Source organism: Myodes glareolus, chromosome 14 (assembly GCF_982192425.1).
Source record: "Myodes glareolus chromosome 14, mMyoGla1.1, whole genome shotgun sequence".
NCBI classification, from domain to species: domain Eukaryota; kingdom Metazoa; phylum Chordata; class Mammalia; order Rodentia; family Cricetidae; genus Myodes; species Myodes glareolus.
Window position 1 is genome coordinate 53,828,771 of NC_142039.1, and position 72,089 is coordinate 53,900,859.

The 72,089-nt window shown below is 46.7% G+C and overlaps 1 long non-coding RNA gene across 1 annotated transcript; it reads right to left on the reverse strand.

Moving 5' to 3' along the window:
* Positions 1-14,494: 14,494 nt before the first annotated feature.
* Positions 14,495-39,597, reverse strand: LOC125395180 (uncharacterized). Its single transcript, XR_015005141.2, has 2 exons — positions 37,626-39,597; positions 14,495-14,795 (listed from the first exon to the last, which is right to left on the reverse strand). It is a non-coding gene; the product is annotated as an uncharacterized LOC125395180 (long non-coding RNA).
* Between the last annotated feature and the right edge of the window lie 32,492 nt (positions 39,598-72,089).

The following is a 72,089-nucleotide window of genomic DNA, read 5'->3' on the forward strand; positions in this document are numbered from 1 at the left end:
AAACATCTTTTCTTTCACACTTACAGGCCCCAAGACAGTGACAAGGACAGTGTGAGGCATAGGGCACATTTGTGCTGGTCATGGGATCACTTGGGAAGACAGTGCTGTGCTGGTCATGGGACCATTTGAGAAGCAGATCCCCTTTTGTGACAGCCACTGCCTTTCCATCACTGTCTAACGTCTGAACCTCTAAGAATCTCCCTGCTGTGAACGCTGGGAACTCTGTACCTTTTCTGTATCGTCTTCCTCCTTCATGTGAGCACATGTCTCAGGAATGAGCATCACAGAGGAAAGGCTGTAGGTCTCGGCGGGAAAAAATACCTTCTGAGCATGGAAAATATAAATGAGTCATCAAGATTATCTTCAAATTCCAATAATCATTACTGTTAGTGAGGTCACTGTTAGTGATGTCTTTGCCAGGTCTCTGCACCCACAGCATTTGCACAGCTAAAGCAGAACAAGATCTAGAGGGTCATGTCAGTGAGGCTGTCTTCAAAATGTAGGAACAGGAGAGAAAGAAAGAGGGAGGGAAGGAAAGAGGAAGAGAGGGAGGGAAGGTAAAGAGAGGAGGAAAAAAGGAAGGAAAATCTTAAACATGACATTGAGATAGAGTCTTTATCAGTTCTTGTTATCAGCACAAGGGCTTGAATTCATGAAATAACCTGGAACTTTATGGATTCTAGAAATTTCTATCCTCTTCACAACCCCGCTTGTATGAATACTGCAAACACTGATTGTGTGCACACATATGTTCATGTGTGTTGGTGCGAGTGCAAATGTTTCTTAGAAGACTCCAGGCTGCTTTGAAAAGAATGGGTTTGTTTCCATTCAGCCCAGAGTTGCCTTATACAATTCTAATTACTTGGGGTAAGGGGCAGAAAAAATATTCCCGTCATCCTTTCATCTTCCTTTCACTTCTAGAACTGGAGGGCTTAAATGCCATGGCATGACATTATGGCCTTCGCCTCCTCGGCCAGATCCACGACCCCGTGTGACTGGGACCCTGAGGGGGCGCACACCCTTCCCCACGTCCCATAGATCATCCTTCATGCCTAACCACCTCCCCATCCACTCTGTGCCTACACATGCACTTCCAACTTCCTGCTTTCTTCACCATGGTTACCAAAGCCTCCGCCCTTTGTTTTCCTAAGTCAAAACCTGGCAAAGAACCCAAGGAAATGAATGTCTTCCCAATGGGCCCAAGTTTTGCGACATATTATTTGGATAATAAATCCTAACAAAATACTCGGAAGTTGTGGAATATATTCATTAAACATAACTGGCAATTAAGACCTGGAAATACATTAGGATTCCCAACAAAGAGGGCATGTTTTTTGGGGGTGGGGGTGGTTTTGCTTTTTGTTTGTTTGTTTGGTTTTTTTTTCTTTTGAGACAGGACCTGACCAGAGACCTAACTTCTGCTTAAGAAGAATGTTTCATTTGGAAACCACCAGCTCTGTACTAGGCTAAGAATGTTTCAAGGTCCGAAAGCCTGGGGGTACGAAGGGTCATAGTGCTTTTGAACTTTGGGCCCAGAAAGAAAAGTGCCCGGGTTTCCATTCTTAGTAAAATGCACACTCAGGACTTGCCTTGTGCAGCCCACATGGTTTCCTCTATGGTAACAGCCCGTATTTCACCATTTTGCAAGGACATAAGTCAAACTGAAACAGGATCCACCCTGATGTCCTCATCTTCACTTAGTTCTAGCTGTAAAGACTGTTGTCAATAAAGTCCCACTCATGGGTCCTGGGGACTAGATCTTCAGTGGATCATCTTCTGGAAAACATAGGTCAACCTACATTAGTCCTCATACAAAACATAAGCATTGGACATTTGCTCGGGTCACTTGGAAAGGGAAAGAGTCAGTCAGTCCTGAAACTGGTCAGTCTTAATTAACACTGACACGTGAAGACCTTAAGTGTCATTATGGCCCCTTCCCCCCACATTAGAGAAAATACCCAGAGCCAGGAACTAGATAGAATCATGGCTAATGTTCTGCTCAAATGATTTTATTCAATCCAGGCTGAGTCAGGAGAAGCCATGTATCCGTGGCCAGAGACAGACATACTGGAACTTTGCCAGTAAACCACGAGCCTCATGGTAAAATATAAAATAATAAAAATGGGTTAATTTAAGAGATAAGAGTGAGCTAAAAATATACATAAGCTAATAGGCCAAGCAGTGTTGTAATTAATACAGTTTTTGTGTGATAATTTCGGTTCTGGGCAGCCAGGAACAAGCAAGCGGCCTCCTTACAACAGATTGGCACCCAACCTGCCTCTCAGCTACCAAATAACTATACGCACAGAGACTTAGTCTTACTTATGAATGCCTGGCCTTGTTTCTAGCCAGTTTTTCTTAACTAATTACCCCGACTACCTTTTGCCTCTGAGCTTTTACCTTTCTATATACCTTTCTTATTTCTTGCTTCATGGCTTGCTGTGTAGCTGGGTATCTGGCCTCTGGAATCTTCCTCTCCTTCTTTCCTTCCTCTTCTATTTATTTTCTCTGTGTGCCAGCCCTGCCTATCTGTTCTCTCCTGCCTGGCTATTGGCCATTCAGCTCTTTATTAGACCAATTAAGTGTTTTTAGACAAGCAAAACAACACAGCTTCACAGAGTTAAACAAATGCAACACATCTTTGCATTATTAAATGGTGTGGGGAAGCCCTTCTGTATATGTGTTGATTTTATTGGTTAATAAAGAAGCTGCTTTAGGCCTGTGCAGGACAGACTAGAACTAGGTGAGGAAGACAAAACTGAATGCTGGGAGAAAGAAGACAGAGTCAGAGAGAAGCCATGTAGTCTCTGCAGGAGACAGATGCCTCCACCGGAGCCCCCCAGAACCTTGCCAGTAAGCCACAGCCACACGGTGATACATAGATTAATAGAAATGGATTAATTTAAGATACGGGAGTTAGTTAGAAATACACTTAAGCTATTGGCCAAACAGTATTCCAATTAATACAGATTTCTGTGTGATTATTTTGGGAGTCTGGGCGGCCGGGAAAATGAACCATCAGCCTCCCCCAACAATTAAACAAATATTCCACAGCATAAAGGAATATAACAATTTTACATTTTTATTCCACAACATAGTACCTTCTGGGAAAGCTGGAGGATATTTGTTTGACCATGAAAGACTCCACATTCCCCACCATAAGTTAGGTAGTCTAGTGCCTGGTGTACTTTATTTGTCCCTGTTGGCAGCATAGCCCACACCTTTTAGACACTAGGTGACACTAAACGGTGTTAACTTAAAGTGGAGCCTTTAAGTTCAAACTGAAGATAAACATGTCTGCCACCGGAGCCATGTGACTTGGTGGACTCCTTGTCCCTGGAGGTATCAGTAGCGGGATCAAGCCAATACTAGGATGGAAATTAGCTTTCAAGATCTAAGCCATGCCTGTTATGGTTACACAGGCCTAGGATCCTAGCAGGAGGTTACAGAGCTTGAGGCAAGCCTGGACAGCTTAGTGACACAGTGTCAAAGTCAATTTGAAAGGGCTGTGTAGGAAGCACAACGGTAGAGCACCTCCCTAACACGTGGAAACTCCTAGGTTTGAAACCTAGTGCTATCCCTCAAATTTTTTCATTCAAAGCAGAAGACTAGAGAATGACTAAGTAGCGTCATGAGCTAGTAGCACATATGAGGGTACCACCTAGCTCCATAAACCAGTAGCCCAGTCTGCTCTATCACCATCTTCCCCCATCTACTGTATTAGGATTCTTCCCCAAGACTGTTTCTGTGGTCACATTGGAGTGCTAACATGCTATCTTTGGGTGACTTACACTAGACATATAAGTAGGATTGGTGGCCCCCCTCTGGGTTTCTCCCTGGGCCAGCTTCAGTCAGAAAGGGGTACAATCGTCATGCCCTCTGCAAACTTTGTGCCATGAGTCAGGGAGTCCCCAAAGAGCTCATTAGCTTGCACTCTAAGGTGCCAAGGGGTCTGCCAATTCAGATCTTCTTTGCTTTTTTTGTTTGTTTAAGACAGTTTTTTTTTTTTTAAACATAGCTCTGGCTGTCTTGGAACTCTTGGCCTCAAACTCACAGAGATTCACCTGCCTCTGTCTCCGCAGTACTGAAAATCATGAGCCACCATGCCCAGTTATGCTCTGAATTACAACAGATGAGGTGACTTCTTGCTTTCCCGAAGTTTAAGATGGTGCAAGAGAAGGCATGGCCTTTCTTGCTGAGTGAAATCTCCTTGGTTGCTCCTCCCAGGGCCTCTTTGAGGACAGGATGTGGAAGGCAGGCAGGTGGTGAAAGACCTAGGAGTAAGGCTGGGTAATTCACTCTGGATTTCCCAGTCTTCAACACGAAGGTTCCCATGAGAGAACTACATTAAGGACCATTGACCTTAACTGTCAATTCAACCATCAAATTGACACTTCCTGGATCAGGGCAGAAAGAGATGGTGCTTGGTCATGAGGAAAAGAAACTTCCCATCAAAAGTACATTGGACACACATATGAGTACATCTTGTCTACCCAGAACTCTAACCCATTAGATTTGAACATCTTGTTGTATAGCAATTTTCTCTGAACTTAAAGATTCCATCCTAGAGGGAAAACCTTGCAGGGGACGAAGGGAGGTGGGGGTAAGGATGTCCTAAACCAACTCACGAGTTTTGAGACATTCCTGAGAGTAAGATACACAAGACCCTTTCCAACATTATGGAAGTAATAAATGACGGCTAGGGGAAGAGGCTCTTCGATCAGGAGAATTACCTGGAGAAGCTGTTCTGGTCTGTCAGTCTTCTTGCACATCATAGAAATAGCCATAGGGATGCAACTTTTATGAGTCTGCACCTAGGCTGGAGATGGCTTTTTGATGACACAGCTTCTTTTGACTCCCATGAGTCACCTCTCCTGTGCTACTCTAAGTAACCCCAATAAATTAGTTGATTCTCCAAGTTGAGCTTTGGCATAATTGTCACTTTGGTCTGTTATTGGTTCTGTCTCGGGGTGAATAGACCTTTGCTTGAATCTCCCCAGCAAATGTGTGACCCAGCGTGTGTCCACTCGTAACTCTAAGCCAATCAGTTACTGTGCATTCCATACAGGCTGTGATTTTTTTCCATCCTTTTCAAAAGTAAAATCCTTCTTGTTAGACAGAAGAGCCACAAAAAAAAAATAGCTTCCCTGAAGTAATCGATGTTGTTTGCCATGCTTTGGTATGAGTAAGCACTATGCTGGACACCACAGACACAAAGAAGAAGCCATGAAGTACAGTGAGTGCAGCCTAGGGTCTAAACTCACAGAGATGCTCACAGAGATGCCCATAGAGATGCTCACAGAGATGCCCATAGAGATGCTCACAGAGATGCCCATAGAGATGCAGTGGTAAGAACACATTCAATGTTTCCCAAGTGAGGTCATGGTAAAGGCAACCAGGAGAACCATCACTCTTCTGAGGTGCTTATTTATTAGGATTTCTCAGCCAAGTTTCTTCTTCTCTTAAGCTTCTCTCTGACCGGGTCTTCATTAACCAGAGTTCCACATGATGCCTGTGGAGTGACGTAAGAGACTCCTGGGTCTGCCTGCCCCCGACAGTCTACTCTGCACCCACCACATTAAAATTGAATTATCAACCAGACAGCCTCCTTCCTTTCAGTTTGTTCTCATTCTAGAATCTGGCTTCAGTTAAAGGGTCTTTATCAGAGAATTCTCCTAACCACACCCTATAGATCATAGTGAGAAAACTACAAAGGAAAGTCGTTTGGAAGAAAGTGTGAAGTGTCAAGGGAAAGGAAAAGGTACTGGGTTGTCCTGGCTTTTACTTGTAATCCTGTTCAGAATAAGCAAGGAGTCTTCATTAACATGGATCTCCTAGTTCATTTCTCATTCTGTGTTGTCCAAGCCTCAAAGATGGCGGGCAGATTGGGGGAGGGGAGGCTAAACTGCAGGGTTGAGAAGTGACAGAGAGAGAGGCTATCTTCCCTTCAAGAAGTGTTGATCTTTAAATGGACTCGGTGGCACACACCTTTAATCCCAGTGAGTTCAAGGCCAGCCTGCTCAACAAGTTCCAGGCCAGTCAAGAATACATAGTGAGACTCAATCTCTGGGGAACAAAATGGCTGACTAGGGCTGGTGGAGAAAGGCAGAAGCACTAGGTTTGGGCCCAGTCTGGAAGTGGACTTGGTCTAGATGTCCCATGGCTCCTGATAGTCCTTCTTACACCAAAGTCTGCGCAAACTCGCTTGTAGAGCTTAACGGCGTTTGTGCCCATGGGAAAGTCATTTCTTTCCCGTTCTCTTTAGGTTCTCTTTAGTTATTCATACTGCTGTGGTTTAGATCTGTGTCACCCCAAAGGCTGATGTGTTGAAGGCCTGGTCACTGACTCCTAGGGGCATTTCAGAGGCTGAGCCTGGTGAGAGAAAGTTAAGTGGGTGGGGCAAGGTATCTTTGAAGGGGACATTAGGATCTTGCCCGCTTTCTGTTTCCTCTTTTTTACTTCCTGGTCACTAGGTGGTGAGCAGCTTAGTCCCTGCTCATCCCTGCCACCTGGTGTTTCTTTGCCCAAGGACAGCAGGACCAGGTGGTCAGGAACTGAAATCGTGAACCGGAATAAACACCTGCTCCTTATAAATTCCTCGGCTTGGCTATTTCGCAACGATGCTAGAAAGCAAATGGATAGGCACCAGCACGTGCTTGCAAACGGGCCCTAAGGATACAGCTTTGGATCCGAGCAGCAATGTTGACGAAAGCAAAACCCTGGTGGTACCCAGTCTGAGGGCAAGTCCCCAACTCAGTCTCCGGCATTCAGGCTTGAGCAAGCCCTCCAGCCTGATGCCGCAGGGCCCTGTCCTAGGCTCATTGCAGAAGTTTCGGACGGCATTGTACAGGACAGCCTGTGAGATTAGAGAGGGAAGTGTCAGGCTGAGACCCACACAGAGATGAGATGCACTCAGGAAAAAGAAGTAGGAGGAGAGGTGGCAGCTTGAGGGAGAAGCCAATTTACTGGGAGATATTTTGTGATTTAGGAAGGAAAAGACATAAGGTCCAATCCAAAGATTTTTTTAAAATAAAAGAAGAAGGAGGAGGAGGAGAAGGAGGAGGAGAAGGAGGAGGAAGAAGAATCCATTGGTGAGAAAAAGACCAAAATGTACAGAGGGAGGATCAAGAGGGTCATTGTTCCAGAGGAGATGGTTAAGGAGGGTAGAAATGCAGTCATGGGAAGATGTTTATTTTCTAAGAAGAGAGAGAAGGAGGCAGACTGGGAAATGTGGAGAATGTCAAGGGTGGGGGCAGGAAATGCAGGAAGCTCACAACAGATGGCCTCAATCTTCTAAGCGAGAAAGTTAGGCTGGGCGATGATGGGAGACGGGGCTGGAGGAGTCCCTAAGGACCACTGGGGTCTGGGCTGGGTCCTGGGCCAGCCACAGATGTGACTAGAACGGCTAGCAGTGTGGCAGTACGGTTTCCCAAACTCCCCCCGGGAGACTGCATTCTGCAGAACTGGGGTGGACCGAAGTCTAGGTCATCAGGATGGAGTCAGAGCACACTTGCCGGCAGGCTCTTCAGAGAACTCATGGGTGTGAGAACCGTTGTGCTCGAGGAGACCCATAAGCGGCTGGAAAACATGACCCTGAGGGAATCACTTGGAATCCTTTCCTCAGCCAAACTCCTCCACCAGGAAGTTGTTAGGGGAGGAAACCAGAAGTGGGGGTTATCTGTGTGTCTGTGTGTCCAACCAGGAGGGATGAGTGTAGCCAGGGCTCCCCAGGAAGGTGAGGTATATCCCAGAGGAAGGGGCCTAGCTAAGGCAGCACAGCCTAGTAAATAGAGTGTGGCCTGGCCAGGAGGGTGGAACTGAGTCAGGAGGAAGAGAACTTCCTTTTCAGAAGGGCGAGGTCTAGAAAGGGATTGGCCTAGATGGGCGGGGGTGGGGGGGTGGGGAGGATGGTTCTAGTGAAGGGGTGAGGTCTAGCCAGGAAGATGGAACTGAACCAAAATGGTGGGTGGAGTCGGAACTCTATTTCCAGGAAGATAAGGTCTACTAAAGAGGACAGTCTCTCCAGAGTGGTATCCTCGGAGGTCTGGGATGTGACATTCAACATGCTCGACCTTGGACCATCCTTAGCAGTGACCAAAGTGAAGGCAAGAGAGGTCTGCCAGGCGGTGAAGAAAGTGGAGACAAAGAAGTTAGGGAAGATGAAGACGCAAGGGGGAGGTGAATCTCAGAGTTGCGGAGCAGAATGTGCAGGTGGCTCCTTTCTAGCTAGGAGGGGCATATTCCCAGGAACACACTGGCCAGACCAATTGCATCTTGCCTGGGAGCTGGGCAGGTTTAGGGAGGAAATTAGATTTGTATGGCAATACAAATTCTATACACATTCTATTGATTTTCAAGAAATGGACAAAACCAAAAAACAGATAAACAACAACAACAAAAACCTGCAAATATTTTCTGAGACTGTTTCTCAAGATTCTTGTCCTTCTATGGTAAAGTCATCTCGAGAAAGCCAGCTGAGGAAGCCTGTGGCTTAATTCATCTCGCCTCCTCCCCAGCATCTCCACCTTGTGGCCTCAAGAGGGTGCTGCTCCATTTCCTAAACTCCCCAAAGGCACCCAAAGAGTTCCAAGAGGCCTCACCCTCTTTATTCCAGAAAAAAAAAAAAAAAAAAAAAAAAAAAAAAAAAAAAACATTTAAAGGGGAACACTCACAGGAGAGAAACAAGAATGCGCAGCTTGACTCCTTGGCCCCTTATCTGTGGTCCCCACAGGAGCAATGGTAAAACCAACCCAAAGCTTGCAGAATACCCCCACCCCAGCCACTTCCAGAGGCTCCTGTTTGAAATGAGCATCCTGACAAGGCTCTCCCAACCCCCACCGCAAGGACATCTATGTACAAATCCACCTTGGAGAAGCGATAACCTAGGCAGCAAGATGCTGTTTCCTGGTCACCTTCTCTTCCCTCGGAACCAACGACGTGGCCACTGCCTCTGTAGCAGTCACCCCTAGGAAGACGCTCTTCGACCTACCACAGCTCACATTCAGCCTTTAGTCTGTCCCTTCCAGTAGGAAGGCACCCCCTTTTAAAAAGTTAGGTTTTTTTCTCACGGAGTGTGTTAATTACTTTTGCTGTAACTTTAGTTTCTCTTCTTGGGGCTCCGACAAAGCATAGGACAGAGACATCTTAAAGGAAGAGAGCTTGATTTTGGTTCAACTTCAGAGGATAGTCTGGCTCGATAAGGAAGGAAGGCATGGCAGCAGGAGGTCAAGGTGGCAGATCTTCACATCATGGATGGGACACCGAGACAGACAGGCCTAAGACAGGACTGAGCTACAGCTGGCAAGGCCTGCCCCTCCTGGCCCAGCCTCCAGTTGGGTCTGCAGCTTCCACTAAACAGCTGGGAACCAAGTGTCCAAACGTATGAGCCTGTGGGGGACATTACAGACAGACCATAGCAACCCCCCAAAACTGAATGCTTCAGAATAAAAAACATTTATCATCTTCTGGCTTCTGTGAGTCAGGAGTCTAGGCTGGTTTAGCTGGAGACCTCTGACAGGAGCTGCAATCTGCATGGGCTGGGCTTGTAGTCATGACAGGGCTGGAGCAGAGGGCAGCCCATATGAATTCCAGCTCACTCACCCAGGAGTCAGCAGGCTTCAGGACTTCGCTACCTCACTTCCCTCCACAGGAATGTTCGCAGCTCTTAGCCGTTGTCCTTCAGAGCCGGGAAAGGGGCCCCAAAGCCAAGCAAGTGGTCCAAGACATAAAATCTTGAAAGCAACCTCCCATCAGTTCTGACATAGACTCCTGGGTAGATGTGAGTCACTAGGCGCAGCCCAGGCTTAAGGGGAGGAGAGTACACAAAATCCCCAGTACCAGGAATCAGGGCTCACAGGGCCATCTTCAAGTCTTCTTTCTTTAGGGAGTGATCTCACAGCTAGGGCCATGCCTCAGCAGAAAACTGCATCAGCACACAAGAACATAAAATAACCTCCACTGTCACGGGGTGAGGACATCTATAACCTGTGATAGGACACTGATTCTTCTTTAACAGTCTTTCCAAGTGACTCCACTTAGATCATCTAGGGAACTAAAAAGAACCAATGTCTTAGGTAACCCCACCCCCCCAAAACCCTTGACTCAGAATCTGCAAGCGTGGATAATTTTCTTAATTTTGCTGTTTCTTTTCAAATTTGCTGCCTTTTTTGCCTTTGATTCTTTTGCAGAGTTGAGTTTGAGATAAAAATTTTAGATGATAATTAACTACTGGGGCTGTTGGTGGTCATCACTGAGGGAGAAGATGGGGCAGGGGCTGGCAGCTTAAACTTCTGCGAGTGACCAGTTGTGAAAAGGAAAATCGAGCCAGAGAGAGAGATTGGCCTTAAAATAGTCTAGGGACATTTGGGGGATACACAGATAAGAAAGACAGACAGTAGGAGAGTAAGTTGCTACAGTTGCCACTAAAATAAGGCCACCAGAGAGTCCTGATACCAGGTGACACTTGCGAGAGTCAGAAGAAATATAAAGGAAGGGTAAGAACAGGGGGGGGGGGTACTGTGTGAGCTGGGGGGGGGCGGTACTGTGTGAGCTGGGCATGTTGGGTTGTGTTGCTATCCCAGCACTTGGGAGGCTGAGAGAGAAGGATTGCTAAGTTCAATGGCAGCCTGGGCTCCATTGTGAGCTCCAGATCAGTGAGACTCCACGTCAAAACAAGCAAACAATGACAGCAAAATAGAAAGCTATCTGAAGCCAATCTGCAAAGGCCACAATGATTCCAACCACACGATGTTCTGGGAAAGGCAAAGCCACGGAGACAGGAAAGATCTGCGATTGCCAGAGGCTCAGGGAGAGCCAGGGAAGGTCAGACAGGAAGTTAGTGGTAGTGGATGCATCTTTTTCTTCTTTGAATATTTTACGGCATGTGCATGCTTGTTGTATGTGCACATATACGTTTTGCTGTGTGCTTCTGTACTCACTGCAGAGACCAGGGGATGTTGGATATCCAACTCTTTCATTTTTCATTTGGATCAAGTCCTCTCACTGCACCTGGAGTTGGGCTGATAGCCAACAAGCCCCAGCGATTCTCCTATGTTCCCTTCCTCATGACGCTGAGGCTCTAGGCATGCATGTGATCACACCCAGATTTTTATTTAGGTTCTGGGGATTTGAACTCAGGCTTCATGCTTATGCTGAAAGCACTCTTATCCACCAAAGCTCTGGTAAAAACATAGCTTAATTCATTCTTTACAGACCCGTAGAATCAACAATACCAAGATGGAGCCCTGCTGTAAACTATAGCCTCTGCATGATCACAGTCAATGTGTTTATCAATGACCACAACCTGACCACTCCGTTAGGAAGGCGATAATGGGGCAGGCGTGCATGAGGGTTACGAGGAAAACTCTGTGCGTGTCCTTTTCAATTGTGTTTGGACTTAAAACTGTTCTAACAGAAATAAAGAATTTAAAGAAAAGAAGGAGAAAGCTGAAAGGGAAATCTATCGAGTTATCTTTAGCTGTGCCTGGTTGCTTCAAAGAAATGCAAGTGAGAAACAAAGAAGTCTCTACAATAGAAGTATCTCCTGATCCCCTATTCCGTAGTCTACAGACACAGAGGTTCAGAACTGGAGCCGCTCCTCTGTTTTATTTTTTACATCAGCACTGAGCGCCTTCATTTCGTAGATGAAGAAACTGAGGTGCAGAGAAGTCCAGTCTGGAGAGGGAAGAGTCAATGCTAGGATTAGAACCCAACTCCTCAGATGTGAGCCCAGGACTTCAATCCCAGGTCACACATGCACAGAATGTCTTTTTCCTAAAGTGAAGGAATGCCTTGAATAGAGAATTAGGTCCACAGCTATTTAAATGTGATTGAGAACCACCAGCAGTGACTAATTCTCTCTGAAATCAGCAGGTCAGTGGGTTGATCACATTCACCAGAATTTAACAAACTCTTGGCTTGAGCCGCACCTGCTTGGGGAAAGAAGGGGCTTGAGATGGACCACTAGTAGCTCCTCACTGAAGTAGCTTGGTCCACAGCAATAAAGAGCTCCATTCTTCAGGCAAAGCCAACCTTGACCTCCCCTCCCTACCGTTTGCCTGCCCAATCTGTATCTTGGCCACAGTTCTTACTCCCAGGAACTGGGTCTCTCCCATCCTGTTGCCATGGCCACGAGCCTCACCCAAAGCATACCAACGCCGCAGTGTGCACAGATCTTTGGTCAGAGGCCAGGCAGATGCAGAGCAGTAGGGGGTGGGGTGAGGGAGTGCCCTCCTCGAAAAGCCGTTGGTCCAAGACGGGCCAGGGGCCTGCCTCTCTGCTGTCCATCAGTGCTGTCCACTTGGCTAGCCAGCTGAGAATGAGTAGTGGTTGTTAATTTCTCTCCCCTGCACCAAGTTCTCAGAGCCTCTAGCCTAAAACTTAAACAAAGAGCTGAGCGAGGCTGTTCCCAGGGTTCCGGATCCTGGCTGTTTACCAAACACTGAAAACTACCAGTTGCCACCAGTTCCAAACCTCTAAGCTCTTAAGAGAGCATGAAGAATGCTGTCCCTGGAGTTCTAGGCCTGCTCCCCAATACTCTGGCATGGTCTTTCCAACCGTCCCCATCGTGTGATCTAAAATGTCTCTCCCAGAGAAAAAGAAATCAAAGAGGAGGGAGGCCGAATCGCATCACCAGAGGACAAGAGATTCCATCTCTTCTCAAACAAACAAAGAAAACACTTCCCGGGTATGTAACACACCATGAAAGCATGGTTCATCCCTGGATCATTTGTTTTGGCCCGATGCTTGAGCTTGCTCCAACTACAGAGAAGGGTGAACTATCAGGAGTGGTCCATGAATAGCAACACTCCCCAACTAACATCTCTCCCTCAGGGTAGGCAATCTGCTCTGTCTGCTCCAGGATGCTCCTTGGAATCTTCCACTATGAGAACACTTACAGGGGCGCTTTAGGGTAGGCAGTGAAGATGCAGTGCATCAAAGCACAGCATGACTTCCCCACTGCCCATCTAATGGTGCATGCCAAGTAAAAAAAAACCCTCAGGACCCTGTCCCAGGGTGCATGCCCAGAGTGCCCTAGGGTTCAGATGGGAGACCTTGATCTCTCCCCCAGAGAGTCTTTGCCTCATTTTTGCTAAGGTACTGTAAAATTAAAAAAGAAAAAAAAAATCAAGTACTATTTAGATTTAGATGCTTGAGAAAAGAAGGAGTTCCGTTCTTCTTCAAAAGTGATATAAAAATGAATAAATAAAAGTAATATAGTTTACTTTATTATATATCTATATATAATAATATAATTATTATATATAATTACATATAATATATACTTTTATATATAATATATATTATATATTACTGTATAGTAATATAGGGCGGTGCACACCTACAATCCCAGCACCAAGGAGGCAGAGACCACAGAACACTAGAAGTTCAAAGCCAGCCTGGTCTCCATAGCAAGTCCAGGGGAATCTGTACTACAAAGTGAGATCGTCTCTCTAAAAATAAATGAAAATTAAAAATAAAAAATAGAGAATTATTCCCTTTAAAACATATGTAAATATAACCATAGGTAATAACTTAAAGTCAACGAGGAAGATGCCAATAATATGGCTTTAATTTATCATTTTTGAGCCTTAAAAATAACCAAAAAAAAAGAAAAAAACAAAAAAAAAACTTGGTGGCTGTTGAAACAATTTCTTCACTTTACTATTTAAATTCAACTGTTTTCAAACAGAGCTTGGGTTTAGTTCTGACGCTGAAGGATGGTTACTACAGTTGTCTCTAAAACTGGGAAGCCTTGAAAATAAGCTGGAATAATCAACTTCCACAATCAAGCTAAAGCCACCAACCAACTTCACTACTACCAGCTTTTATCTCAGAGCAAGAGATACAGATGCAGGCTGTAAGGCTGAAGCCCAAATATTCCAAAGGACAGCAGGTGCCATATTTCCTTCTATGGAATCCAGCAAGTTAGACACACCCTAAATGACGCGTCTGTCTGGGGTCCTAGCAAAAGTTGACACTAATCCCATGTTTGACCTAGGGGGTCTCATCTCGTGGGTCCATCATGCTTTCCAGCATCTACCTTGGTCCAGTTTGCTCAGAAAGGCTCCTTGTTTTTAGGAGGAAGATCTAGCTAACTAGAAGCTGAGCAGTTCTTATGAAACTCTCCAGCATATGATTAAAAAGAAAGACCTGAACTTGCTTCCAAACTGCTGTGACTCTCAAGAGATGCAAAATCCTTCAAAAGACAAAGGCAGTTGGAAATGTCTTATGCAGCTAAAAGTTGGCATCCTAATGCCTGGGACGGCTTCTCTCTCTCTCTCTCTCTCTCTCTCTCTCTCTCTCTCTCTCTCTCTCTGGTACATTTGTTATCTCTCCATCACTGGCTTTCATAGGCATAGTGCTCGGCCTCACCCATGTCCCCGAGGGACAGCTGCTCCAGGATCCACCCAGCAGCTGAGCGACAGGATGAATAGCATTTTCCACTTCAAGCAGAAGACAGGGCTAACACGGCAAGCCACGAACCACAGTGCCCTGAAAAGGAGGAGGAGACGGGAACTATATTTAACAAAGACTATGTCCCCCGGAGAACAGGCACAGAGGGGGTCCAGCCGTTTTCCAAACAGAAAATCTCAAGTTCTGTTTTTGTTTGAACCGAGTCTCAACTCCTTGCATGGCTTGTGTGCAGCTGCCGACTTCCTGGGCCTTCAGGACTCTTATGACAATGATGTAAAATGGTTCCTTTCATAGCAGATGGGGAGTTAATGGTGTCAGCACGGAGGTGGCCCCGACAGTCACTCCTCCTCTTTGAAACTCGGTAGAACTTCTTCAGGCTCCTGAGAGAAAAACAAACAAACAAACAAACAAAACTCCACTTCATTTGAACCTCCTCAAACCAGACTGAAGAAATGGCTCAGAAGTCAAGAGTATTGGCTGTGCTTCCAGAAGATCTGGGCACAATTCCTAACACCCACATGGCAGCTCACACCTGTCTGTGACTCCAGAGTTTCTGACACCCTCACACAGACATACATGTAGCCAAAACACCAATGCACACACATAAACTAAAAATAAATTATTTTAAAGCGTTTTTAAGAATCTGCCCGGTGTGAGTGCAGGTATTTTCTGTGGACACGGTGCGGTAGACACTCTGTAAGTGTTCATTTTGTCCCTTTCCTGTGCCAAGTAAGCAGTCTCCATAGTATAGTGTTGTTTTCTGAAGCCCGAGTCTCCATGGAGCCCAAAATACAGATTCTCAAGGGGACTAGGCCACCCCTGCAAAGCAATGAGGGGGCAGTGCCTGCAGCCTGCTTCCAGCCCCATCCTCCCAGTAGTGAGGTGTACCCTGCACACAACACGATCACTGTCTCTCCCCTCAACCCGAATCCACCACTGTCCCCACATCCTTCAAACGGAAGCTCTGGGGTACAACTGCAGCTGTCAATAATTTTCTATCCCCAAACTCGGCACACACAAGCGTTCTGCTGTGGAGCCTCGGAAAAAAACTGCGCCTAGAACCCTAGAACCGTCTGCTCAGACTCCCAGCTCACCTAGGCTGAGGAGCTGAAGGGAAGGGAACTCCCTCCTGAGGACTCGAGAGTTCTTTGGAGCACAGTTAGAGCTTTGGATATGAATTCTCTCTACGGCCTGACGCTCTGTCCTTCTAAGCATTTGTGGAATAACTGGGACACATTTTTGAACTGGATCAAATTAGCTCAAGGCTGATGTGGAACATACACGAGCAAACCAGGGAGGCTCGCCTTTGTACTCAGCTCATCACACTGCCTGGCCAAAAGTCACTTGGCAGGAAGCCTTTCCGACTGGTTTCAGCCAGAGTTTCAGTGGCTGGGACTGACAGGGTTGAGGCTTTGTGGGTCAGGGAGGAGTGGGAAGTAAATGAAGGAAAATAAAAGTGTAATCTTATCCTCAAGAGAGTGGCCTACGAGTCTGAACCAATTAAAAGGCCTGCAGCCAGAGGACCTGCAATAATTTCGGATGAATAGGGGGTGGTGGGCCAAGAGGGCACTGGGCAAGAAGTCAGGACACCAGGTCAGCAGCAACTGCTCAGTGGTGAGCAAATCACATCTGTTTCTACCTCTGTGGAAGGGCTAGGCCGGTAGCTTCCGTGGGGCGCTTGCTGCCATGTACTTCTGTGATTCTGAGACTTGTGATTGCAGACACTTGACGATGCTGATAGTTATCAAATTGGAGCGTTGGCATTGTCCAGATGTGTTTGTTACCTATAAATATTCCTCAGCTGTGACATTAGTGACCAACTTAGGTCATGTGCAGGGTTCTAACCAGGCTACTCCTACAATCTTCGAAGGGGTGGGTTTGAGTCTGTAAGATCCTTCTGAGCGATACTCCCAGAGGCCTTTGTACTACTATGCATTGTGTTAAAGCAAATTCTGGCACAGGTGGGCACTTATCAAGTCTTGGAAAGGCAAATTTGCAGGCTGATAGAATTGTCTGCACGAATTTGCTTGCTATAGGAAAGCCACTGGCGTCTGAGGTCACATTGCTAGGTCTCTCTTCAGTTTACCTCAGCAAAGTGACCCTGAAGCTGAATCATGAAGAATGAACACAGAGAAGTAGTGAGACTCTGGGATTAACTTTACCCTAGGTGTGAGAGGATTGATGTTTTCTTCCTTTCTCTCTCTCTCTCTCTCTCTCTCTCTCTCTCTCTTCCTTCCTTCCTTCCTTCTTTTTTTTCATGTTATAAGTGGCTCTTAAAAGGTAAATGATTACCTGAAGAGCCAGCACATGGAGACTCAGCCTCTTTAGGTGGGGAAATCCCTTGGCCAGGCTGTTCTGAGTGCCGTTCTGTGTGGAATCTGGTTATAGACTCTAATTCCAACTTGGCTCCTTTTGTCTTCTTTTGCTGTTGAGTTCCAAAGTGTTATTAAGGCTGCCTACATGGCTCCCAGCACCATCCTTGTCAAACACACAACACAGCTGGACATGGTGATAGACACCTATAATCTCAACACCTGAGAGTAGGGTACAAGTTCAAAAGCAGCCTAAGCTACACAGAGAGATCTTATCTCTGTATATAAAACAGTATAAAAGAAATAAAGACAAATAGAGGAAACGCTGTGCTATTAACAACACTATGAACCAAAGTTCCCAGAAAGAAACCGTACCTATCTGAGCATTCTACAAAGGTTGATCGCTTAGCACGTCAGTGATTGGGGGCTGGAGAGATGGCTCAGAGGTTAAGAACATTGGCTGCTCTTCCAGAGGACTCTGCTTAGATTCCCAACACCCCGGCGGCAGCTACTAACTGGCTATAACTTCAGTTCCAGGCAATCCAGAGCCCTCTTCTGGCCCCACAGGCAATGCATGAACAAGATGCGCAAGCATGCAGACCTGTAGTGTTGTATCCTCCTCCGACCTAGCATGTCTTCTTATTTCTTCAAATCACCTCTCTATTGCTTAATGGATGACAGCGAAAGAAAAACTGCATGTTTGGTAGGCAGGTATTTTTTTTTCCTGATTGCTCTCAATCCACAGTTGGTTGGGCGAACAAATGTGGAGCCTGTGGGTACAGGGTGCTGACTGAATCACCACTCATCCCCAGCCCTCATTTTGAAAACAAATGCCCAAGAACTCCCTCTGCCAGCCCATCCTCACACACCCAGTGCCTCACCCCTGGCTGGCCTTGCTGCCTGCCAGACCTCCTCCTTTCCCAACAAGGAGCTTTCCAGCCCATGCCGAGGGAGGGAAGGAAGTGGGTCACCCAGCAAGCCCGTGTTAGGGTGGACACGCCCACAGCAAGCAATGGAAGTGCGAGCTGGAGTGGCTTCTTCCTATTTCTTACAATTTTGTAATTTTCCAAACTGATTCATGAGTGGGCCTGCTCTAGAATTCGATTCTGTTGGAGCCAGCAAAAGGTTCCACGGAAGCCAGAGCCAAGATCCAGGCCCCCATGCTCACAATGTGCTCATTTACTTGTTCCGACAGCACGGCCTGATCCCACAGGGTTGCCCTTCATGATGTGACAAGACTCAATTTTTTAAAGACTTTTAAATTAATGTGTCCTGTTTGTACAAAATCATGGGTTTATTATGAGATTATCATACATTTATAGTATACTTAGATCATATTTACAGCTCTATTAAGTTCTCTCATCTCCCGTCCTTTACTCCGTTGGCCCCCATTCCCTACTCAAACAGTCCCTTGTTATGTTTGGGAGGCTGTGGGACCCAGAAGAAGTGGGATCTAGAGGGTAGAGTAGATCCCTAGCAGTGGACTTTCGCAGGGTCTATAAGGCTCTGGCTCTGGCTGCATCCCCTCTGCTTTCAAGTTCAGCTCTCTATGAATGATCCCTGCCAAGTACCTTCCACCTCTCAGACTGAGTCGCTCTGTGCCTTCCCTGTTCTGACAGGGTGACGCTTAAGAATCCGTAAGTTTAAACAAATGTTCCTCCTCTGAAGTTATTTCTGCCACATTTGTAGCTATGATATAAAAGTCACTAATATAGTCCCCATCTTCTTTTGTGTCTTCCTTTTTATATATATGTTCTTCGTCCAAGAGAAAGCAAGCAGCATTTGACCTACTGAGTTTCATGGATTTCTTTTAATACAATGATCTTCAAGCCTACATGTTTTCCTACAGATGATACAATTTCATTCTTTATTACTGAATTAAAATATATGTATAATTACATATATATATATTGCATTTCCTTTATCTATTGCTAGGCACTAGGTAGGTCTGTAATTTGGCTATTATGGGTGTACAAGAGTCTGCTTCATGTGATAACTCAGATTCCTCTCAGTCATATCTAGGAGTGGTATAGTTAAGTCATTTGGTAGTTCTAATTTTCATTTTTTGAGATTTATACTGATTTCCATAGACACTGGACTAATTTATATTTTCACAACCAACAAGATCAATTCTTAGCCAGAAACCATAGCAGATAACTATTCTGCCTTCATTTCCTCATTGCATCTCATAAAATTCGTGCTCTTACTACGGTAAGAGTCAGTCCCCGGCAGCAAAATGAAATCACATGTTCATTTGATTCCTAGACTAGAGGATGACCTGGAATTAGCGTTGTTGCCTAAATGAGAGATTTTCTGTCTCAGAACTGTGAACCTTTTGGGTAGGATTCTTCTCTCTGGGTCATCCTGTACATCTGGGGTCCCAGAGAAATAAATATAGACTTCAGTAGAGTCGTGAAGCAGGACTTTCCAAATATATGCTGTTCTTTCCAAACAAAGGCAAAGGGTATTGAGAGAAGAAATAGAAAGGATACAAAAAAAAAACCCTCTAAAGTGAAGAGAATAGCTTTAGGAAGATGATGTCAGAATGGCGCTGGGTCCTCAGAAGGTGGAAGAAACACAAAACTGACTAACAACGGTTTGCTCACTGATTACAAACCTCAGACCATCTGGTAGCTCATTTGGTTTGTCTGTTTTGGAAGATGAGACTATCACAGGAACTAGCCATGGGTGCTAAGGGTTCCTTTTCAAGGGGCCTGGAAGCATGTGCTGAAGACTTTGTAGGAGTCTTGCTTTGCTATGGTAACGTAGCAAGCAGCAGGGGAGGCTCTAGCTTTGCTCAAAGAAGTGCACACTCTCAGGTTTGACCTGTGATGGAACAAGGAGCCAAGTGGGAGCCAGGTCACACAGTTTGTACTAGACAGGTGAAAAAGGGTGGAATCGGTTTTGTTGTTGTTGTTGTTTTAGCTGACATACATTGTACTTGACAGGTGAAACTCAGTTTGTACTTGACAGGTTAAGGGGTTTCGGAGTGTCGTGGGATGATCTTTTTGTGATCTGTGGAGATGGATCTTTGCCAAGGCACCTTCTGCTTGATGTAATAAAGAGCCGAATGGCCAATAACTAGGCTGCAGAGAATGGGTGGGACTTCCGGAGAGAGACAGAAGTGGAAGTGAATCTTGGCACATGAGAGATGCCAGCGAGACATGGAGGGAATCGGACACACAGAATGGAAGAAAGGTAAAACCTCATGTAGAACATAGATTAATAAAAGCAGGTTAATTGAAGTTATGAGAGCTAGTTGGGAACATGTGTAAGTAAGGGCAAGCTTTTATAATTAATGATAAGTCTCTTTGTGGACTGATGGTCCAAAGAAAGTCTGACGAGAAAGCTTACTACGTTGGAAATTTTGAGGCTAGCAAAACAATTAGATGGGCAATGACAGCCATAAGAGGACACAATTGCAAGTAGGGAGTCAGGGACATCAAGAGTGTGCCCTTCAGGGACACAAAGAACATTGACAGACCAGCCGGAGAGTCTTTTTGAAGTTCAACTAGTTGAATTGAACAGAAAACTACACTGCAAAGCATGGGATTATCACAAGAAAGAAACAAGTTTCAGACGCAAGGTTTGCATGACTAATTACCAAATTCTTCATCATAGATATGGCCTGTGCATTCCTAGGAAGGGTGGCAAGAAATAAAAAGTGGTAGCAATGGGCTATGTTACTTTTGGTGCACCAGGAAGGGAGTGGGGCACCCACAGGTGAAGCTGGATATCTCTTCATGAACATTAGTGTGGACATAAGAGAAATGGCCCCTTTAACAAAGACACAGGAGAGACAAACTTAAAGGACTTTCTCTGCTTTCATGTATTAAGTCCAACGTTCTTTTTGTTTACAGTATCTCCAAGGGTTTCTTATTTCAGGAGGTTCTCGCAGGAGCAGATTGCCTTGGTTTGATTCTTTTTTTTTTTTTTAACTCAAGTCATTTATTTATTTAGTATATGGTATTCTCAGTATTCTGTCTGCATGTATGCCTGCAGGCCAGAAGAGGGCACCAGATCTCATTACAGATGGTTGTGAGCCACCGTGTGGTTGCTGAGAATTGAACTCAGGACCTTTGGAAGAGCAAGCAGTGCTCTTAACCACTGAGCCATCTCTCCAGCCCCTTGGTTTGATTCTTGTACCTAACTATGTTCTACAAGTCATTCATTTGCACTGTGTTTGCCCATTCTGCAAAGGAGTCTTCATGCTGTTGTGAAGACATTTTGTAAAGACAGACATTATATTATGTTTTCAGATAATATTCATACTTTCTTACCATAAGCCATTACCAAAACTTAGTACTGGATATAGTTTGAACATCTCCTCCATTGTGTTTGTGGAACAAAACTGCCATGGAAGCAATATTAAAACTATATTAAGAATATCTCAGAGTCATATGAGTTCTACCTCATGAGTAGGTCAGTACTGATACCAAGGAAGTGGGTTAGTTAACTCAGGAATGGAATCCTGTGGACAAAGGATGAGTCTGGCTACTTTTCTCTTCTTCTGCCATGTTGTGATGTAGCAAGAACGTCCTCAAGAGATGCTGGCCCTGTACCCTTGCCTGTCATGGGACTCCTAAATGGTGAGCCAATAAACCTCTGTGACTCGTTACCTACCCAGTCTATTACCTTACAGCTACAGCAACAGACAGTAACAGAGATAGAGTAGTTTAGTCCTCAAGAGTCATGAGGAGTCTTCCTTCCAGATGCCTTCTATTCTTTCCGAAGTTGGAATTGGGTTCGTTTCTATCGCTGGCACTCTCACAACTTGACCAAAGGAGTCATTGGGTTCTAAATTCTCTCCTGGAAGGATTGATTCCACAACCCTTAGGACCTTTCAGATTCCTTCAAAAGACTTCATGAAGAACAGCTCAATACCATTTGGCTTTTTCCAGTTATGGGATATTCCGTCCAGGTCCCACTGGCAGTTACAAACATTGTTATAAATCCAGAAGTTCAGGAGGGGACACCCTGACAACCTGCTGAATCATCACTAACCCCTTCCATGGTCTCACTGTTGGGGAAATTTTTAACAATTTCATGTTGTCTTAGGTAGGGTTCCTATTGCTGTGAAGAGACACCATGACCACAGCAACTCCTATAAAGGAAAACATTTAATTGGAACTAACTGGAGGGGTAGTCAGTTATCATAATGGCTTGACATGGTGGTATGCAGGCAAACATGGTGTTGAAGAGGTAGCTAAGAGTTGCACAGACAACAGGAAATGATCTCTAACACTGGGTGATATCTTGAGCACATATGAGACCTCAAAGCCTGCCTCCACAGTGACACACTTCCTCCAACAAGACCACACCTACTCCACCAGGCCACACCTCCTGATAGTGCCACTCCCTTTGGCACTTTTTTTTTGCCACTCCCTTTTTTACCTTTTTTTTTTTCAAGCCACCACAAAAGGGATTCCTTTCTCTCCTTTCCCCTGTATAGATAATGGAATTATAGAGAGGCACTGGGGTGCTGGGATAGGGTGGCAATCTGATGTGGCAAGCTTTGGGGCACTAACTTTGCACAAGAGTAAAAATGTGTTTTCTACTGTAAATGGGGTGCTTGGGAGAGTCTAAATGACCGCAGGTTTGCAACTGAGAAAAGAGTAGACCTGTACCGGAGGTCATATACACATTGCCCTTATGCATGATTTATGGCTATTTTAACAGTTTTCTTTGAAACATATAAAACATACATAAAGGTAACATTGTCTCTGTGCAGGCAGCCAACTCTCCCAGTAAGTGCTAATTATGGTAGAAATCTTGACTTGAGGCTGCTGAGAGGCAGGGTGAAGCTCTCCTTCCAGTTCCTGTGTCATCCAATTCCCTGTCTCTCCCTCTTCCTCGTTGTGTTTGGTCCTCAAGAAAGGCCTGAGGCAAGTGAACAGGAAGCTTCTCCCCAGGTGCCCATCAAGATCCTCCCTCCCACAGACACACTGGCAGAGGCTGGCTCCTGCATCCTTTGCCATCTCCTCGTTCCCACAGCGGGGGTTTATCGACCTGTAACTCTTGGACACTCCCCCAATGAAAATGTCTATAAACTGGATGTGTAAGCCCCTTGCATCTGATATTTTGCACTTAACTCTCCTCTGGGGGGCACTGGAGTCCCATTAACCCCAGGAAAGTTGGCAAGTATCTGACATTTGAACTCCTCTGGTTTTGTGACAAAGGTGGACATGTTGAAAGAGCAAGGCAAACAGGCAGCTTTCCCAGTGGGGTGGAGTTGAGGAGGGGACAGGCCTTTTTGAGACTTTGGGCCCCCGTGAGAAGTGAGGAGGCCTTACCGGGAGCCAGCAGAAATCCACAGAGAGGATCTACTGGGAATGCAGCCCCAGCCTTATTAGCATATGAGGGATTCTGACCCCAGTCCCACCTCCTTTGCAGGGTTGCTCTGTTGGCCTGAACTAAACTCTCAGTGTGGAGATCTATTAAAAAAATGAGATAAATGCCAAGAAGGCAGGAGAGGAGAAAAGCCGCGAAAGGAGACAGGGAAGACACTGCAGCCCCCAGCCCTCCCCAACTGGTGCTCAAAAGCATGCATGGCTACCCTACCTCCCTACCCCCACCAACAGGCTGGGGTGGAGACCCAAGGAAGAGGACAGGCCAAGTAGAGGCTGGAAACTGCCCTGGAAGACAGAGGCCAGGCCCAGAGTCTTGAGTGAGTTTTCTTTCGGGGCAGATGCTGCGAGGCGTGCGAAAGTGAGCGGTGATGGCTTGCAGGGACCCAGCAGCCGGGACTCACCAGGCTCTCCTCGGAAGGGCGGGAGGGGGTGCTGGCTGGCTCTGGCGGATCACTGCACAAAATGATTTTTATAGCTCTGCTTGGCTTCACAGTTCTCAGACACAGCGGAACTGGAGGACAGATGACTTTAAGATCTACGTGTGTGCCATTAAAGCACCCAGATGGACTTCTTAAGGGTGCACTCCCAACTTCTTAAGCAACAATGGGGAAAAGCTCAGAAAAGCAAACACAGTTAGAACATCAAGTTTTCTTTGTTTCCACTGAAAATGCCATCCTCCCCAGGCATACACCTTCCACCAAAATGTGGTGTTGACTTTTAAAATACAAACAAAGGCAGCAGAAGCAGCAGTTGGAAAGGGGGAACGAGCGCTGTGGTAGCCTGGGATGTCTGGAGCCTCAGCTCCACTTCTACTGTGGCTGTCAGAGCACAGCCCTTGCACACCCGCTGTGGAAGTCAGAACACAGCCCTTGCACACCCACTGTGGACATCAGAGCACAGCCCTTGCACACCCGCTGTGGAAGTTGGAGCACAGCTCTTGCACACCCACTGTGTGAAGTCAGAGCACAGCCCTTGCACACCCGCTGCAGAAGCAGTGGGAAACCCGGGCCATCATGGTCTGAGAATGTTTCATGAAAGCATCCACAGACATCTCTGCTCATTCACATGCGATCAGCTAAAGGAGACGCTCAATTGGCAAATACACCTGCAAAAATCGGGGTGTGAGAGACAAGAGGAGCACTTTCCCCAATGAGTTATGACCCTTGAACAGAAGACTTTGCATGGTCCTGACATCTGACTGCAGCAAAAGGTCATGTTACATAGGAGAATGCGTAGAAGCTCTGCTTTAGGAACTGCCTGCGTAGGAAGGTGGTCAGCAAGCAGTCTCACATCTGGGTCCCACTTCATGGTTCTGCTGAGCCATACCTCAAAGATGCTAAGCAAGGGAGTAGCGCGCGCACACACACACACACACACACACACACACACACACACACACACACACACAAACTGTCTCTCTCTTTACTGAGGATCCTTAGGACTGAAACATTCCATAGTATTCAGCAGCCATGTCCTGAGATCTGAAGAAGCCAGCTGTGTCTTCAAACAGATCCCTGGATTCTGGGCTTCAACTCACTTCTGAGTGGATTGTTTAAAGTGAGTGAAATAACAAGGGCAGGAAGAAAGGAAATCTTTTTAAAAAGCTACTCTTAATTTCCTGAGGAAAAGAGCTAATTGTATCTACAGAAAGCTTAATCCATAGTTGGTGGTGGACAGAGTCTTCCCTTGTCTCTGTGAACATGCTGGGCTACTACCAATGGGTGCTGGTGTGGTAGCCATGACCTCGTAACTAGCCCCCAATGGAAGCGAGGGTTTGTGCCCACCCACAGCTGGAAGACATGTTGTGGAGATCTGTTCAACTGTGTATAACTATAAACAGGGGTTCCCCAATCCTAGGCAATCCTTTAGTTCTTGGTTTCTGGCCCTATATTTTTCACTGTCAAGGGCTGAGACAGTGTCCAGAAATCCAAAGAGCTGACACTTAGCTCATCAAGTAGAGGAAGAAAAATCTGTCTCGTGCTGACAGTGTGAGAAAATGAGGGTACATGTGAGAAAACAGAAAGGCTGCCACCGTGGGCCCGAGTGCTGGGGATTCCCAACAGTTTCTCCACTCTTGAGATGTATGCACTTTTGGACTGTTAACCCGTGAGCACACAGACGGGGGCTGGGGTCTGAGCCAGTGGGAGAGCTACCCAGCTTCTCCTTCCAATCTTATTTTCCAACAGCTTCTACTTCCTTTCCAACTCTTCTTACCACACACTAATGACAAGATGGATGGAGCCTGTTTCCTTGTCCCCGACGGTGTTAGCAAGCAGGAAAGCCCACGAGGATGTGCAAAGACAAGCCACGGTCTCTCAATAGAATGTGAACTGATTGAAAGACTGCCTATGGTTTGCTGATCAAAAAAGCACATGAATGGGTGTGGAGCCTGTGCTACAGCCCCCCGCACGCCACACACACACATAAATATATATATACCATAGGCTGAAGAAGTAGAGATAGCAGGAATATAAAAGGCCATTTCCTTGTTGAGGAAAGAAAGCTCCGAGGCCACAGACCTAAGAAGTGAGTCCCGAACTTCCTCAGGAGACTAAAACACAGAAAGAAAAGGGGTTTTTTTTAATAACGTGATCCCGAGCCAGACCCATGGCTAGAGGAAGGGCGAAGGCATTGAGAGATTCGCAGTGTAGAGCCAATTCACCCACAAACAAATGCAAGAATGCAGAATGGGCCCTGGAGAGAGACAAGAAAAGAGGGAGACAGTGATTCCAGCAAGGCCAAGGGTCCCTCAAGAGCATCTGTAGATTTAAGTACAAAACAAGAAGAAATGTGGTCACACCTCAAGTACCCCAAGTTATTCTCTGGAATCCACTCATTCGGTGGGCCCATCCCTCATCTCCCTGCACTTTCTACAGAAATTTCTAATTCTATACTGACTGGGAGAAAGAGATCCTCTGAGAAGATGAGGAGAAAGGCAACACAATTAGTCCTCATCAACTTAAGATGCTGCTTCCTCTCACTGCAAGGTACTTTCCGTTGATTGATGAGAATCATATTTAAATAGGGCATTTAGAAAGCTATGTGAATCCTCTGGTAAATGAGCAAGAAACTCATTCTAATCACAAGAAACTCCCTTCTGACAGCCCATGTTCAACTCGGGAGACTTGGTGCCTTCTACCAACTCACTCTTGGTGCCTTATTCCTATCTCTGTGGGAAAGTGTATTAAGTAGCTTTTCAATACAGTAACCAACGCCTCAGAAAATTCAATTATGAAAAGAAAGGGTTTATTTGGGTTCATGGTTTTGGAGCCTTCAATCCATGATTGGCTGGTTGGGTCTATGCTGAAGCAGAGCTTGACGGCTGTTCACATCATGCTCTCCCCATAATGGCCACTCATGTCAGGCTGGCCGCCATGATGGCCGCTCATGTCATGCTAGCCCCCATGATGGCCACTCATGTCATGCTAGCCCCCATGATGGCTGCTCATGTCATGCTGGCCCCATGATGGCCACTCATGTCATGTGGGCCCTCACAGTGGCTTCTCACATCGTGCTGTCTCCCGACAAACTCCTTTGAGACATGCGTGAGCAGAAGACTCTGTGCTTGGCCCCTTTTTTTCCCCTTAAGTACAAGGACAATTTTATTAGAGTTTAACAGAAAAACTCCAGAGCAGGCAAGTTGTAAATCTCTGCAACTTCCTGGAGAAGGGAGACAGAGATGAGGAAGAGAGAGAGCCATACTGTTTGAGTTAAACTGGCACTGAGTTGTAAGCAGAGACTGCTCGTTAGTTTCCAGCTGCCCTGACCCAAATAATCACACAGAAACCATTATTAATTACAACAATGCTTAGCCTATTAGCTCAGGCTTCTGATTAACTATCTCTTACATCTTAAATTAACCCATTTCTATTAAATCTGGGTATAACCATGAGGCTGTGGCCTACCGGTAAGGTTCTGGCATCTGTCTCCTTTGACAATTACAAGGTGCCTCTCTGACTCTGCCTACTCCCTCTATACATCTTTTACAGCCTGGCTATATTCTGCCCTACCATAGGCCAAAGCAGCTTCTTTATTAACCAATGGTAATAAAACATATTCATAGCATACAGAGGGAGATCCCTTACATCATCTCCCTTTTTCTGTCTAAATAAAAAGGAAGGTTTTAACTATAACACAGTAAAATTACATATAACAAAACAGGTACCAAGAAAGAACTACATTTATAATATTTTTATGAGATATATTTATTTTATAAATAAGTACACATAATTTATCTTTTATCATAGCTAAGGAAAACTGTAACTATTTGTCTTCAACTCCATCAGAGACTCCAGAAGGATATAATATTACCTAACTAAACAGGAAGTACATTGTAAGCAACTTTCAGAGTTCTAGAATTGACAGAGACATCTCACTGCCTGGACAATCACCCAAAGTTCTTCTGTAATTTTGGGGTATCCATATTTAGCCTACAGGCTCATAGTATCCTGCAGTTTTTTCCAAGAAGCAGGAAATTTGGAAGACTGTTTAGCCTATATTGTGTGTCTTGCAGAATGTCTGATAGTTTCCTCTGTGAAGCAGGAACTCTGAAGGACCATCCCATCTTTTGAAAAGTTTAGCAGTCACTTTTCTGTGGGTCTTGCATGTCCAGTTCATACAGCATACTGTCAAGCAGTCCAGGCAAGCGCAGTTTCTTACCCAAATGGCCTTGTCACATCGAAGGCAAATTCCATAATGAGCTTCTTCAATGCCCATCAATCTCTCTGCAGTAACTGGTACTTCCAGAAGCAGAAATATCTCACTGTTGAGAAAAGTCTAAGTTCTTAAAGCATTTTAAATGTCGTATTCTGTAGGTCTTTGAAGTGCTGAAGAATATCGATCTAACTAAAGTATATCTTTATATATCTAGAAAACCTAACTAATATAACTACAAGTTTGAAGATTATAGATGACTCTATTAATCTGTATTTTTAAATTATATATTACATTTTTAAATGAGCTGTATAAACATAATACCTTAAACAAGAGCAGAAATATATATGTGTGTGTGTGTGTGTACAGTGTAACAAATCAACCTTAAATTTGTATCAATAGACCAAGATCTATACAAATACAAATTATTCATCTTTATATCATATTTCCCACACATACACTTTTTTAAAGAAAGATATTGACTATAACCATTTATCCATTTATAATCAACCTTCTTTAAATGAAAACAAACATTTATAAACAATCATTTTGAGAATTTGGGTGTTGTTTTCTCCAAACTTCTTCCTGTTGCTTGCTGGGTGAAATGTTTTTAGGGTTCACAGAGTCCTTTCAGGGGGGTCTTATTCCATCAAACCACATTAGCCCGGAAGAAATCCACAGGTTGTTCTTAGACTCAAATTTTGAAGTCAAGATACCTTTAAAATATATATTCAAGTTTATCTTAGCAGCCCATACAATGAAATGTCTGTCTATACTTAGCTTATTCACAGTCAAACAACTCAAAGAAAACACAATAATATACATAATCCAGACTCTCTGTGTATATTCCATCTTTACGAGGCTTAATTTTTAGCTCTGTTACTTTTTACTATTTACTTCATTATCTTTACTCCTTTAATCTATGACTGCCTATACTTTTGTCTATACTATTTTTTCCTCTCTCTCCCAAGTCTATAAGTTTGCTCTCTATGGATATCTCTTCCAGCCTGGCTATATTCTGCCCTGCCATAGGCCCAAACAGCTTTATTATTAGCCAATGGTAATAAAACGTATTCATAGCATACAGAGGAAAATCCCACATCACCGAGTTCAGACATGTGGTGGAAAACAGTCACATGATGGGGAGAGGAACTTTAGAGAAAGAGTGATACCCATTGTGTCAAAGAAAAGCATGCTCAGAAAAGAAGTAGAAGTAGAAGGAATGGCTATCTTTTTCTGCCCATTATAGGGATTATGTAGAGGATAGAGGTTAAAGGCATTAATTATTATTAACTAATTAAAGGCATAACAATTCTTCCTATCTTCTTAGCATGACTTAATATGAACCTGCCTTCCTGAGCAGTAGTCCTTTGGCCTAGAAATTGACTGGCTCAGTTAGATTTACTCTTAAGGGTAGACCCAATACCATGGCTCCACCCAGGGATAGGTTTCATTCTTTACTGTAGCATTCCCCTGCCTTGGAAACGATAATCCTAAAATCATTTAAGAACCAGATCCCAAGTGCTTTGGCATTCTATCATCCAGCCAAGATAGGACCAAGTACATTTCTATACCATGAGCTTCTTATTCAATTTCTGTCTCATTAGTCACCAACTGTAGCAGCAACCCTAACTGTCATTTAGTGAACTGTGGCATCCATTGATCTGGCTTCTTTGTAGGACAATCTGGGGGATCCCAAATGTGTATTAGTAGTTCCATTTCTTAAAGATTCTAACAAACACCTCTCCATAGTGCTACATGCTAGGGGCCACATCTTTAACACAAGGGATTCTGGTAACACCTATCTATCTATCTATCTATCTATCTATCTATCTATCTATCTATCTATCTATCTATCTTACCAACCACAGTCGCCCCCTTCTTCTTCTCCTCCCATTTCCTGCCCTACCTCCCATCTCTGCCCCTCCCCAGTCCACCCCTCCTTCATCTTCATTCAGAAGGGGTAGGGCCTCCCATGGAAGTCAACAAAGCATGGCATATCAAGTTGAGGCACAGTCAAGCTCCTCCCCCTTGCATCAAGGCTGGGCAAGGCATCCCACCATAAATAGATTCCAAATAGCCAGCTCATGTGTCAGGGACAGGTCCTAGTCCTACTGCTAGGGCCCCCACAAAATACCAAGCTACATAACTGTCACCCAGATGCAGAGGGCCTAAATCCATCCCATGCCGACTCCCTAACCATTGGTCCAGAGTCCACGAGCTCCCACAAGCTCAGGTCAGCTGTCTCTATGGGTTTCCCCTATCATGATCTTAACCCCCCCACTTGCCTTACTCATATAATCCCTCCTCCCTCTCTTCAATTGAACTCCTGGAACTCCGCCCAGTGCTTGACTGTGGATCTCTGCATCTGTTTCCATCAGTCAGTAACACTTATCTTAACCACAGAACCAGAGAACAGAATAAATATGAACTTGGTCTAAACTAGTGATTTTCAAACTGGGAGCTGTCAGTATCTCAGGACACATCATTCATTCTGTGGTGTAGACTTTGTCTTATGGACCCCATGGCATTAAGTGACATTTCTGGCCTCGACCCACTAGCCACCAGAAGAACCCTCTCTAGTTGTAACAAAGGTGTCTTTAGATGTTGCCACATGTCCCATAGTATGAAACCTCACTGTAAATCTTTCAGTGTCTAAGCTAGAAGCTTCATGTGGTCATGTTGCATGCAGTCAGTTCAAATCAAGATAGGGCATCACTATACATTTACCTTGAGTTCAAATATTTAAATAAAAAACAAATCATGTAAATTGTCATGAGTTATACTAACATATTTCTACATATTTGTACTTGATGTACTTGATTTTTAATTCACTAGGCAAATCAGAATACTTATAGTTGATTTTACATTTTTTCTTGTTCTTATAATGCAGCTACTGAGAAACTTGAAGCAAGACATGTTGTTCTCACTGAGCCACCTTTAATTTCCATTGGTCATCATGGGGCTGGACTCAGGCTCAAAGTCCCTCTCTGCTCAGCAGGGTCACTCACCCTGTGACTGACTGACTTCTGCAGGCAAAAGACACCTTCCAGAAGGCTCTGCCATCAGCCTGAGCACAACAGAGTAGCTGTTCAATCTTGTCAGTAAACACGCCGCTCTCCCAGAAGTGTGGAAGTCCCTTCTCCTCCATAAACACTGAGTGGAAGCAGCAGCAGCAGCACTCGCAGTCGATGTCCTGCCTGCCCCACAGAGAAAGCCGTTTCCCTGGCAACACCCTGCCGTAGCAGCCTCTGGATGCAGGAGACCCACCACTCAGCAGCAGCTGAAGTCTGCCTCACCGCAGCCATGTGCAGTTTCTATTCTCCTGGAAACAGGAGAGCCATCCCAGCAGGACCTCATGGGACGCTTGCTAAGCGCTTCTCACACAACTCACTCGTCTCCTTCCTTCCCATAGACACACAAACCCTGCGTCCGGCAATCTCCGTTTTATACAGGGCCAATAGGAATCTTGCCCCTGGAAATTTAGGTTCAAAGAAACTGTGTCCCTTTAAACACTGTGAGAGGAGTAAGAAACTCAACTTCAGGAGTCAAGTATGGTGGTGCACGCTTGTAATCCCAGCATGCAAGAGCTACACAGAGACAGGAAGATAGGAAGATGGGAGTTCAAAACCAGTCTTGGTTGCATAACAAGTTTGAGGTTAGCCTGGGCTACATGAGCCCTTTCAAAACAGAACAAAACAAACAGTGATTCATATCTGTAATTCTGCACTTGAGGGCAGAAATGGGTAGATTTCTGTGAGTTCACGACCAGTCTGATCTTCATAGAAAATTCTAGGCCAGTCAAGGCTATGCAAAGAGAGAGACCCAGGCCTGAGAGAGAGAGAGAGAGAGAGAGAAACAGAGAGAGACAGAGAGAAACAGAGAGACACACACAGAGAGACATAATGACAGAGAGGCAGAGACAGAGAGAAAATAAAACTGAGCTTCATCAAGACATGGCAACTCAAGCTGGGAAATCCAGTATTGAGGAGGCCGAGGCTGGAAGATTACCATTAGTTCAGGTCCAGCTTGGATTACAGTAAACAGTAACGACTAGAAAAATATTCCTCTCTGCCTGTCTTGCTATTGCAGTGTTTCTCTCCAGGTCCAAAGCTGATTGTAAGGTTCCAATGTCAAAAGCAAAGAAAGCATTTGAGGCAGCCATCTTGGCCCCTTGTCATCTGATGTACCATTGTCTTAGATGGCAGTCACCTTAGGAAAAGTCTGCGTGTTTGTCACCGGAAGCTCTGAGCAGACACTACCTTCCATGTTGGGACTCCTCTCTGGGAGTTATGGCATGGGACTCAGATCCCCAGGGCTCCCTCTGGAAGTCCCACCTGCTATAACTGTGTAAGTGTACCCCAAAAACTGTACTAAAGGCTGATCTGTCCGCCTGTGGGCATACTAGGAGGTGGGGTCTAGGGAGTAGGTTGTGGTCATGGGCACACACTCCTGGCAAAGATCTTGGGACATTGCCCCACTTCCTTCATTCCCAGCTTCCTCCGGTTTCAGTCTCTCTTTTATAGACCCCATAAGGTGAGCAGCTTTGCTCTACCATGCTCCCTGCCGGGAAACACTATCTTGTTAGAGACCCAAATCAATCAGCAGGGTAGCACCGTGAACTGAAACCGCTGAGAGCGTGAGCCCCAGTGAACTTTCCTCTGCTTAGACTGATTCATCTTGGGTATTTGTTAGAGCGACAGAACACGAAGCTGAGGTAACATCAACCTACTCACTCTTTCCCAACCACAGGAAAGCACTTCCGCACTTTTACTGGCCTCCATTGGGAAGTTTATCCGCCTCACCAAAAAAGAAGCACTAACCTCAATCATCTCCCTTACACACACACACACACACACACACACACACACACACACACACGGCTGGCGGGGGGCGGCTGGGGATGGGATGGGACCAACCTCATCATCTCCTAAATGGCTTAAAGCATTCAAAACAAAACCCACAGGGGTTGAGCCTGGATTTGGGTAAAATCTGCTCTCTGTCCTGTATCACAAATTTTCCAGAAAGATGGGAAACCCAAAGGTCTGGTGACTTTCTGAAAATAAATACTTAAAAAAAAAATGACACCAGAGAGCAGAACACTTTATATCTCTAGAGCCCGTGCATCTTCCAGTCCTCCTGCCCTCGGCCTCAGGAGTGGCTGGGATTTCAAGGCGGTGCCACAGATAACACATTTCCACACCTCTGCTCTCACTTCTCTGACAAAGGCTCCATCCACAGCCATCTGCCTAAAAAAGAAAACTCCATGGACCAGGATCCCTGAATCCCCTGAGAATTACACCGAATAATTATTTAAACTGTTTTTTTTTTTCTTTTCTGTGCTGTTTTTGCTGCTGTATGCCTTTTCAGAATCCAGGTGAGTTATTTCCACCTGTGTGACCAGAGTCGGAGGACGGACACACACACACACACACACGTTGTTCTCCATTGTACACATTCAATCCCAACTTTTCCCAGAGCAGGTGGGACATCTGCCCTGCCTGTGTCATCAAAGGCTATGGCCCTGGGAGGGCCAATGAGGCCACCAGCCCCTCATTCTGTCCCTATTGTCTTTGCTCTGAGGAAGTTCTGCCTCTCCTCCTTCCGTCAGCTTCCTCCACAGACCACATTAGGACAGGCTCTCCCTACTCTGCTGAGCAATAGCTGGAACTCACTGGAACACTTCCAAAAGACCTGCTGAGTGTGGAGGCTAGGACTAAACAAGATCACTTGCTTTACGCACTATTTTTCTTTCTCAGGAACCTGAAAATATGGTTTTTAGAAAAGTATTCAATGTAACCCACAGGGGACTCAGAGGTCATGTGTGATAAGGGTGGTTATTCCAACTGTATTTTCATTTAGGTGAATTGTTGTAGGCGGAGAATAACCAGGGCAAGTAAGCTCAGAGGGGTGGAAATGCATTATCTTATCAGCCAAGGTATTTATCAGCTGGGTAACTGAACTGACCAAAGTCCTCTATTATAAATGTACTGTATGGGCCCACCGCAAGGAGTATTTGCCCAGCATGTACAAGGCCCTGGGAATTATCTCCAACATTATAGTATACACACACACACACACACACACACACACACACACACACACACACACACACTCATACACTCACACATGGGGTGGGGTACGGTCACACACCAACAAAAACTGAATTTCACAAAAATAAATTTGAAGTGAAAAGTTGATGCCGAGGCCAAACACAAAGGCGTGGGTTGCAGGGTTCATCATTACAGAGGGCGAGGAAAGGGATGTGGGGAAGCAGAAGGTAGTTCCTCCAAAAGGAGAAGATGATCCGGTGGATAGAGATGCTTGCCACCGAGCCTGGGACAGGACTTCCGTCCCTGAGACTGATAGAGTGAAAGGAGAGAACCAGTTCCTGCAAGTTGTCCTTTGATCTCCAGGAAAAACGAGGTCCCTGAAGTCACTGAAGTCATTGAGACAGGAAATGGAATGGTGGCTGTTGCCATGAACTGGCAGCAAGAGGAACAGGGAGTAGTGGTTGTGGGTATAGAGCCTCTTCTGAAAAAACAGTTGGGGAGGTGGGTGGTAGTGACGGTCACTGTCGAATTACTTATGCCGTTATACCCCACACGAAGTCTGAATGGTTCAGAGTAAGCTCTGTGGTGGATTGTGGTGTCTGACACCACAATTTAATGTTTCCCCCTCAGGCTGGGGCTGTAGCTCAGGGTTAGGGCACTGACTTAGTATGGGCAAGGTACTGAGCTGGACCTCAGGGCAGAGATCTCAGATTGGGGGTGGGGAGGGACCCACAAAAGTAGGGCTAAGGAAAAATAATCAGGCACACTGGGTCGTGATGCAGGCCAAGAGCTGGAGCTAGGAGAGGCATGATGAATGAGGCGGGCTCCGGCTGCAAGTCACAGAAAGCTAGCTGCAGAGAGGATTTGCAGACTTTTACCATGTGGTTTGGGATTCTGGTATCTTTTCTGAATGCATTATCACACTTGAAAAGGTTGAGAAACTGCTATCAACAAAAATAGACAAGCAAGTCCACACAACCGGAAGATAATCTCGTCTATAAGTACGTACAAGAAGACAGTTAACTTCTGCCCATATTTGGCGCCCAGCTCTGATACTTGTCTTCATGGGCGCTTCTGCTCATGAGCAAGAACACCCCCCCAAGCCCCACCTCAACTCCAAATCAGATTTTCTTTTTAAAACGCCCCTCCCCCCCAGAGTTCTTTCCTCCAATGTCATTCCACACAATCTGGCCTTTCTTCTCACAGTTTTGAACATGAGGGATCCCAGGGTACACCTTTGTGGGGATTAGTAATTCACAGGTGTGCCCTCACCTGAACCAGCCCCCAGCTTATCCACTAAGCAGGAACTTACTGGGCTGTTATTCCAAGTTCCCTCTCTCCCTGGCAGACTTTGGACTGGTTCCCAGATTGGGGCCCCTGAATGCCCCCCTTCCCACAGCTAAAAGGTCCCTTTGCAAGTTTCTCGGCCATGTGCCTTGGCTCCATGGGCATGTGTTCTCAGTCAGCTGCCCCCCACAGAGGTGACATCCCAGTTTGTCTCCCTCTGTCTTACCCACTGTTATAGCAAGCCACCCTTTCCACACACCCCAACACCCTGATCTGAGCTGCTTTCTCTACAAAGGGACCTAGATCTCCTTTCTCACTCCCAACTTTCTCCCCAGTGTTTCTTTCTACTTTGATCCCAATTCTTTCTGTCACCGGATCACAAGCCCCAATGCCTCCAAGAGCTCACTGAGGCCAGTTTACATTCCAGCACCATTCAGTCCTTTGAATCTAGTCTGTATACACAGAAATGACAATAATTGGGGGTGGAGGTGTAGCACCGAGGTGGGCGCTTGCCTAGCACGCACGAGGACTCAGGCTCCCTCTCCATCACCACCAATAGAAAGAAAGAGGGAAGAAAGGAGAGGGGAAACAATGACACTGATTTCTGTGACCTAGAAAAGCTGAGTCCTGCATCCACACACTGTCAGAGAATGCGCCTGACTTTACCAGGAAAGAAGCTTGGGTCAGTAGGACTGTGAACGTCCTACAAGCCTACAGGAATAGCAAAACTTTCAACCCTAGTATGCATGCACTCATATATGTACCCAGCCAGCCCCCCCAAAAAATGAGAAATAGGGCTGGAGGGATGACTCAGCACTTAAGAGCACCCAAGTTCAGTTTCCAGAGAACCCAAGCTCAGTTTCCAGCACTCAAATCAAGTGGCCATAGTCTGTACCCCCAGCTCTAGGACGTCCAATGCCTCTGACCTCCAAGGGTTACTACATTCATGTGTACATATCCACATGCAGACACACACCTCTTCTTTTTTTTTTTAACATGATTGCAAATAGCAATAATAAATCCTCATAAAAATATAAGAAAATAAAACGCTGTGTTGAGCTGAGGGTGTGGCTCAGTAGCAGGGCGTTAATGTCGCAGGAATGATGCCACGGCTTCCACCCCAGCTCTGCCACAAAGGAAAAAAGGAGGAAGGGAGGGGGACGGCTGAGGCTGTGATGTAGTTTTAGCGTGAATAAGGATGGCACCATGTATGCACACATGCATAGACCGCACAAGGCACAAAGTTCAAAAGCAAGCTCAGTTGAGGAGAGCTTGTCTGGAATGAATGAGATCATAGGATCCATTCCCGGAGACATGAAAACAGACAGCAGCCAGTAGCTTGGGATTTTGGCTCAGGGGCAAAGGGCTTTGTGTGGTGTGTTGCTCATCGTTCTTGATGCTGTGACTGGACACATGAAGGAAGTAACTTAAGGGAGGAAAAATTTACTCCCTCTCTCAGTTTAGAGAAAGCAGTCCATCTGTCGAGGCAGGGCAGTTAACTGCACCTTGGTGGTGGAAGCACGGAGAGCAAGGCTCACACTGGGCATCTTAAACAGGATTGAGGACCGGAGAGCCGTGGATGGCAGCCTTCAAATACCTCTTACTTGACATCATCAAGCTAGGCCCCACCTAAAGGCTTCCCAGCCTCCCAAAGCAGAGTCACCTCCATGGGAGCAAGTGTTCAAATGTGGTCTGTGAGGGCCATTTCACATCCAGGAAGTGAACCCCGAGTTTAATCACCAACATATACCCATGTTCACTTTCGTGCCCACCTTGAAGCGTGGAAATGCCAAGGAACAAGGCTTTGAGCTGGATACATGGAAGTCAGCCTGGGTAGCATAGTAAGACTATATTCAAACACAAACAGTGACATGGGAGATTTGTCATGCTCTCTAGTGTGCCAAGTGTCTCTGGAGGCCCACGCATTCTGCTGAAGTACAACCCTCCTGTGAGATGCCGTTGTCCCAGGACATATAATCCCCATCTTGTTGGCCCCTTCTGGCCACGGTTAGAACACTAAATCAAGAATCATGAAATATCAGAGACTTAAAGATATCTCCAGGACTGGAGGGGTGAGAGGACTTTCCTAGCATGCCCAAGGCCCTCCCTGGATCCCATCCCCTTGCTGCATGGAATAAATAATAATAAAATAATGGAACCTTTTGGTGTCTACTGGCTACACTTTTTTGCTTTAAACGTAGCATATACGACCAGGGCCCATCACCAACTTTTGATTTTACTGCAAATTAAATAAAAGCAAACCCTGCCTCACCCAGCCAAAAAATCCAAAGAGCAAATGAGTGTCCTTCATCCCACACACCTTCTGGGGCACATGTCTCCAGGGTAGAAGTCGCTTTGTGTAACACGCTAGGAAGACAAAGGAGCTGAACAAGATGGAGAACATTTCCTAGAATCCCACGTTCCAACTTGGGCTTGGGGGCAGGGAGTGATCATGAAAGGATCCAAGTCGTAAGGCAGAAATTCTATTTATCATTTCTCTCTGCTCTACACCCTAAGTAAGTCAACACTAAAAGCTGGTTTTGCTCTGGACTTACCAACCCTTCATAGCTGAGAAGCAAGACTCCATGGGGCCAGTTAGGCACAAACAGAGGCACACCAGGCTTTCAGCTGCTTCCAAAGCTACTTACAGTCTGCAGACAAACGAGCACCATTAGGCAACCAGAAACCAGAATTTCAGGTCAGTTCTGTCAAGAAGAGGAGGAGGAGGAGCAAAGGGGGAATGTGGGGGAGAAAAGAGATGAGAAAGAAAAGAGGAAGAAGAAACCTTGAAACCTTATAATTTTTTAAATTTAATTTATTTTTTTTGTTTTTTGTGTGTTTGTTTTTTTGAGACAGGGTCTCACTGTTTGTTCTGGCTGTCCTGGAACTCACTCTGTAGACCAGGCTAGCCTTGAACTCACAGAAATCTGCCTGTCTCTGCCTCCCAACTGTTGGGATGAAAGGCACCACCACCATCAGCAGCAGCAGCCCTTAACTGAATTTTTTCAAATTTGTTCATGATTATGATAAAAGTGTGGGGGTGGGGGGGTGGGGTGTGATTCTATGAGTGGCCAAAGGATAAAGAATTGCTCATCTCCCAATGGCAAATTTTTATAACCCAAGCTCCAGATTTAAAAAAAAAAATGAAAAAACATTTTTTTTCTCCCTTTCTACAAAGAGAAACTCAGGAAGAACAGAGCACTAACCCCCTTGTAAAACTGATGCTGGTGAATTAACACTCCATCTCAGCAGCTCCACTTCCTGCCTCTCCATCACCCCTCCGTCCTGAAGGCAGAGATCAATGATTTGCCAGTCCCACAGAGAACTCCCTGCCGACCTCCCTCCCTCGTCTCAGTGACCACTGATCCCCAATTTCACAAAAGCTGAAGAAAATTCACTCCACACATTGTCTCAAGATGATACTTTCCCCAAGAAGCCTTACTCTGCAGGTCGTTCTAAATTCTAGCTTTTTCACCCTGCTCTCTGCCCAGCCAGCCAGTCACGGCGTGTATTCCCAGCACAGTCCCCTGAACCAGGTGAGTCCTCTTTCAGGTTGGTTCCACCTCCTCTGGGGCCAGGCTTCCCAGCTTCCCAAACAGAAGCTTCCCAGGTTTTCTCCCGTACCTCTGACCTTTGTCCCTTTGAGTAAATGCTTGGTTCCTCTCTACACAGAACTGGACGCTGTCCAACCTGTGTCTCCAGGCCTTCAAGTATTCACCCAACAGATAATTTTGTAGAAAGGTCCATGTTTGCCTTTGGAGTTGGTTCTTTAGGTTCCTAAGGAAAGCTCAGGGGAGGGAACCCCCTGTCCACAGTTCTCGCCCCACCCCCACCCCCATCAGGGCAGGAAAAGGAAGCCCCTTTGTGTGCACAAAGCCTGATGACAACTGCTGGCCCTTGCCAGCACATTGTGCTTTCCCTTCCCTAACATAGGGAGCTGCTAGGAATCACAGATCTAAAAAAAAAGGATCTGTCCCTTTCGAAGACAGCAGGGTCGTTAAGGCCACATAAACACTACTATGGGTTATTTCGGGTCCAGCAGTGAAACTTTGGACGAGTCTTTTCTCTCTGAGCCAGCCACACCAGAACCGCTTGACTTTTGACATCTTTTCCTTGTGATGCAAAACGGCTGACTCTTTCAGCAGTTGTAGGGAAAAGGGCCTGCTACCCAAAGGAAGGAAACCCCCACCACAGACCCTGCAGGAAGGAAGGCCAGCGCCTGGTACCAGGCCCAGCCTGGGAACTCACAGGCAGGAGGCCGTTAGAGGGCAGCAAGTGTCTGTCTTGGAGTTCAGGCACCAAGCGGCATATTTTTCCCCCCTCTCCCTTCTCTCCTTTCAATTACAGGGTGTCTCTAAGGGCAAAACACCAGGGCTTCAGCGTCAGCAGAAATACAAGTTGGAAAGACCCAAGGTGGTGGAAAGAGAGGCAGCCTCCAATCCCCAGCATAGCTCTTGGCAAAGTCGGGTGGTGGCTGTGCAGGTCTCACCCCTAGTGTCCCGAGAACCCCTTGGGCCCAAGACCCAAGAGACACCCCCCCCCTTGCTTTACCCCTGGGAGAGCCAGCGCTGCTGTTTAGAGAGCCAGTGGGGAGCTTGGGCATTCGGCTCTTTGTGTCACTTCGCTCCTTGGCCTCCTGGAACTGTAGGACAAAGGAGAGCCTGGGAGCTGCCAGCAGCCTGAGGGCACCACTGGGTTTGACAAGGAAGAATGAAACCTGATTCCAGCCAACGGGACACGTCGTTGTGCTGGTCTGTGAGGTGACCCAGTTCTGAGACCTGCCGCTTGGCTCTGAGCACACTCTATCTATCACACTTCCCGCTCGCACCCCTAGGCCTCCGAGGTAAGAACGAACGTGGCAGGTAAGAACGTGGCATCCTTCCACCCGACAAACAAGAGTTGCCACTGGGTGCCCCATGCTGCAGCAGCTGCACATTCAAAGGCAGCCGCGAATGAGCAGCCGCGAATGGTCCCCTGCCTCTCCTCCCGCCCAGGCTCCTTTTTATGTTTTACCATGGATTCTACCCCGGGAATGCTCTGGCCTCTAAGCAGAGCCTGGGTCAGGGATGGGCCTGGCCTGGGTGCAGGTTGCAGCAAGCGAAGGTCTGGTGCAATCTGGTTACTCATTTCCTCCCCCCAACCCCCCCCCCCCCCGGGGGACAACCCTGATTCAAAGTCACCTGATTGGAAGACCTTCACATGACAGGCTCTGGTCCAAAATGCCTGGGCAGATTCAAGTGTCAAGCTGAAGGTGACAGGTTACCACATCCCAGCGCTGAGCTCTCACCCGGCCGAGCAGCGGCTCCATCAGGGTGTTGCATTCACCTCCTTCCCAGCACCTGGTCTCATTTACACCCTGTTGAGGAGAGATCCTTCCGCCCTGGCCTTGAACACAGCAGGTGACCTAACCTTCATCTAGTCCCCCACTTGAATCTGTCTCCACACCCGACGTTTCTTGGTCAAGTGATTGTTAAACACGATTCTCAATTATTTCACTGGCAACCCCCACTTCTCTGTGAAGTCCCACTAGGTCCAAGTCTTTCTGAGCCCTGATGCTGCCCCAGGACTCTCCTCTGAGCCTTCAGTTTCAAGACTTAAGTCAACTTGAAAGAACCTCAGGGACTGGGGTATAGATAGACCCATCGCTCACAGTAAAATACAATGGCTTGGAACCGAACGGAGGACTTCGTTGTCACCAGGAGGCTTTCTAACTTCCTTTAGCAGTGGACTCGGTATTCAGACTAAATTTCCCATGGACAACCATTAAAGACTCTACAAAACCAAAGGAATTCGGATCTCCCTCTATATTAAAGACTGAACCGTATCTTTGGCTGTTGACACCAGAAATGATGGGGGCCTCATCATTCCTCTCATTGCCTCATTCACTGCTGCTGTCATTAAAAACCCAAACTGATGCTTGTAGCTTTGAACAACAACAACAAAAAATACTTATAGGATTTTTTATATGAATACTTATAGGATTTTTTTTTCAGCACTTTGACGTTTCTGGGAGCCTTCTGTGCCCTCCAAACAACAAACCATCCCGAAAGAATATTCCCAGCTACCACCTCTGCAGCCTCCGCAGTCTGTATCAAACAACCGTGCAAGGGTCTCTGCACTGTTAGGTGCCTGATCCCCACTCACCATGGAGGCTTCATCCTTTATTGCCATGTTTTGGGTTCATTCTTCGCTTCCCTGAACTGCCTTCCTCATTTCTAAGGCGACAGTGCTCATAGCAACCAGCTCAGCATGTTTCTGTAGGGATTGAGTAAGATGATGCACATAAAATACTGAGTACCACGTCCGCAGCTAACAGTGAGTAATGACTATTGTTATCATCAGCAGTTCCTACCTGTATTAGCTATAGGACCTTAGGGGAGAGAGCTCAGCAGATAAATTGCTAGCTGTGCAAGCATGAAGCCCTGAGTTTGGATCTCTGGCCCCCACATACAAGCCAGGGGTGGTGGCACGCACCTGTAATCTCAGTGCTGGGAAGGGCGAGACAGTCAGATCTCTGGAGCTTTCTGGTCAACCATGCTAACTGAATCAGTGAGCTTCAGGTTCAGTGAGAAATCATCTCAAGAAATAAGGGTTGGAGAGATGGCTCAGCTGTTAAAGGCGGTAGTTGTTCTCTTGTGGAGGAGGATGGGAGTTTAGCTATCAGCACCCATGCCAGGAGGATCACAACTGCAAGAAATGCCGGTCCCAAGGACCCAGAGCTCTCTGCGGATCTCCTCCCACCCTGCACTCAGCATTTACAAAGTCACACTCAGATATACATATATGCGCTTAAAAAAACTAAAGTAAAAAGAAGAAAAGAAGTGAAAAGAAGAAGTGAATGAGTTTAAGGCTATCCTGGACTACTTAATGAAATCACATCTCAAACAAATAAACACCTAAAGACAATCTGGATTAACAAAAAATAGGGTTCAAAACATACTATATACAAAAGAATAAGGATGACAGAGACTGAAGAAGACATATGGTCTTGACCTCTGGCCACCATACATACCTGGGTGCGCGCACACATACACACACACACACACACAAACACACACACACACACCACGAAGAATTACCAGCATCTTCTTCAACTGCCTACCAATATTTGATTTATTTTGAAAAACTATACCAATCCCTCAATTTTTTTTAAACAAAAGGTACATATTTCTCCAGGAAGCAGCCTGCTCCATCTTTAGATAACTTTGTCTGTCGCCAAACACATCTTTTCAGTAAAAGGATGAAGTCAAACTTATTGGAGCTGACAGTCTGACTTCTACAATTCTTGAAAGGCTGGTACATCCTTTTGCTACGCAAACTAGCCATCCCCGTTCTTCCCACCAGCTCTGGTTGCTTTTGACTGACTTCCACGGCTCTGCCCCTCCTTTGGTGTGGTGTATGACCCGCCCACCTCACTCCAAACCTTGTCCTTCTTTAGTGCTGTTCCATCTCAGATACGCTTGAGAAAGGGGCTGAGGCTCTAACTACAGAGGTCTCTTTTTTACCCTACTTTCAGCTACAGCAATTAAACAATTTTTTTCTCTCCCTGCTCAGCTGCACCTGCCCTGTTCTGGACTTGTGCAGCTCATCTTCCCAGTTAAGGGAAGAGTAAGCCTATCTTTTTTGCCTCCCAGGATGCTTTTGGTGTCTGCTTCTGGCACCCCACGTGTGTGATTGTCTTTCATTATTGAGCTACCAACAAATTTGGGAAAGTGTGACCTTTCTAACTTTGTGTTGGGGACATATGATGAAAGTATTAGACAAAACAGAGCCAGGAAGCCCTACACCTCTTTCTGGAAGTAACTTCCCTCAGGCTGCTTCCACTCACCGCCCACTGACTCTGAAGTCTCTTCTACCTCATCTTGGTCTTAACAAGGAATGTCTAGGAAGATGGGGAAGCCCTCACACAGAAGGAGACAGAGATGTCCGTACTGGGTGGGAGTAGGGTAATAAGTTGAAAGTACAACAAAAAGAAAATGGGCAAAACAGAGACAGCAGGAAGTGGGAGAATCGGGATATACTTGGTAAGTCCAAAAGTGGGAGGAGACTGGAGAGATGGCTCAGCAAGTAAGAGCACCCACAGACTCTTCCAGAGGACCCAGGTTTGACTCCCAGCACCCACATGAAGGCTCACAATCATTTGGATCTAAGGGCACAAGGGACATGACCAGTGCCCAGATAGAAATGGAGGCAAAACAACCATACACGAAAAAATGAATATCTTTTTAAAGAGAAGAAGAAGAAAGTGTAGGGGCAAGCAGACAGGGATTTACAGAAGAGTTTTACAAAAAATACATCTAAGCTAAGGTGGATGATGAGAAAGAAAAAACCGTGGCTGGGTACCTGAACAGCCATGGTACCCCTATGACTGAGAGCTTTCTAGGATTTGGGCATGTCCACTGAGGCAACTGAGAATGACCTCATGCAGACCAGGCAGAGCTTCCCAACCAAGACACATATTGGTTCTCAACACTTTCATCCACGGAAGGATGTTTTCACTTCTTGAAAACCTCCAGGCACAGGAAAGACACACCAGGCTTCACTCGGCACACCTGCCTTTCAAGGGCAAGATGGATCTAAAATAAGCCTTGATGGTAAGCCAGGATCCTACCGCACTTTGAAGCTCCAGCTTCGCTGCTTGAAACCCAACAGAAGCCCAGCATAGTCTCACCCGAGGCTCTTAACATGTGGAAAAGGCAGCCTTGTGCTGGCGTATGTGGGAACTTCTGAACACAGAGATTCACACATTCTGTGAACCAGCCTGGGGTTTGAATGTCTCCCTAAGAAGCTCATGTGTTTGGGGGACTTCTGGAGGTGAGTCCTTTGGAAGATAAGCTTTGATGACATCATGAAGGTGAAGCTCCAAGGTGGAATTTATAGTTTTGTAAGATAGAGAGCATTGGATGTAGTGGAATACACACACGAATCCCTGAGTGCTTGGGAAATAGTCAGGAGATCAGAAATTAAGAGCTATCCTCAGCTACATAGCCTAGGCTGTAGATCTGGGGGGGGGGGGCAAGGGAGGCAAGGGATCAGAGCTGGCACACTTGCTGTGCAGCGTTTCACAATGTTACAAAGAGGCATTAGAAGCCCCCCCACCGGGTGCTAGTACCTGGATACTGCAAGTCTCAGCCTTCAGAACAGAGAGCTAAACACCCCTCTCCTTTGTACGAACTGCCTGACCTTTCGTTTTCAGTTATGGCAATAAGACACCAAGACAGTAGCACTGGCATCAGAAGCAGGTCTTAGCCAAGTTCCAAATCCAGTGTCAAGAGAGGTGACTCCGAGGCACAAGCAGCCAGCAGCAGTGTATTTGATGATGGTGTGGAGCCTGGATGAGCCACCTGTGCAACCTTGGGGCGGGGCGGTGGGGGAATGGAGTAACTCTAGGTCAGAATCTCTTCTGAAAACAGAATAAATTTGATGCTGTCTTAGTTTGGTTTCTGTTGTCATACCCCATCATGGAGGAGGGCAGGGCAGGAACACGGCGGAAACCTGGAGGCTGGCACTAAAGCACAGGTCTTGGTAGAATGCTGCTTACTGGCTTGCTCTGCACACTCAAGTTCAGCTAACTCTCTTATACCTACCAGGGCCACCTGCCTAGGGGTTGTACCACCCACGGTGGCCTGGGTTCCTTACCAACCATTTGTCAAGACAATACCCCCACAGACTTGCCTGTAGGCCAATCTGAAGGAGGCAGTTCCTCAGTTGAAGTTCATTCTTCCCAGGTGACTATAGCTAGTGTAACAATGACAAACGGTTGCCAGCAAAGACGCTAATGGCTATTGTTTATTTCTGTGAGATTTCTGAGTTGCTCTATGGGAGGATGGAGCCCTTCTTACACATACCTTGCATATCATTTCATACTCATTAAAGTGGTTTTGTGCTTTCAGTATTCTAGTAGCTCCAGAATCCCATGAAACCAACATGTATGTGTGTACGCCCACGTGCATGTGTGGATGCATGTGCAATGTGACTGTGCATGGAGGCCAAGAGGTTGATATCAAGTCCCCTCCTTAACTGTTCTGCACATTATTTTGAAGACGGTGTCGCTCACTAAGCCCAGAGAACACCATTGGCTTAGACTGCCTTGCTAGTGAGCTCTGGTGTTGTCACCCCGCCATTAGTGCTAGGTTTGGGGCTCAGTGCATGACTTTCCGTCGGTGCTGCTCCTCGTGTGTGGATAGCAAGCCCTCTACCGATTAGACTATCTTCCCAGCCCCGTACATTTAAATTTTCTTATTTGTAATATAAGACCCATTCTACTTAAAATCCCTGCATTTTGTTGCAGAGTCCCATTATGAGGAAAGATCAACCTTGTCCCCAATACCAGTAAATAAGTCTTCATTAGTCTAACGCAATTCTGTTAATTTTATTCTCATCTACTAATTAGTGTAGGAAGTGATGGAGTCACCTCTTTGGGAATATGAGGTCGTGAGGGAAAATTGACCGAGGATGGTGTGGGTTTTTGGGAAATAGTCCACAGCTTTGCAGTTAGAGCAACAGCTAGACCTCACTCAGTGTGCCTAGGAAGAAGAGGCAGGTTCTTGAGTTCAAGGCCTGCCTGCTTGGACTACAGAGTATGTTCAAGGCCAGCAGGGCAATTTAGTAAGATGTTGCCTTCAAAATAAAAGGCAAAAGGGAGTGGCTCTTACGCTGTCTCCCAGTCCCCTATATTGTCTCCCCATCACCTGTATTGTCTTCAGTCACCTGTATTGTCTCCAGTCACCTGTATTGTCTCCCCATCACCTGTATTGTCTCCAGTCACCTATATTGTCTCCAGTCACCTGTACTGTCTCCAGTCACCTGTATTGTCCCCAGTCACCTGTAGTGTCTCCAGTCACCTGTATTGTCTCCAGTCACCTGTAGTGTCTCCTGTCACCTGTAGTGTCTCCAGTCACCTGTATTGTCTCCTGTCACCTGTATTGTCTCCCGTCACCTGTATTGTCTCCAGTCACCTGTAGTGTCTCCAGTCACCTGTAGTGTCTCCAGTCACCTGTAGTGTCTCCAGTCACCTGTATTGTCTCCTGTCACCTGTATTGTCTCCAGTCACCTGTATTGTCTCGTCACCTGTATTGTCTCCTGTCACCTGTATTGTCTCCAGTCACCTGTATTGTCCCCAGTCACCTGTATTGTCCCCAGTCACCTGTAGTGTCTCCAGTCACCTGTAGTGTCTCCAGTCACCTGTATTGTCTCCAGTCACCTGTATTGTCTCCAGTCACCTGTATTGTCTCCCATCACCTGTATTGTCTCCCGTCACCTGTAGTGTCTCCAGTCACCTGTATTGTCTCCCATCACCTGTATTGTCTCCCGTCACCTGTATTGTCTCCCGTCACCTGTATTGTCTCCAGTCACCTGTAGTGTCTCCCGTCACCTGTAGTGTCTCCAGTCACCTGTAGTGTCTCCCAGTCACCTGTACTGTCTCCCGTCACCTGTATTGTCCCCAGTCACCTGTAGTGTCTCCCAGTCACCTGTACTGTCTCCAGTCACTTATATTCTCTCCCAGTCATCTGTCTGCCAGTCATCTGTGAGAAGGCTCCCAAACTGGAGAGGAAATCCAAAAACCCAGTCTTGGGAATGATCTAGATAATCTACAAATGCTAAACAAGATAGGGTCAGAGGCTGCAGATGTGCCCCACCCCTTGCTGTGGGCTCCATCTTATAAGGGATGTGTATACTCAGAAGGGGATGGAGGTTCACAGGTGGAACAAAAAAGGATGCCCTCCTGGGACCAAACAGTGTAAGCCAAGCAGGGCTCCATATTAAACCACTGTTATCCCACCCCCACTCCACAACCAGGGTGACATCCAGCTGTTCCAGCGCATCTGTCCTGGCTTCAGGCACACAAGTGCACTGTTTAGCTCTACAATATGAGCTTGCATCTGTTTTCGGCTTTGTTTGGCAGGAGGAGGAATCTTCTTGAGTCATTTTATATGAAGAATGAACAGAACTAAACATTTGCTACTATTTAATTCGAAGAAATGGAAACCTAGTTTCACGTAAAATGAAAATTTCATGAGGCAGAAGCATGAAGAGAATGGGAGACCACAACCTGTGTCCTTATCCATGAACATGGGAGGGAACCACCTAATCATTGACATAGTAATGGGTCATTCCTCATCATCAGCTGGTTAGACGCATTTTGTAAAGTCAACAGTCAGACCTAGTCATTAGAATATACTAGAAACTCACGTGACACCTCAAGCAATACGGCTGAGAGGAAAAAGCCAATCATTCATGCTGAGTGAATAATAATCAAATAATAAGGTTGTTCCTACTATAAAAAAAATAGACGAGCAGCTGGGAGAACATTAAGAGAGCAGAAAATCTGAGCCAGATGATGAAACAAAACAAAACAAAACAAAACAAAAAACCTAAGAGAATTCTACTTGCTAGGGTCAAGGCACTTCTGGCCATGTAGCAGACAGCCCTACTTCTCGTCACAGCTATAAAGATTTAAGGATGTGGGACACTGATGGAGAATGGAGATAGCCTATATATCCCGGGAGAATGGCATGAATAGGCAGACTGACCAGAGACCATGTCAAAAGCAGAGGAGAACTGTGCAGTCCCTCAAGAAGCTCTGCTTCTAGCTCTGTAGCCAATAGGATAATTCCATTTTCACTTTCTGTAATATGACTCACAAATGTGTATTACAGCCCTGACCTTGTCTTCAAGCCCTCATTGCCGTTCATTTGTTTAAAATGTCCACATGAATGTCTGCAAGGATCTCTGGCCCAGCCTGTCCACGATCAAACTCCTTATTCATTTATTTCCCAACAAATTCCATCCTTCCACAGAATTTCCTGCCTCGATGGCACCCTTAGCTTCTCCGTCACTCATATCAGAACCCCCAGAAGTGAACTAACCTCTGACCAACTGTGTGTGCCCCATGTCCCAGCTTCTACCTCATCCATGCCTCTGTCTTTAGAAGCCTGGACCATGTCAGAGCCCCTAAATTGTCTCCTTGCTTCTATTCTCGCCAGGATCTCTGGCATCTCTCCTCTTCTTAAGTTGAATAACCACTTCAACTTAAGCATGATGTCTCCATGGCATTCAAGATGTATCCAGGCCTCCCAGGCTTCTGAGGTCTGGCCGGTCCTTCTCCTCCTTCCTCTTCCCAGCACTTCAACCAAAATGCCGTGCGTGCGAGTTCTGCTCCCAGGAAGCTCCCATCTGTCTCCCTCTACTTCCCCCACAAAAATGTAAAGGAGTCTGGCTTGTCTTCCCAGAAGGCCAGTGTCCCGGCCAACCCTTGTAAACTCTTTTGCCCACTTTAAAATTCTTGAAAAGCAATCTCCGTTCCCAGCCAGACTCCCGGCTCCCAGGGCTTCCTACCCACATCCCTCCAGCCCCATCCGTCAGCTTCCTTGGGTCAACACCACAGCTGAGCCTGCCCCTTCGGAAGCTGACATTCCCTCAAGGGTGGTGGATTTACAGTGCAGGGTTACTGGGTGCGTAAATCTGGGCCCCGGGATTCGAAAACGGTGACATTTTTACAGCCTCCTCCCCCAAGTCTCTGCACGTATTTGAAGCAACTGGAGGGAGAAACATCTGTTTTCACTTTCTAAAATTCACTCCATGGCTCCCATCTGACAGAAACGTCAGTCCTGCCAGAGTTCTGGTCCCTGGCTGAATGAATGAGCAATGAGGCTGCACTCTGCCAGAGGTCTTGATTGTCCTGTCTCATCAGGCTATAAAGAAGCCACCGGAATAAAAAGGTCTCCACTAACTGCTAACCAGAGTATGTTCCTGAGATCAGGTTGGGTGGTCACCTTCCAATTTGCCAGAAGTTAAGGAGGCGCCTTGCTAGGGGAGGCGGGGAGAGCCTCTGGGGTTTCCCTTTCCACAGAAACTATACCCTGAGGGTTATGTGCAATGGATGCTGGAACTTGTAGTCCCTGGGCAAGATGGCTTTGCTGAGAGCCATCAGGTAGGTTGCAACGCATGGGTTATTACTCATTGCCTAGCCCATGATCTTGGCTAGAATGTACCGTACCATCACAAGGAGTATCATGAAAAAAAATCCTATCAGGAAAATATGCACACATCCCTGCTTAACATTCCACTCAAAGATAAGACAGTGCCTAGTGAGGTTCATCTTGTTAGGCATGACCTAGCTCATTATCAGCCTACCTACAGCACTACCTCATGATGAGGGACCATCCTTTCATCTGAGCGAGATAGCCATGATACAGTCAAATTAGAAAGCTGTATCTATCTCTCCTAGATGGTCCCACTGGCAGTTGGCAGGAAAGATCAGATCAGGAACAGGCCCCTTTGAGAAGGCTGCTCCCGCAGAGAGCAGCGTATTGGCTCTCCTATTCATGATCGCTCACTGCCTATGGCTTTGGCCACAACCATGGAAGAAAACAGTGGGCACTCCATCACTTTCTCCCTACAGCACATGGGCTTCAAGATGCCTGTAGACAGAAAGCCCAAGTCCAAAGAGAGCATGGCACCATGGCCCTCTGAGGACAGCCAGAGCCACTGGGTTTCCACACACAAGCCTCCAATGCATCATTAGGATTCTCTGATTGGTCTGTGGCCTTTCCAGTTCAAAATCCTTCAAAGTCCTCACAGCCTATTCAATAAATTCTTGTCTCCCCACTCTCCTCCCATACTCTTAAATTCTAGTCAAGGGGGTCATTTGTTAAAGTCAAGAACCACCTCTCATGGGGCACTTATTAAATCCTCAGAGCTGTGCGAAGTATGTGAGACCATTATGTCACCTGGTCCCGTATCTGAGGAGGGTGGTTTTAGGCCTGACTTTCAGAAGGAGGAACTGGGGCACGGAAGTGAAGCCACTGAACCAGCAGTCAACCAGCTCATCTGGTTGCCGGAGGTGATCACGTGGACAGTAACCACAAAACTACACAACAACAAAAGACACGGTCCCCTACTGCGCAAGGACCTTGTCTGAAAGCATTCCTAAGTGCCCTCCCCACAGCTGAACACTGGGGACACTCTCTGTGACCCCCTTTTCCAGGCCATCTCCTCTACAAACACAGCGTGTATGCTTGTTTGCAGCCCTCAGATCCAAAGACAGAAACATTGTGCCCCACAGTGCACACGTAGTATATGCTCTGACCGCACTCTTCCCCTTCAGATGGCCCCTTTTCCATATTGCCCCAGCTTAGATAAACTGTAGGTTTCCAAATCCTGTGAACTCCAGCACTTGAGTTAAATTACAACCTTGATCTCTGTCTCTCTGTTTCTTTATCTCTCTCTCTCTCTCTCTCTCACATGCAATCTCTTATTCTTACACCTTGGTGAAGAGATGTCCAAGTTACACCAACCACTTCATTGACCCATCTTTTGAAAGGTTGAGTCTAACCCCTTTACTCTTGCATGTGGGCCACATGTAATGTCCCTTTTTTAGTACATCCAATGTGACTAAAAGGAGATCAGGTTGTCAACCACGCTGCCACTTTCACTTTGCCCAAGGTCATCTGCCATGGGTACAAGTAGTCACGGTGACACTCGAGTTGTTATGAGTGTAACGGGGACTCCTGTTGGTGAATGCTAAGAGGTGAAACACAACAAAGAGCCCAGAATGAGAAAGGTGTACTACAGCTTAATAGCTTTTGTTTTGCTTTTTTATTTTTTTGAGCCAGGGTCTCTCCACACAGCCCCTGCTGTCCTGCAACTCACTATGAGACCAAGCTAGCCGTGAACTCTCAGAGATCTGTCTGCCTCTGCCTCCTGAGTGCTGGGATTAAAACGTAGTTTATAATCCACGGGCCTCAACCATTGTGGAGTTACTCTTTTGGGGGTCGAATGACCCTTTCACAGGGGTCACCTAAGAACATCAGAAAACAGATGTTTATATTAAAAGCTGTAACAGAAGCAAAAATACAATTTGAAGTGGCAATAAGAATAATTTTATGGTTGGGGGTCACCACAACATGAGGAACTCTGTTAAAGGGTCGCCGCATTAGGAAGATTGAGAACCACTGGATTAAAGGCATTCAACACCATGCCCAGCTTCAGAGTTTATACTCAAAGGGAATACCTCCTCAAATAAAAAGCAAGGGACTTTGACTGGGAACATTTCTGTGTGTTCACATAAAAGAGACAGACTAGTCTTTACATGTTGAGGCAAGTACATTCCTGAGCATAGTTTCTTCAGGCCACGTGTCTTTATATATAGCTTTAAAAACAAACAAAAGAATAATTTAAAAAAACCCAAGGTCTCGGTTTGTAATATTGCCTAGTCTAGAACTTACTATGTAGATCAGGCTGGCCTCAAACTGATAGAGCTCCACCTGCCTCTGCCTCCGCCTCCCAAGTGCTGGGATCAAAGGCGTCCACCACCATAGCCTGCCATATTTTTTTAGTGAGGACACAAGGCTGTGCATGGAAAATTTGGTGTGATAACCAGCGCAGGGTGCTCTAGGCCGCCTAAGAAGAAGAAACCAGGGTGATTCTGGTTCCTTGTGTATCTGCAGGGCCTTACCTGGAACAAACAAACCCCAGCTTTGAAAGAATGTTAACAACCATTTAAAGTATACAGTCATTTAAAAGGTGTGGCTTTGCCCACAAAAATATGGATGACTGTCCCTGAAAGTAGCTGCCTGGTGGTTGAGAGACAATAGCTGGGTCCCTGTTCAGATAGGCTACTGAGCAATGACAGTCCCTTACTCGGACACTATGAGAGTAAGTCGCTTAACAATGGCCTCGGCCCGTGTCAGGCCTTCTGATGCTGCAGCCTCTGCCAGGATCTTCACAGATGCCTCATGGGAGACTCTATGGCAACCCCTCTCAGATGAGCAGCCCTGGGAATCCTCTCTCCGAAATGCTCTGTTGGGAAAGCCACTGTCCTTGAAGTCATGTCTTTCACACCCACGAGCTGGGATCCTGTCCCACGCTACCGTCTCGCCAGCAAGAACCACTAGGATTCTTCTGCAGAAAAGCTTTAATGTGTCCTGAGAGAGAGAGAGCATAAGCTTCCAAAGCGGAGACTCCTAAATGAGGGAACCCAGCCCTTTTGTAGGAAACAGTCCTCACTTTGAACGTGTCACTCTTGGATTGGTCCGCTGCCCATTATTCCAGATGATGCTTCGAGAGTAGGCGGGGACGCAATAGTGGAAAGTTACCAAACACGTGTGCGTTACCTTGTTCACCTGGCGGTGAAACCGAATGCCAGTGCCATCTTGTAATGGAGTATGTGGTTGCGGTCCTCTACAGGATCCACACCTGGAGACTTTTGAAAATGTTAAGCGTGAGTATGTTGTTCTCCAACTCAGAATTCCTTTAAGAGTCTCTGCCACCACCTGACCAGCAATGACACTCACTGAATGGCATCCAAGGCTCTTCAGGGGCTGACCTCTGGCCTCCACTCTCAAGAGATCACTTAGCTCTTTTTCCTCTGGCAGGCCAGAAGTTGTTTTATATTTGAAGTCCCTCCCTCCCTCCCCCATCCTTCCCTTTCTCTCTCCCCCTTCGTAGCCCACTCTCTCTGAGATTCAAGCATCAGATCACATGCCAAGAGCCTTCCAGGAGCAATTTGGATGCAAGAGAGGGATTAGGATGAATCCAGAGGAAAAACTGTAGGGAACGCTTCAACCAGACATTCTCTTCTGATGCATATCCCTCAAATCAACCAAGCTGATTGGTTCGAGGTTGAAGGCTGGGTGCCCCATAAACACACTCTAGATGTTTTGTATTTTCTAGGAAAGCAGCCCAGGAAGTACGAGATGCCTATTCCTTGTCCCCAGTACAATCTCAGAACCCAAGACATCTCATCAGGAGATGATGCCCGGGTGTCATTTCAAACTGATGTGGACCTGTGACCCTGGGAATCTGGTCCCGAGTCTGTGCGTGCACTATGTCTGTGAGAGGTATGGACATATGGGTAGGTAGGGAGGGAGTATTGCACCTTATTTTAGCAGCAAAGAGTCCACCTGGCACATCACTAAATCCGCCACCTTGAGAACACGCCTTTATTTTTGAACTTGTTGGGTTGTTGGTTCGTCATTTTTCTTTTTAAGTTTGACATACAGCACTTGTCATTTCTACAGGGTCCTGTGTGGTAATGTGATGCACCCTGAAGTCTGTGACCAGTATAAGTACTTGCCCCTCTCTTTAAACAGTAATCACCTCTTGTGCTGGGATGCTCTACTCCTCTCTTCTCGTTGTTGCTTGGACAGACCTGACAAGCCCAGGCTGGCCTGGGACTTGCTGTATAGACCAGTCACCTTCTACTAACCCTTCTGCCTCTGCCTCTGCCTCTGCCTCTGCCTCTGCCTCTGCCTCTGCCTCTGCCTCTGCCTCTGCCTCTGCCTCTGCCTCTGCCTCTGCCTCTGCCTCTGCCTCTGCCTCTGCCTCTGCCTCTGCCTGTGCCTCCTGAGAGCTGGGACTGCAGCCAGGAACCGTCACACCCAACTCTTTTCTAGTTCCTTACAAATAAGTAATGAGCTGTCCATCACAGTCAGAGCGCTGTAGAACGTACTCCTCCTGTCTGTGTTTTGAGACCTGCTGTCCCTCCCTAGATATCACAGCACTATTATATGAAGAAGTACGCTTACAAGAAATCCCACACAAGCTCAGGATTGAAAAATAGATGGTTATTTATTTAGGGATAGACTCACAAATAGAATCCTTTGCTTGAACGGAGATCAGAAACCGAAATCTGCAAGCAGAACAGAGAGGCCTTAAAAGAGACTGGTGCAGGCTCTGCATCAGCATATGAATAGTATAAGAGGCCACGCCCCAGTAGGCAGGTAACCACTGGCTGTAAGACTTCCAACAGCACCTCCCCCTATTGTTTAAATAAGAGAGTTCTAAGCCTAATACAAAATTATATACAATGATTATCCTATCCTAACTAGTTTAAGTCTTGTATAATAAATAACTTGGCCAAGTCATGAGAGGAAAATAACTACAGCTATCTAGTCTTTATACATCCATGAATAATCTTTGTTTTTTATGAGATACATGTGTGTGTGTGTGTGTATGTGTGTGTGTGTGTGTGTGTGTTCACACACTTGCCAAAGCACTTAATGAAGGTTAGAGGATAATTTGTGGGAGCCAGTTCTCTCCACCATGCGAGGTCACCCAAAGACAGAACTCAGGTCTTCAGGTTTGGTGGCAGGCATGTTAAGCTGCTGAGCCACCTCACTAGGCCTGAGTCAACTTTTTAAGGTTCGACAAATGAATAAGATCATGCATTGTTTGTCTCATGTCTGGTTTATTTCACCTAATGTAGCACCCTCCAATTCTAGCCAATTAAATGATTGATTTTCATTATGAATATATCATTTATGAATTGATGAGAACTCATTTTTTGTTTGTTTGTTTGTTTGGTTGGTTGGTTGGTTTGTTGGTTTCTTCAAACAAGGTCTCAAACTGCATAGCCCAGGCAGGCCCAGAACTCATTATGTAGCCCAGATTGGCCTCAAACTCAGGATTTGTTTATCCCAGCCATATGAGTACTAGAGTCACAGATATTACTGCACCCAGACCGACTTGTTCATAAAAATAAAAGTATCTGTGAATAGGGATGTCTGAGGAGTCCCCTGGAAGGCCATTTTGATTGTTGGTGTGTCACCATAGCGAGGGACCTGAGGTTTCTATGTTGTCCTGGCTGACAAGGGCCCCAGAGGTGACGGTTGCTCTGGTAGCTGCTTGGCCTCTCTCTGTGCCTTGTTCTATCACCTGCCCTCCCTTTCATGCCAAGGAGGTAGAGGGGATACAGCTCTATGTCTCCCCTTCCTCCCAGATTTTATAAAGGTGGATCCTCCCAGCCATTTAGACCCAACTCAGAAGTCACCTCGGGGTCTTCCTGCAGGTCTCAAAAGGAACCTGTTGCTACCTCTTCTTAAGAGAGGCTCCTGCGAGGACCGTGAGCTGAGAATGACAGCTGAGAAGAAGGCCTCGTTTCTTCATAGGAGAATGTGATGGAGACGGGGGTGGTCCCCTTTCCACATCAGTGCCTTTTGCGCAATGGGCTGCTTACAACTTTACGTCGCTAAAGGGAAAAGGCTCTCAAATGCCCTCATTTCACTGCAGAGGTTCGCTTTGTTCTCAAGCGATGGCACAACGGCCTTTAAGCAACAAGGCCTGAAGATGCAGAGGGCTTGAACACCAGCTCCTTATCATTCTTCCACGGGTATTTCACCATACGGCAAGGTGGCGACTGTTGTGTCCTAGGATGGGAAAGAGAATATAGTGGTAACTACTCCAGGCCAGGCAAGCCTCCTTTCGATGTGGCTGGTCTGAAGAAAACCAGAGGGGACAGTTCTTAGCCGAGCATCAGCAACAGTGTAGTGGCATTCTCACGGTTGTTTCTCATTTGTTGCATCCCAGGCAAGCACCAACAGAATAGTCACAGTACCTGGGCATTGATGTCTTATTTCTGAGGCTGATAGAACTCCCATCACAAGGATCTTATATCATACCAAGGATGGAACCTGGGGCTTCACACATGCCAGGTAAGCTGTATCACTGAGTCATAGCCCCTGCCCTCTTCTTACTCTGTTACTTTATGGCATGGTTTCACTAAGTTGCCCAGGGTGGGCTTCGGTTCACTAAGGCTTAGTCAGGTCTTCGTCCTGAGATCCTCCTGTCTCAGCCTCACAGATATCTGGGATCACAGACTTGTACTACCTGACAGGGTGTCTCTCACAAAATTCTTCACTTTATGAGGAACTACTTCAGTTTTAATATCGTTATCTCTTCTTGTTGTTCCATTATGAATCATTCATTGACAAAACACAAGATTTAAAAAATAAATAGTCAGGGAAATAACCAGCTGCAACCCTTCCCAGGCTGTTCCATTCTGAGCCAACAGCAATGGTGCACGGGTAAGCTGGATCGGGAAGGAAGGAGGAGGGGAAGACCCAGATGCAGAGCGTGCGCTGCATCCTGCACAGCTGTGCCCTGGAAACTTCACTGGGGCAAGACGGGAATGAAGAACACACTGAAGAATGAGTGCAGACATGAATAGAAAAGCTGGGACGCTGGCTCCGAGATGAACCAGCTTGCAACCTGGAAACTCAGCGTGCTTATTATGCATGGCAAGATAGGAGGTTTCTGCAGGCGAAAGTCTCTGGCTGTAAAGATCTGGGAGAGGGGAGCTGCCTTCGTACTTTCTGTACACTCTATCATCGTTCACAGAAGGACCAGAGAAAGTCTCTCCCACTTACCATGGGTCTGAGGCATTGTGATCCTTGATATGGCTATGCTCATATCAACAACTTACACCCAGTCCTTACACTTTCACTCAGGGCTTCTGCTCCTGGCAATACTGTTTGCCAGTTTCCCTAGCGTAAATATTTCTACCATGGCAGGTCAGCTAGCAAGTTGCTGGGGGTGGGGAGGGTTGCAACTTAGTGGTACAAGCCATGCCTAGTATGTGCCAGGTCTCAGATTCAATCCATAACACTTAAAAAACAACATCTCACAAGGAACCCACACAAGTCAGCTAGACGCATCGCTGTGAAACACTTTGTCACATTTTATGTTAAGTATGAGCTCCTACCACAGTCCCCAACTACAGAAAAGACAAAGACAAGTACTAGCAGACTGTTTAACAAAAGAGATGGGAAGTGACGCACCAAAATCTGGGTAAGAGTGAGCATTCAGTAACTGTAACCACTGAGCAAACCGGTGCTTGTGAAAGGTTGTTACCTGCTCCGCCTGGCCTTTGGTGCACTGTACAGGGTCGAGAAGAGCTTACTGATGGCTGGGACCTGGTTCCTTGAAGCCCCATTACCTGTGCTCCAGTGAAGAGGTTTTCGATTCACAGGGGAACTCAGTCACCCTAATAGACACAGCACCCTCACCCCCGCACCAGGGGTGTAGAGCAAGCTGAGACCCAGGACCTGTACAAAGATTTAGATCAAATCCAGGGGTCGGCTTGGTTTTGACAAAGCAGGAGGACCCTTTCCATCTGTCAGACTGCCACAAACAGCTTTCATCTGGAGGGATCTGGAAGGCAAAGGCTTCGAGTCTGACCTGGCTCCAGCTCAAAGCTCTGTCACTCACCTGGACCTGTCCCAGGTAAACTGGAAATTTCAAGGCTTCGCCAGGTATGAGGCTACACAGAAAGAGAAAGATAAGATGTGTGAGCCGTGCCTCGCCCCACACACCCCTCAGTGACGCTAACCACATGCCAGCCCTGCCAAGTCGGCAGAAAACAAGGTAACAGCTAAGATTCAAAAAGGACTGAGTCTCAAGACCAGTTGCACTGTCCTGCTCCTCCTTGGCATAAGGGGGAAATGTATGGCATGTTAATATTTAGTATCTCTATGCATCGTGTTGATTTAAAATATGAAGCTCTGTTTTGTAGTGCGACTTTTAGGACACTTTCACATGGAGTTGAGTGGATTAGAGTTGAGTCAAGAGGCTGATCTGGGTCTCCCTTCAGAGCAGCTCCCCTCAGCAAGCAGGCAGCTGCATCCGCATGATAGGGTCTGGAAGATTCTCTGAATGCCCTTGGGTACATACAGTCTACAGATTATAGAGCAAGGAACCCAGAGGTAGTGGGGTGGAGGCGGTGAACGAAGGCCAGAGGCGAAGCTAGGATTCAGGTAACAGAACACCCTCCTGGAATCAGACAAAAATCCAGGCAGAAATCCAAGGATGGGAAAGGGCTGGGCTGTAGCCACCCGGATAGAGGCAAGTGGGTTTGGAGTAAGAGATGACAGAGTCCTGGTATATGCTTTAAGTGATAGAAAAAGAGCCTGTGTTCTCTCCTTGTTTGAGGGTGGGGGAGTGGTCACTAAAACCACTGTCCTGATTTAGCAATCCTAAGGAACCCACAGTCAACTGCCAGCAAGCCTAAACACCATTTGTTACCAAGCAGAGGGTTCTCTTTGAATCTCATCTTCTCAAAGGAAGATTCAGCCAAGAGCCAGGGACTGTCCACCAGGAGCTTGTTTAGGAAAGAGATCTACACTGCAAAGCAGCATGGGAGAGGGGTCCCCCAGAGCAGGGAATAATCACTCACTAGATTTTGTGTTCTGGATTCTAAAGACTTCTTTCTTATGAATACTTAGGAGGTAGACCAGGTGTCCTGAGGTAAAGTAACATTTTTCCCCTCCCAGAACACAGTGGAACAGTTCCCCCCTTAAAGCAGTTCTTACCATGATCCTTTTGACACACCCACAAGGAATGGGAGTCAAAGTGGCAATGCAAATGATATTATAATGAGGCTGGGTGTCTTTCAAGGGTGCAGGTCTCTACTTAGTGCTAATGTCGGGCAGTAGGGAGCGTTCTCTGGTGCCTCGGCTTCTGGCAAAGCAGAAAGAACCGAACTGCAGCTTCGAGGATTTTTTTAACCGCAAAGGGGAATTCTTTTTTTTTTAGAAAGTAATTTTATTAAATTATAAAAGTTTCCATTTCCGCCCCTCCTCCCACCACCCTCCCACTCCCCCCACTCCCTCTCCTCCTCCCTCTCCATCCCTAAGAGCAGTCAGGGTTTCCTGCCCTGTGGGAAGTTCAAGTTCCTCCCCTCTCCCTCCAGGTCCAGGAAGGTGAGTGTCCAGACAGACTGGATCCGCAAAATCCAGTATATGCAGAGAAAACAAGTCCCAGTGTCATTGTCAATGGCTTTTCAGAAAGACTCCGGGCCAGCCACATTCAGAGAATTCGGCCACATTCAGAGAATCTGGTTGGATCGCGACCTCGTTCAGTCCCAGTCCAACTGGCCTTGGTAAACTCTCATTAGATCAGTCCCCTTGTATCAGTGGGTGATCGCATCCCTCGCAGTCCTGATTTACTTTTTCATTTTCTTCATCCTTCTGCTCCTCATTTGGACCTTGGGGGGCTCAGTCCGGTGCTCCAATGTGGGTCTCCGTCTGTATCGCCATCCATCGTCGGATGAAGGTTCCCTCTGGTCTTGCCTTCCGCAAAGGGGAATTCTGACAACTGGAAGACTTAGCTACTGAGATATATTTGTGGTTTTCCTTGGTGACCTCGTGTGTCACTTCTTGCTGACATGGTCTCACACCCCCAGGACCATCGTCTATTGAGTCACGGAGAACGGTAAACAACCCCACGAGCTACCCGCCATCATTGACAGCCCAGAAATCTTCAAAGAAATTGGAATGCAATGCACAGAGTGCTAGGGAACAGACATTTGGAGAAATATCTGACATGAACATGGACACAAGTGGGAAAGAGCATAAAGAGGGGGACACTACAGCGGCCACGAGTGGGCTGTCTGTCAGACAGGAATAGGATCTGTCAGAGAAACCAGTCTGCATCCATTCGTCCAGTCCATTTTCTCTTTCCACTTGTGTGTCCCTGGAATGATCAAACGCCCATCCCTCCAATCTCTCAGGCATTGCCTTTCCTCTTACACCACGTTCACCTCGTGGGAGGAAATACAGTAAGAGCTTATACACGACTGAGCTGAATGTCCACCACATGCAAGCTTGTAACATGCATGATCCTTTCTGCGTGTGTGTCAATCCACTTCCTGCTGCTAACCAGGCTGACAACTACTAGCCACAAACATACACACATACACACACACTACACATACACAAAGAGACAGACTCTTTATGCCTATGAGTTTCATGTCTGTGACTTCAGCCAATCCTATGTTGAAAAAATATTCAAAAAATTGTGCATATACTGAACATGTAATGACTTTTTCCTTGTTATTATTCCCTAAACAAACAACATCTATTCACATTGCGACAGATATTATATATAATGCAGAGATAGCTTAAGTGTAGGGGGAGTAACGGAGTCTGTGCAAGCACACTACTTTTTTATTTATTTATTATGTATATAATATTCTTTCTTTGTGTATTCCTGCAGACTAGACTTCATGACAGATGGTTGTGAGCCACCATGAGGTTGCTGGGAATTGAACTCAGGACCTTTGGAAGAGCAGGCAATGCTCATAACCACTAAGCCACCTCTTCAGCCCCAGCACACCACTTTTTATTCATAGTGCTTGAGCACCTATAGATTTTGTATCCCCAGGGACCCTGGAACCAGTTCCCTGTGAATACAAGAGGATGACCGTGTGTTAACAATCTAGCAAAAATGAGGAGTGACTTTGCTCAGTATCCAAAAGCTAGGCTTGGGATGAGTGAGCACAGGTGGGAAGCAGGCAGCAGGATACTGCTCACTGCTAATGAGGGTCTCACTAGTGACGGGGCGGGGGATGTTGCAGAGCTGCAGTGCAAGCTGGGAGCAAAAGACCAGGAGAGGTCCCTTTGCTGACTGGTGTTGAACACACAAACTGATGAATGGAAGGGCAGGATGGTATCGTCACAGCGTGACTGTGTCCCCAAGTTCCCGTATTGGAAACCATCCCACTAGAGCACTGGAAGACAGGGTCTACTAAGAGGTGTGCAGTTTAGTGTCAACACCATGGGGAAGGGGTAGCTGTTAGGAGTACGAACTTGTTATAAGACAATTCTCACTTTTTCTAATTTATAGTTGGGTCTATTATGTATACACACATAGGATTTTTCTTTATTCTTGAGCATTTCATGCATGTATCCAATGAAATATGACCATATCCACACGTTTCCCTTCTTCACCTCCTTCCCCCACATCCCTTCAACAATCCTCCTCCCAACTCTTGTCTTTTCTTCCCTTTTTGGTAACCCAGTAAGTCTTATTAGTCACTCTTGTATGGTTCTTTGGGGGTAACCACGGTGTCTGTTAGTTCGTGCGTGTATGAGTCATGCCAAGTACAGAAAATGGTGTTCCACGACACTCCTCACTAGCTTCTGGCTCTTCCCTGGATCCTGTTCCTAAAGGTTCTCTGAACCTTGAAGAAAGAGGGATTGATAAACATGCCCTGATTGGGGCTAAGCACTCAGTCTGGAAGGGGATGCTCCTCTCTTGTTTTTGTCTCCCATTTCCTACCACAGGATGAAGTGCTATAAACCTCTTATCAGATGCTGGCCCTCTGATTTTGAACTTCCTCACCTCCAGAGCTAGAAATGAATTGCTTTTCTTCCTAAGCTTCTGAATTATTCTGCTATTATAGCACAAAACAGGCAAGGCAAACATCTTCAAAGTTCGATGATAAACCGTAGCAAACCAGCCGTAGGGAGACCAGCAGCTGGGTAGACACAAAAGGCCCCGGCTCTTCTCTCCTTCATCTGACTCTAGCGTCATTGCACAGAACACTTGTGGATCTGCTCCTTCAGAATTGGTGAGAAGGAAGTTGTGATCTCCCCACATTGGGCTAGAAGAGCCATAAGTACAGATATTATGTCTTCTTGGTCAGTTCTGCCCACACCAAGGCCCCTCAAGGCCCAAGTAGAACAGGGCTCTGGGGATGCCTGGTTTTCTTCATTACCACCCTCAGCAGTTATAAACTCTGGCCCTTAATAGAAGGTGTTCATGCACCGATGGTTACTTGAATCTATCAGCTGTTGTCAGATGGGGCCACCCAGCACCTCTGTGCACAGGCTTGCTAGAACCTGTTTGAAGGAATCATCTGCCCCATAGCAGAATAAAAGTTACCTGGCTCTAGATAACAGTCCACTTTAGAACTGAAGGAGTTGGGACTGCCCTGCTATGCCCTGTTCCCCATGTCCCCGGCTCCGTTGGGAGGATCTACACACCTTGGAGTCACAGCAGTTAGTAAATCTATTGAGAGATAATAGCAACGAAGGACCCATCTCACAAAATAAGCCTATCCCCGAGAAAGCAGAAGCGCAAGTCTCCACACAGAGTTTCTGCTGGAGTGGGTGAGTGCAGAAAATTGTTTATAGTAGGAAATATGTTTTTCTTAACATATCCAGAGGGAACCACTGCCACTGAGGAGACTGCATTTGTCACCAGAAACACTGGGGCCACACTGTGTCTAAAGCAGCTTCCCACCAGCTGATAAAGACCATGTGTCTGTGTGTTTCTCCCCAACAGCTCTCTTCGAGGTCACTGGGCACCAGAAATGGAAACAGAAATGGCAGTTGATGTAAGGAAAGCAGGTGGCAGGCTCTGTCCTGGGGGAGGGGAAGATTTATTTATGTGACCTAAGAACTATAGCACTATGAGTTGCTGGTGTATACCAGCATGCACACACACACACACACACACACACACACACACACACACACACACACTCGATCTGAAGCATCCACACTACTGTCCCCATAACAAGCAAACAAGACCTGTTGAATGCTGAATGGCAGTGGCCCTGGGACTGGGGAGATGGCTCATTTTGCAAAGTGATGGCTGTGCAGCATGCAGACCTGAGTTCCACCCCAAGCACCTGTGTGGAGATATACAAGCCCAGTGGTAGTGGGAAGACAGGAATATCCCTGGAGCTTGAAAACCCCCAGCCCAGATAATCAGCAATCTCCAGGTTTAATGAAGAGACCCTATCTCAAAAAGTACTCTATACCACATACTATATATACCATATTATAGATCTAGTATACACACCACATGGATACCATGCATGTGTATGTGCATGTGTGTGTACACATAGGTACATGGCATCTTTTTTTTTCTTATTTTTTTCAGTGCTGATACTTGAACTCAGGATCTTTCATATGCTAATCAAGCACTCTGTACTGAGCTATCTTTCTAAACCTATGTATAATATATATGCAGAATATATATGTATATATATATATGTGTGTGTGTGTGTGTGTATGCGTATCTTACCCTCAATAGTTACACTAACAATAGTTAGTGTATAGTTAGAAGACATACAACACATGCTTTATAATATGTGGCATCTATCTACTATATATAAATGTACATGGTATACATATATGTACATAATATGCCAGCTCATATACACGTTATTTTCAGACAAAACACTCTCGTTTAAAATGTTGATGCTGTGATCAAGTGTCCTGGTTTACAACCACTTGAGTTCTAGCAGAATTTCCCAGGACTGTGCTAAAAAGCCCTGAAAACCCCCCTATCTGGCAACCCCCTCATGCCAGCTTAACCCTAATTGCCTGCAGTAAGTCCAATTCGAGACAAATCAGATTTCCCTTCATTTCATCTGATAAAGTCGACTGGCAAAATCTCTGCCACGCTGACCAGGGTGAGGAGAGAGGAAGGTGCAGAGAGAGGGCAGTGAGAGCAGCCTCCCCCCTAGAGTGAAGCCCATCCCTCCTGCTCTGAGTCCCAAGGCTGGTGACCTGGCTGTGGGCTGTCCTCCCCGTCTTCGCTTTCTTCTTCCTTCGCTCTCTCTCCTCTGACACAGCAATGTGCCCTTCTGTTCTTCTAGTATCATTATCTTCAGGCAAGAACGGACTCGGCGCATGGGGTGCTCCGTGCTTATCGCTGACTTGACGATAAGCACTTGACTTCGGTGGGGATCAGATCCATCAGGCAGGCCTGGAAAAGTCGCGTGATTCTGTGTGCTCTCTTTTCCTCCTTCCCTCCTTGCAACGCCTTTCTCTAATAACGCACCACACACACACACACACACACACACACACACACACAGCTGCTCACACCTGGATGCAGGTACCAGCACACAAGGATGTAGGATGTTGACCACAGGCACAGTATGACACCGAGGCACAGATGCCAGGGCTCTGGCTGCACAGAAAGTGTGCCCTGCCAAAGCCTTCCCTCCCTGCCTCTCAAGGTCACAGTGAGAGATTACGAAAGAATGGAAAAGCACCACTGAGAAAATGGGTCGCAGGGACTTTCCTCCAGCGAGGAAAGAGAGAATAATGTTTAGCCTGGTGCAGGTCGGCGAGACTCACATGGAACAAGGGATACCCCAAGCAGGCTGCCTCAGCTCTCCCCTCCAGAGAGTCTGGGAAAATGTGGTAGGGAGGCGGCAGGAAAGATCTGGCTAAGGCATGTGATGTAGTTTCTCTCACAAACATTAACTTACTTCCCCCTGATGCTCCTCTGTGGCAGCCTTTTTTTTTTTTTTTTTTTTTTTTTTTTTTTTTTTTTGTTATGTAGCCCATGCTGGCCTCGAACTCTCCATCCTCTGGCCTCAGTCTCCCAAGCGTTAAGATTACAGGCATGTGCCATCACACCCAGCTTATTTAATCTCTTGCAAGTTTAAGTGAGGCAAATGTTCTAAAATAAGGACTTCCTCAGCTGCAGAATCCATAAATAGCACACAGGCCAAGGGATCCTCATCTCTCTTCAAAAAATTATTTTAGAACAGCAAACAGATTCAATCCTCGAGTGTCCTGGCGAAGGCAGTGCCGCTAAGCATTACGGCAAGCTGAAGGGTAGCACCAGCTTTCGGGAACTGCCGCAGCCTCTTCCAGAGCATTTGCGGATAGTGTGGTGGTGACTACACCTTAGGTCTCGACTTAAATAACAGCGGGAAGATATTTCCTTCATCAACAACACCCCCACCCCCACCCACACACACCCTCCCAGCTATGTTCCCGGCTTGAAAATATTTGGGGCCCCAACTTTTTCCCAGATGGTATCAAGTGTTTATAGTAGAATTGGGCCCTGACAGAGTCTCAGAAGTTTGGATTTTATTCTGGGTACAACTGATTCCCAAACAGAACAGCACAAAGATGGCTACTTTCAAGGCTGCTTCCTGGAGACGGCATGTCCAAGGGAGATGGCCCAAAGTAGAGGTGGGGACTCCGGGTATGGTTCCAGACACTGCCTTCTGTCCACCCCGATTGTTTCTCCTAACCATGGCCTCCTGGCATCTTTTGGCAGCTGCCACCCCACAAACCCGTCTTACCAGTTCCTGGGCAGCCAGCCATCTTTTCTGAATGCCTGAACCTCCAGCCCCCTTTCTGGGAGTGGCCTCCGGGGAACAGCCTCGTTGGGTGCTAGAGTACCACCCTACAGTCCTGGCCTGGGGAGACCGCACAAAGAAGCCAAAGCCTGGCCAGGGCTGCACAGAACCACCCTCAGGTAACACAGGCGCTTTGTAAGGAAGCCAAACCCCTCCCAGGATGAACCTTTCACATCCCTGCCCCGGGAGCCTGAGGCATGAAAGCCTAGCTGGAATTTTCCCTCCAGGTTAACTATGGTCCTTAGCAGCATGCCACCCTCCTGCTCTTCTTCCCCAGGCTTTACAGAAAGGGGAAGAAAGCCTGGTTGGCTCTGGGATTCCTGCTTGGTGTTTCGTCAGGTTCCCAGACTCCCTCCACTGCCACCTTGGCGTTAGCCAGAAAGCAGGAAGGATGCAGCAAGGCCTGCACCTAGGTGTCCGAGTAGCCAAAGCTAGAGGATGCTGTGGCCCTACAGACAGACCTACAAGGGGAGATGAAGCTGTCATTCCTGGGCCTGTGTCTAATTTTCATACTTAGGAAGGTGGAGCTAACAACCTTATGGTTTAAGCACTCGGGTAAGATGGCCTTTTTAAAACTGCTTTGCTAGACAAAACGAAAAATGCCCAGCTCCCTGCTTTAAAATGAATTTTTCTTTCTTTAAAAATACATTATTTAGATTTATTTATTTTTATTTTATGTGTATGGGTGTTTTTGCCTGCATATTTGTATACTCTGTGTGTGTGTGTGTGTGTGTGTGTGTGTGTGTGTGTGTGTATGTTATATCCAGGGAGTCCAGGAGAGGGAGTCAGATTCCCCGGAACTAGAGTTACAGTCAGTTGTTAGCCACCATGTGGGTGCTGGGAATCAAACCCAGGTCCCCTGGAAGGGCAGTAAGTTCCCTTAAGTTCCCTTAACCACTGAGTCGTCTCTCCCGCACCCCCAACATGTATATTTCCTAATTACATAAAGGTGCAGAATTATCCTTTACCATATTTACTTCAAAATATTTTTTGGGGTGGGGGAAGATGCTCCACCAAGCACGCTACAGCTCTCTAGCAGGCGAGGGGCTGCAGCTTGCAGAGAGAGCAGTGGATGTCGAGTGCAGCAAGTTGGTGATTGCTGTGTGCGGGTCCGGACCTCCTTCGCAGTCCTGACGCTTTCCCCTGTTGCAGCAGGAGAAAAGGGACTGAGCCGAAACATCAAGACTGGCATACGACAGAAGCCAGCTGAAGAGGGAACTGAAAGTCCTTCCCGGCCTCGGCTTCTTCTAACAGACAGAGCATGTTTGCGATAGGACAAGCGAGTGTGTGAATGTCCTAGGGTCACATGTCACACAAGCCAGTCCTTTGGGGGTGCTTTCCTTAGCTTACCAGTCCACTCCCATTCTTGGGAATGCTTTATTTTTTCTTAGTAAGCTGCCTCTAGTTCTACTTCTAACCGCGTGTCCCTGTACAATCAGAAGCCCTAGGATATGGAGACTAAAATCCAGGACCCTTGGAACTCAGATCTGTGCTCTGCATTCCTAGGCACGCTGTTCCCAACACTCTGGCTTTTTGTTTTCACTTTTCCATTTCCCCTGCTCCTGACAATTGCTGGGATTTTTAGCATGTCTGCCCTGTTGTTTTACTCCCAAATGTTAACTAGGAGTGCCCTCAAGCTTCACTAGGAGTCCATATTTTAACTGAGAATCCCAAAGAGGGAATCCTAGTTTTCTTGGTACAGCCCCTGATCCCGTGTGCTGCCTGGGGGCCAGGGGTGGGGTGGCTGCCTCCGGTCGGTCCTTGCCATCATACAAGCACAGCAGCCTTTCAGCCCTCTCGGTCCTTCCCTCCCCAGGAGCCAACTTCCTGCCCACATCTCTTGTCCCAGATGTCCGCTGGCGCCATGAGGCCTGGTCCACACCCTAAGCATTTCTATGAAATTAGACTTTGCTGGATCTTTATTTGTGGGGTGTGAGTTCCAAAGGCAAACAAAGCGGTGTGCCCATGCCAATGCCCTTGCTAGCCTTGGGTCCTGGGCGTCAGGGTCTGCTCTGAAGCCCCCAGTGTCACAAGGCCCTGAGATGAAGTTGAGACGGGTGAAGGACAGGCAAAAAACCTTGAACCTCTCAGAGAAGGAAGCCTGTCGAGGAGGAAGCCTGAAGCCCTCTGTGGGTGAGACTGAATCTTGGCAGCTTTCCTAGCTGGGCCTGGAATGGGGTCCACGGTGCTCCTCGAAATACAGCAGTCGCTGGTTTTACCCAATCTTGGGAATCTCCACCGTTCATGTAGCCAGAGCAATGGCTCTGAAAATGAGAATCACCTCAGTCAGCATCTTTCTGAGGCAAAGTGTAAAGAGAGAGAGAGCCCAAAGCCTAGAGGCAAAGTGTAAAGAGAGAGAGAGAGAGAGCCCAAAGCCTAACAAATAGTGTATTCAACATTCCGGGGAGCCCCCTATGTGGGGTGCAGAGGAAGGGAGAGTCTCAGGAGAAGCAGCTAGATGGGCAGCAGCCACGCCCTTTCTTCCCTGTCTCGAGAAACAAGCCTGGCACCTGTCTTTGACGAAGCCTCCTGTCCTCAGAGATAACAGGGCTGTGGCTGGCGGCGGCAGCTGCTCACTCGCCTTTCAAAGAGGAAGCTGACCCTGGGGCTGTAAAACTATGACAGAAACTGGAAAGAGCCCTTTCCTCCCTGTACCCCCTTTCCTGTTTGTAGTCCATCACACAGACTCCATAGCGCACACTCAGCAGACATGGAGGGAAGACAGACACGGCTGAGTCCCTGCTTAGAGTTAACAAGTGTTCTGCATACAGCATGGCAGGGTATGACCCAGAAAACGTACATTTAAACAATCCGACGCTCCCCTTCCTATGAGCTGACAGTCACACAAAATGGTCATCTTTGCAACTGGGGTCAAACAACGCTTCGTTTCACTTCTTCTCAGGAACTGATAAGATGGGGTTCGGGCAGGTGTGAGTGGCTTTGGAGGCGAGGGAATTCTTAGCGGTGACTTTAACTGTAGCACAGACCCTGTGACCCCTCCTGAGAGTATCATCAGAGGTTGGGGAGAATGAATCCAAGCAAGATTCTTCCGGAAACTCCCCAGTTAGCGCCCCATCGCAACTGCTGCAGGGAAGGGGTGGTTTTTCCAAAGCAGCGCCAGGGAGGGCTGTCCAGTCACTGGTGACTTTACACAAAAATCAGACATTCTGCACAACAGGAATTAAGAGGAGAGAAGGCTGGTGGAAGGGAAAGATGGAAAGAGGGAGGGAGGAAAGGAGGGAAGAAGGAAGGGAGGGAGGGAAGGAGGGAGGGAGGGAGGGAAAGAGGGAGGGAAGGAAGGAGGGAGGGAAGAAGGGAGGGACGCAATAGGAAAGAGTCATTTATCAACAATCAGCTATACAACAAGGATCAAAAACAACTTTCACACTGATAAGGAAGCCAGCTCGCCTAGCTAGGACTTTGACTTGAAGCCTTCATTCATTCTCAAGTCAGTCTTTGTGCCTTCCATATATACCGATTCTCAAGGACATCGCTTTTTCCGCTTTAAGACCCATGAGCCTCAACAAGGAAGTGTTCTAAGTCCCCGAGGATGGGTGTGCTGGCGCCATCTCAGTCCAGGCTGACCTGTCACCAGCAGTAGCTTCTGAACACCTGCTTCATGACCTGTAGAGGAAGGGTGCTTGGGTTTCAGCGAGGCAGCCCCCTCCCCTTGCAGCAGGCACAGCCCTGAGCGTTGCCTGCAGGAGGTGATGCCCTGACTAATAAAGCAGACATGCGAGCCGTTGTCCTCGGTTCCTGGATGGAATTCCCAAGCTCGTAACTTCCAGAACAATAGAGGAGCATCCTCTGCCCTAACATGTCACCTTTGACCCAGTTCCTGGCACAGAACTCCTAACTTTTCCCTGGGATGTTCTGGGCAATAAAAGCCTCTTTTGTCCTAGGGACTGTTTTCTGGTGGGCTGATGGCACTGGTCATCAGCTGAGAACATTCACCCTTTCCCTACACCCCCTGGCAAGTGAAGGGGACTGGAAATAGCCCTAGTGATTGATCACATCTGCATGACAGAGTCGCTATAAAACAAAAGCCCTCAACTGTGGGCCTTGAGGTGCATCCATGTTGGTGACCAAGGACAAGGATGCCTATGCATTCTGGGAGGGTGCTCTGCCCAATGGGGCATGGGAGCTCTGCACACCTTCCTTCAAATCTTGCCCTGTACCTCTCTTCCTTTTGGCTCTTTCTGAGTTGTATCCTTTTGTAATAAGTGGGTGAGTCTGCAAACCCACTTTTTTTCTTTGACCTCTGTGAAGAGTTCTAGCAAGAGATGAATCCCAAAAGAACCGAGAGAGCCTTGCATTTGCGGCCAAGTCAAAAGGGGGTAAGAGTGGCCTGGAAATGCACTGCTTCGACCTGAATCTAAAGGAGAAGGCAGTCCTGCAAAGGCGGGAGCTTTCTTGTTTATTTATATTCTATTTTATTTTGATATTGTTTCTCAGATGGTCCCCAGTCATTTAGGTTGGCTTTGAACTTGCTATGTAGTCAAGGTTGACCTTGAACGCATTAATAGCCTTTACCCCATGTCCCGAGTGCTTAGAACACAGGCATGCACCATTCCACCTGGCAAAGCTGCGGTCTACACCTGTAGGCTCTGATGCTATCTCCAGGTGGATGGTGTCAGAACCGACTCACGTCGTGGGACAGCCAGCTGGTCACAGACAATTGACGAACGTAGGAAACTGCATCTGGTCACCAAGAATCCTGTGTTGGGAGCCACAGGGGACAGAAGCAGGCTTGGCGTCCCCTATCTCTCAGACACTCAGCTGGTGGGCTTTAGAGACCTAGGGCTAGGAAACATCTGTCAGGAGACCCTGGAGCCATATTCCACCAAACGTTATCTTAAGAGGTGTGTACAGTATAGAAGCCACCAGCTACATGTGGCTGGCAATCACTTGACGCATGGCCATAGGGCAGGCTTTTGCAGAAAACGTGAAATAGAGAACGTAACGTTGCTTCTTAATCATTTTTTTTTTTAGCATTTACTATATTTTAAACTAGTGGTATTCTTTTACTGGTTAAATATCTTGTTTAAATTACTCTTTCTTATTGTAGCAAAAATTGATATAGCATAAGCCTACCGTCTTTTCAAAGGCTTGGGGATGGGGTATGTGGATATGAGCGCGGTGGCAGTGGAGGCAGGAAGAGGACTCCAGAGTCTCGGGAGCTGTAGTCATCTCACGCAGGTACTGGAAACTGAATTCAAAGCGTCTGCAGCAGCCGTGCATGCTGTCACCATAGCCGTCTTGTCAGCCCCTGAGCTACCATCTTCAAGAACGCAGGGCAGTGTAGTTCGGTAGTGTACCCACTGTTATTCTACCATCACCTCCAGCAGTCACAGAACTTCCAAAATTAAATCCCTACACCCAAATAAGCAACACACACACACACACACACACACACACACACACACACACGCATGCATGCCACACACACGCATGTACGCATGCCTTTTTCTTTTCTAATTTTGAGATAGGATCTTATATAACCCAGGCTGACCTCAGACTCACTACATAGCTAAGGAATCCCTTAAACTCCTGATTGCTCTAGCACCAAAGTGTTGACATTACAAGAATTTGTTACCATGCTCCATATATGTGATACTGGGGATGGACCCCATAGCCCCAATCATGCTAATCAAGTGTTCTACCAACTGAGCTATGTACCCCCAGCCCAACATCTACCCATTTCCCCCTCCCTCACCCTCGGTAGCTGTCGTTCTGCTGTCTCTGTGAGCTTGAGTGTTCGAGCACCTAATCCAAGTGGAATAATAGAAAGTCTGCCCTCTTGTGAGCCACTTTTTCTCTTAGCACCCTGTCCTCAAGATTCACCCAAGCTGTAACCTATATCAGGATGTCCTTCTAGTTTTCAGTCTTCATAATACTCCCCTGCAAGTACAGATCACACTCTATTTATCCATCCCTCTGCTGATGACACTTGGGGTTCTTTCACCTCTTGCCACCACATAGTGCATTTGCTACTGTGAGCAGGAATGTGGAAATGTCTGTTCAAGTCCCAGCTTTCCTTCCCTTACGGGGTGTGCCCAGCAGGAGAAGTGACAGATCTTTCATTCTCTCCTTAACATTTTGAGATGCACAGTACTCACTCCACAGTGGCTGCTTCGCTCTCCCCACCAGCAAAGTGCATGAATTAACACTTCTCCACATCTGCACGGGGATCTTCCCACGGCCGCCCTATTGGAGGTAAGATCTGTATGTCATGGAAGCTTTGGGGTCGCTTTCCTGGTCATTGGTGACTGTTCAAATGCCTTCCTTTCACGTTTGTTGAGTTTGCTTGCTTTTCTAAGGAGGGTCTTATGGAGCCCGAACTATTCTCAAACTAGCTATGTAACCAAGGCTGGCCTTGAGCTCCTGATTCTCCTGTCTCCATCTTCCAAGCGCTGGATTACGATTGTCTGCCACCATTCATGGCCCTCTGTTCATGTTTTTAAATGTACTATTCAAGTATTGTTAAGTGGCACTAAGTATTTTAAGTGACACTGTGGCTCACAGTTTATTTCACCCACACAGCTTGAGTTAGGAGTAAACAAAGTCACGACTGTTGTTACACACCAATGTTCTGACAGCGGAAAGGACCCTGATAGTTAATTAGCTGGTCAGTCACTCAGCTGGTTAGGTAGCCAGTTCATTTATTTGTTTGTTTTGAGGCAGGGTCTCACCCTGGATTCTGAATCCTCAGTCCTCTTGCCTCTACCTCTTAAGCGCTGGACTGCAAGTCTACACCACCACTCCTGGCCTTAAAACTCTAACACTCAAATTTAGATATTTAGTTCCAATTGGCAATCTCTAGGATTCTTTCCAGGGATAGTATTTTATGATTTCTTTCATCTGTCTGTTCTAAGTACCTTTAGTGTTAAAGGAGACTCAGTAGCATTTCCTTAAAACGCAAAGGGCCTCGTCCACATTCCCCCTGTAAAATCCAAGGGTTTACAGGACTCCTTGCATCCTTGGAGTGTGCTGGCTCCTTTGGTGGAGGAAACTAGGCTCCAAGGCTGACTACTATCCTGCCGTGAGCAGTTACAGGCAACCGTGCCTCCGAATGAAGAAAACAAAAGCTTGTACTCTCGGAGAGAAGATTCCTATTCTAGTTTCATTTCAGTCGCTGTGAATAAAACACCCTGACCAAAATCCATCTAATGAAGACAGAGTCTATTCAGCTTATGGTTCCAGTTCATCACTTCAAGGAAATCGAAGCAAGGACTCAAGCTACTAGTCAAATCACATCCACAGTCAAGAACAGAGAGAAACAAATGTACCCATGTTGCCAGGTTCATACCTCATGTAGCTTTGTCCTATAACTCAGGATATA